At 37.1% G+C, this 72,089-nt stretch overlaps 2 protein-coding genes across 2 annotated transcripts; both read left to right on the top strand.

Annotated features, from left to right (window-relative positions):
* The first annotated feature begins 715 nt into the window (after positions 1–715).
* On the top strand, positions 716–19,648 carry LOC134667766 (uncharacterized). The gene is made up of 3 exons (XM_063525180.1): positions 716–1,267; positions 8,617–8,799; positions 19,571–19,648. Exons 1-3 carry the CDS (start codon positions 716–718, stop codon positions 19,646–19,648), a joined length of 813 nt encoding a protein of 270 aa, XP_063381250.1.
* Positions 19,649–23,639: 3,991 nt separating this feature from the next.
* LOC134667767 (uncharacterized) lies at positions 23,640–24,803 on the top strand. Its single transcript, XM_063525181.1, has one exon. The coding sequence runs from the start codon at positions 23,640–23,642 to the stop codon at positions 24,801–24,803; it is 1,164 nt and encodes a 387-aa protein (XP_063381251.1).
* The last annotated feature ends 47,286 nt before the right edge of the window (positions 24,804–72,089 follow it).

The raw sequence follows: 72,089 nt of genomic DNA on the forward strand, positions 1-72,089 counted from the left end.
AATCGCTGACCTTAAGAGTAGGTATGATAAGCTTACGTGTAATACCAAAGCAGACTTCTATGCTAGTAAAATCAATAATAGCGACAATAAGATCAAAGCCATGTGGAATATAGTCAACACAGAGACAAATAAAACCAAATCTTCCGCTTTTGACTATACAGATGTCATCAAAAACCCAGATGGCTCGCAATACTCTAGCAAATTAAATTTATTAAACGCTATGAACGAACAATTCGTTTCCGCTGCGACGCGGTGCGGGGCCCCGCCTGCTCAGCCAGTGTGCGCCCTTGCCTCGCTCTCGCACGCCCGCTCCGCTGCTGATCGCTCAATACGATTTAAACCCTTTTCACCGGCAGAGCTGTATACAATTATAATAAAGTATATTGCTAATAAACCCACCCAAGATTTATATGGCATTTCGGTTGAACTCTTACGATTCTCAGCCACTTCCCTCATTCAACCTTTGTCTTTACTTTTCAATGAATGCCTGAGAATTGGTAAGTATCCGAAATCACTTAAGGAAATAAAGGTCAGCCCGCTGTACAAGGGGAAGGGGAAGCAAGACGATCCAAGTTGTTATCGTCCCATATGTATCATACCTGCGGTCGCGAAGGTTTTTGAAAATGGGCTAACTACCCGTCTATCCCAGTTCCTTCTAAATAACAACTATCTATCGGAACGCCAGTATGCATACAGACCGGGACGATCAACCACAATGATGGCGCGCGAGGTGGTGCGCCGTGTACTTGAGGCGCGAGAGGGCAAGCTTGAGGTCGCAGTTCTTTTCTGTGACCTCTCGAAAGCCTTCGACGTAGTCGACCATGGGTTGCTGAGTTCGAAGCTCCATCACTACGGTATTCGAGGACCTGCGCAAGCCCTCATGTCAGATTTCATGAATAAAAGGACGCAGTATGTAACGGGACAAAGAGGCACCTTGAACTCACACGGCCTGTCGGCCGCCATCGGCGTCCCCCAGGGATCGTCCCTGTCAAATGTGGTATTCTCCATCTTACTTAATGATCTACCTATGGCAGTCAGTGAAGGTGAGGTCTATATGTACGCGGACGACGTTGCGGCAATTGTAACTGCCCCAAGCATCGATCAACTAGAATCGAAGCTAAACCTAGTAGCTGGACAACTTTCGAACTGGTTTGAACAAAACGGTCTCATACTAAACCTAACCAAAACGCATTTCATCCAGTTTGATTTGTCTGGGCGCAAGCGCCGTCCGTTGCATGTAGGCCTCGCCGGCGGCACCATAGACCAGGTTAAAAGTACCTCCTTTTTGGGCTTCCACATAGACCAAAGCCTAACATGGGAGAGTCATATTAATTCCCTGTGCGGCAAATTGGGAAAGGCATGTTTCGCCCTTGGCAGGCTGATGACAGTACTTCCGCTTCAGGCAGGCCGCAGCTGTTACTTCGCCAGCATACAGTCCATCGTTCAATACGGGCTTGAGCTATGGGGACGTGCGGCCGATTGGCTACGTGTATTTAGGCTCCAAAAACGAGCTATAAGGGCTATTGCTCGAGTTCCATGGTACGAGTCTGCAAGGCCTCACTTCACCAACCTAGGGATTATCACGTTGCCAGGTCTCTTGATACTGCAAATAGCCTCATACACGCGAGAGAATTTAGATAAATACCACAGGCGGGGTGACAACAGCGACCGTATTACACGATACGGGCATAAACTAGCAGCAGTGCCCCAAAGCTTAGCAAAGACGGCAAAAACTATACACGTCATGGGCCCCTCTGTGTATAATAATCTACCAACAGTAATAACAGACGCACCTAGTTTGTTAATTTTTAAAAATAAACTTAAAGCTTGGCTTGTTGAGCGGTCGTTCTATAATATAGAAGAATTTCTGACTTCGAAATATTAATGATAAAAATAGAAATCTACGCAAGTAGCTAATGTATTTAATTTTAATTTTTAATGTTATTTGTACTAGTTATGTAAGCTGACATGTAATTACCTATTACCAATAAAGAATGAGTATGAGTATGAGTATGAGTATGAGTATTCTTACTACTTATGGATTTTGTGTGGTATCTCGATTTTTTGCATTTCCATGGAGACGTCCTAATTAGTTATTTACTTAATGGAAAATAACGTATCACTATTTATAACGCAATATACCTACTAAAGCTTAATTAATATTCTATGAATAATACGGATTCTCAAATCTAGGTCTCTCAGATCTAGAATTTTCTGTGTCAACCATCAATTATTACATATTAACCATAACATGTGTCTTGTAACTAGGAACAAATTCACACTGTTATTCATTTTCCTTCATAGGTTACATTTTCCACTTGAAAGTACGTCAAGTGACCGAACCATAAACAAAATTACTAATAACAACTGCCAGTAAGCCTTCTCTTCTACAAACTAACACCGAAATCAGGATTAAATGAAACCTTATAAAAATAGAAAGGAGATTAAACGCGGCCAGCAAAATTCATGGAAGCCTCAACTGACAAGAAATTCCTTTCATAGAACGGCAGCTTAAAACCGCGCTTCCCCTAAGTGGTGACTGCTATCTGAGGGAATAAAATAAAGCGAAATAAAAACGCGCTCCCGAGCCGTGCAAACTCCGCGACATCGATATCTGAATAGTGCATTGTCGTGGGAAAGAGCAGTGTGTTAAAATCGAGGACATACTCGTACTGTACAGTAGACCACGCACTGTTTCGCATACAGCGACGTTACCATATGCAGAGCGCATCTCGTACATGGTAGAATCCTTAAATCTCTTTCTGTAAGCCTATAAATAAACCTATAGTATACATTTGTGAAACTTCACATTAATATAAATCAATATACAAATGTTTGATACTTAATTTTCGTGAGACATATTTCAAACTGACGACAACGGTTTCACCCACTTGAATTTTTAGTCGCTATTGGTGACATGTTTCGGGCCCTTCGAGGGTCCTCCCTCAGGCTCGAGTGCACGAGTGCACGGGTGCACTAGTTGCAGCCGGCGCGAGCACTCGATTTGCTGGTGCTCAACACTAAAAATATCTTCGTAACGAATTCATAATTACAAAAGCACGAAGGTATATGAGATATATTTTAGAACGCTATATATGTCTGTGTTCAAAACTTATCGATATGTAGAACTGTACTATTGTACGTCTAACCGTCTGCTTCAAACGATACTTTTATTTTATTTTCTGCTCTTGGGACGAAACGTTCAAGTGCATTGTTATTGTAGTTGTTTTGAAGATATAGATGGCTAATAAGAATGAAACTTGTTTTGCAGGTCAGGCTCGCTTTGTTGGTGTTGGGAGAACCGGAAAGGGGGTAAACTTACATGTTTTTAGTAAGTTGCAAATGTCACGATGTTAAACTTTGTATGTAAGGGGTCATCCATTAATTACATCACACGTTTAGGGGGAGGGAGGGGGTCAAGAAAATGTGACATATTGTGACATGGGGGAGGGGGGAGACACAAGCTTTGTGACGTCACATTTAAATATCAAGTTTTTAAAACGATAATCGTATTTATTCGTTTAATTTTCTTTCCTTAGCAGTTTTGGGTTATAAAATTACTAATATTTATATCGTCAAAAATATTTTGATAAAATATTAATAATACTTTTTTCGATTTGGCGATTTCGTAGAAAAAAATGTGACGTCACACTAGGGGGGAGGGGTTTGCCAAATGTGACCAAGTGTGACAAGGAGGGGGGAGGGGTCAAAAAACCTAGAAATTCGTGTGACGTAATTAATGGATGACCCCTAAAGGGTAATATTGGAATGTGTTCAATAAACGAAAATATTTTCTTTTATAACAAATCAGTAGGTACCTAATTGTTACATACATTAGGGCAGGGCGCGTTTACACTGGGTCATTTCTCAAATATGATAGTCGACTCAGATCATTGTGAACGTGTGTGAAATATATTAGTATTCCATAACGTTGGCATTACTTCATAATTATGTATTATCGACATCGACTTATGAAGTAAGTTTGTTGCCCACAAAACAAAATGCTCACTTAAACCCGGAGTACCTTTACCGTAGATTGGGGTGAGTTGAGATAAAACCGAAGTTCAAACCTCAATAAAAGACAAAATGCTCCCTTTAACCCAGAGTACCTTTACCGTAGAATGGGGTCACTTGGGACAAAACCGAAGTTCAAACCTCATAAGTTTATTTTATATATGTGGCACGTTGATTTAATACTTGAAAAGTGTTTCAATTATATAATCTGTCGTTTCATTTCATAGATTCAACGATAAACACAAAATAGTATGAAATCCCAGCCCACCCCGTAGTCGGGGTTAGGGGGGATAAGAATTGAGTGAGATGACAACTGCTAGAATTTACACAATATTACAATAGCTTGACTTCTCAAGAGAATAAAGTATTTCCGTAACAATGTAATAACTCTGGTCTAAAAATACCAATCTCACCCCCCTACCATCCCTCCTCACCCCATTCATAACCCAACTGCCCTCGTAATCCCTACACACCCCATTTTCCGGTACCGCGTAAGTCTTTGTAATCATGCCCAGTTTCAATAAAATAAGTGAAATGCCTATGAATTAGTTATATGTATAAAACTTCACACATGGTTCGGAAATTTACGTACAGGGTGAACTGGAATTATACGCGCCTGAGTTATTGCCAAATTGGCGCTAACTTCGACTTTGGACCGTAATAGAAATTACTTCAACTCCTGGCTTTTAGGAAACTAGACGGTACTGTTTAGTTTAATACCAACATTTAACTGAGTGAAAGATCAATTATTACATACTTAATACAGTGAATACTGAATTTCGGTAATAATATTTGCAGACCTTGTGTTTTACTATTGAAGACATAGCAAGCGATCAAACTGATGCAAATTTACAACTACATTAAGCAGTTACAGTTTGTTGCCGAATCTTCGGCTACTCGTTTTTAGCACCCCAGTCTAGTATATAGGTAGGTACTATGTGTATTTGCTTTTGTGCTAAATACCCGCACGCTTGTTAGCTACCGCCGTGGCACAAAAAATAATAAAATGCATAGATCGTTAAAATCTCTAAACGGGTCAACAATAAAAACGACAGAACTTACGTAGGAACTAGACGTATAATTTGCGAACTACCCGTCAAGACACGAGCGACAACGGCGCGCCGAGTGTTCGCCAAACAAAAGATTACAGCAGGGCAGACATAGATCACACCACTTACCGAGCAATCGCAACCAGAGTCGAAGATAAGCCAGTATAAGCCTAACAATTTTAAACTGTGGTAATAAATACGTCCATGTCCAAGGAGTGGGATTTGAAATCACAACGCGCGTGGGAGCTAGCACTCAATTATCACTATCAGAGAGCCTACCGTCAACATTTTATCAGCCTCTCTGTCGTTCGAATACGCATCAAGAACTATAAGACAAGAGTAGAGAGGCAGATAAATATTTTCAGTTTTTCATGTTTCAAATTCAAGTTTGTTCCTCAAACCAGCCAATATTAAAACGTTTTCACTTCTTAGAGGGCTGCACGTCAGCGATGTATTCCGCAAGAAATCTCAAACTTTCTGGGTCTGGGTATTGAAGCCTTATACTAAAATGAAATATGTTTATAGGTGAAAAGAATTCAGTTCATTTTTAATTTAGGGCGGCTAGTTACTAAAAGTAGCCAGTTACTGGCGAATTACCCTATAAAAAGAGGGATTAATCATTTTTTTTTGCGTCATCATAAATGAGATTCAGTATACTCTGACATCTGACACACTGATTTGCAGTACGGATATGATGGTCGTATTTGTCTACGTGACAGCGTGATAAAACGGTGTCCGTCTCTTTCTATCCCGCAGAGTTAAAATGTGACAGTTGTTTTATCACGTGGATAAATGTGGATAAAGCGATCCATAATAGGCTTGCTGGTCACACTTATACTGGTTGTCCAGAGGCGAGTGCCCGTTAGTCAATGCTAATGACAGCCCAGGTCACACTCCCCTGCAATCAGCTAAAATGGGGACTACAGCCATAATTTAAACACCTTTTTATAGCGCCCTCATTCCAGAGGGAGGCGTTTTGTAGAAATGTGGAGATAAAAAATATAAAAAAATGTTTTTATTCTCACTTTCCGTAGAAAGTACCTAGCTAAAGCCAAATATGATATAATAAATTAACAAAAATCTTTGTTTTTAGGCCAAGACATTTAGCACACAACTATAATAAATGTGGGAGAAATATTATACCTAAACACCCACTGCCGTATTTGAACTTCAAGATATTCACAAGAGACGACACGTACTAGATCCATTCTAGATACGTTATAGTTTAGATATCAACTAGTTCTCTTTTGCAGCGCAATTCGGGCAACCAATGTCACTTTTACGTTAGATAGAGTAAGATATCTATTAGATGTGAATTGGATCTCTAAGTCATATCCTGTGGAAATCGTTCAAGAGTATCTCCAGAATTGCGCAAATGTCAAATTTGACAGGTTAGATCTTAAACATATGATTATCGTATCTTGGTGATGTCTAAAAGATATCTAATAGATGTCTATTTCAAAATCCGAATCGGGCCCCCAATTTTAACTCTAAAAAAAAGACGTATACTTACTATACATATATTGATATATAGTTAACAACCGTCAACTTGCACCTCATTAATGCACTTGCCTCGTTAATTTATAATAATGTTAATGAGACAATTAGGTACTACCAGGCGTGGCTCACTCCGCGATTTCGAGGTACATTCGTTCCACACCAATTTTGGTGGCTAGCAATAAGCCGCGCGTGGCGCTGTCGGCACCTTGCGGCCATATCTGTCCTGATCGTAACAGACGCGCTTTGTTAGAGAGTGCGTCTTCTGTACCTAGTACTATTATTTACTCTGTGGTACTACTAGTTAGTAATTTAGAACATTAAATATAGTTCATCACGCTTACATGGAGTTCCCTTCACGGACTAGTAAGATGCCACTAGAAGTACTTCATGCTTGTTCGCGTAAGCTGGTGATTAATCATTTAATCCTAATTGTCGTAATCCTGAGTGACAGTTAGCAAGCTAGGGAAACTGCAAGCGAAGTCTGACAAGTGCTCATTAATGTTGGAGATTAAATTAGGAGAGCTGAGGGTCATTTTGGAAGCAATTAAAGAAGGTTAATTTATATCACCCACCTTATTTTATACAACGGTCGCTTAGTTAAAATAAATCTGCCGTATTTGAACTTCAAGATATTCACAAGAGACGACACGTACTAGATCCATTCTAGATACGTTATAATAGTTTAGATATCAACTAGTTCTCTTTTGCAGCGCAATTCGGGCAACCAATGTCACTTTTACGTTAGATAGAGATAGATATCTATTAGATGTGAATTGGATCTCTAAGTAATATCCTGTGGAAATCGTTCTGTTCTAGAGTATCTCCAGAATCGCGCAAATGTCAAATTTGACAGGTCAGATCTTAAACATATCGTTATCGTATCTGGGTGCATGATGTCTAAAAGATATCTAATAGATATCTATTTCAAAATCTGAATCGGGCCCATAGTCAGATTTTAATTGCGACTGGACTAATGACTGCAGGATTAAATTCTGGATTGGATTAGACATTGAATCAAATAATGTGCCACATGTTTTATGAATTTCATGAAAGGTTTGGTGAATTCAAATTTAATGTCGAGAGAAGTAGAATAGAAATGGGAATTATTTTCTTAGAGCAAATATTAACCCCTGTAATTTCAAATATTCTTTGGAACGGTTTAAACACACCCGTTAAGCCGGGTCTCCACCAAGCGCACGCGCTCGCGAGGCAGCCTCGCGGTTTAGCTCGGAGACACTGAGGCGAGCCTCGCGAGGCAGACCGAGCCATCAGAAGTCCGAGGCAATTCGCGATGGATAGTTGTGTTATTTCTGCTGGTGCTACTTTTCTACTGGCTTATTGTTTAAAAAAGAGGAACAATGTTCTGGTTGTTTGGGTCTGTCTGAGGAACAATGGGGGCACGTGCATGTGTTGTTACTGGCTGGTCAAGGTCAACTGACCTGGCTTGTGCAAATTGTTCTGTTGTTCCTTCCTGGTTATTTATTTATGGTTTTGTTTTATTCTGCCACGGTTTTTCTTTTGTTCGTTAATATCTCACGTGTGCATAGTTGAAACCAGCAAACAGTGTCTCTTTATTTGTTAATGTCCTTTTCTAGTTTAATGATAAGGCATTGGTTGAGGACCCATTTCTAGTGAAGTGCACAATGTAGTAAAATCACATTTTTACTACATTGTCGACACAAAAACAGTGCTGTTGGTAACGACCAACAGCACTGTTTTTGTGTTGGGTTAGGACAAAGCAAAAACATAAATGCAATGAATAATATCTAGAATTTTTTTTAGAAGAAGAGTTGCTAGCTATATCGGAAGAATTTGAGAATAAATGGAATTTCCCCCATGTTGGAGCAATGGATGGAAGACATGTTATGTTACAAGCACCGATTAGAGGAACTGATGTGGACAATTATAAGCAATTCCCCGCGTACATTTATTTAAATGTTTTGGATCTTTGGGATCCCACAACATCTTATATGTTCACCATAATATAGTTGAATCAAACGGATCGACTGCTCTTAAGAGTTCATAATTATTTAAAACTATTTGCGCTCGCGAGCCAAAACCACCACCAGTCCACACCGAACGAACAGCGCACACTGAGGCACCTTTGAGCATGTCACATTTACCGACAGCGGACGGCTCGACCCCGAGGCACGCTCGGCCGAGCCAACGTGCGCCCGAACGGCCCCGAGGCACGTCCACACAGACCGAGCATTTGGCTCGCGAGGCTGCCTCGCAGGTGCGTGCGCTTGGTGGAGACGCGGCTTTGTAGGAATAGCATAAAGAACTAGACGAAAATAAATATACCAACTCACTATCTGTAAATTAAGTCAATATAAGTCAATCCCACCAAAAACATTCTGTAAAAAACTAGCCAAGTCTCGATGGACCTGCTTGTTTATCTCTAAAAAGTAATGAAATCTAGACAAAGTCGTGCCAAGTCTAAGGTTCCTTACTGCGATTTCTTTATTATTATAGTTAATGTTGTGTGACTTGGCCGTTGAAGGGTACACAAGGGTACAAAACCAGGTGCTCCATGACACCATTGTTTATACATTCTGATGATCATGAGTGAGTTTCATAAATGCGAAACTTTGCTTTCGCTTAACTTCGGAACTAAATGACCTACAGACTCGAAATTTTGGATTTTAAGTATGTGATTATAGCTTACTGGATGACCAAAATTTCTGCGTTCTGGTTTTATCCAGAGGTTCTCAAATAGGGGCCTGAAAATGCGGCGAAATGGTTCCAGTAAAGGATGGTACGGCAGTGTTTGCTTCGCGCTCGACTTGGCGGGGGCACTGCCGTGCCCCCCGATAACTGTGTGTGGTAAATACTCGCACAACTAATTTTTAGTCTTTCCTTTAACGAAGAAGGGCATTTCCATTTAAAGTTGTACCATGACTCACTTGACGAGTTGAAAATATAATTTGGATTATTTGGTACTTTTTTATGTGATTTTAGGAGTAAATATATTCTAGTTTACGAAACACAAAAGAGAATCGTTATATTTTTAGCATAAACCAGTTAAAATTAATTTTTAATAGGATGAGGGAGGTTTTTTGCGGTCCGTTTGGTTACAAATGGTTATTGAAATAGTCCATAAAAGACATACTTGAAGCAAATGTTTTTATGTTTAAAGCATAATAATGTTAATAAACAACCTAAAAACAATCATTATTGACCAATTTAAAACAAACATTTTTCATAAAAGGAAATTTTAGGTGGTTTGGTTACGAGGTGACCCCAAATCGTACGATATTTTTAGGTTTATTAAATAGTTATTGGCATTACTGCCATGTGACGAATAACAATAATTAGAATTACTAAAACTAATGATAGTAATGATTATTGTAAAAAAAATTAAATATTTTAGCTTATAAACTTTGAATAAACAATAAAAAATACTTTTGAAATCAAGGGGACATTTCCAAATGGACACCCATGTACCTTAATGGACAAAGTAAAGACGAGATCACAATAATTAAAAATTTACACAAATACTCAGTGATTAAAAAAAGGACTACAAAATATGTACCAAAATCAGTAGATAAGGTTTTAAACATAAGAAACTCAATATTACTTAATAAAATATGACTTATTAATTGCATATGAATTAAATAAGTATAGACAAAGTCACGGTAAAAACTATACATACTCAATGTGCGTGCGACTTTACCGTGTCCGTTTGGTTACATTTTTCTAGTCCGGCTATATGTTACGCTTCAAATTGTAACCAAAAGGACGTAACGATTTGTCTGATCCAGAATTAAATCTATTCAAAATAATACAAAACTAACCGCAATGTTCAACTTATGTGCTTGATAAATAACTATATGAAACATGGTTTTATTTAATATTAACAGTGTTTTAGTTACTTAAGGTTCAAGCTGCATAAACAGTTGAACAAAACGGACAAAACATTGAGTAAAATTACCGGTCACACACCAGCCCGCCTTGGAGGTTGCAAATTGACTGTTATAAATCAAATTTGACGTTTAAACAAGCTTTATCTATGGTCACCGGGTTTCCAGGATGAAAAAAAACCTAAAATGTTGGTAAAAAGTATTTCGCTAAGTAGCGAAAACTGCGTAACCAACCTGGCGGCCTAGCCAAGGTCACAATCGCTATCGCTTCGACAACGAAAACCATTATGTCTCTCTATCACACTTCCATATTAGTGCGACAGTGACAGTTGCGTTTCGATCGCTACGGAGCGTAAGCGATCGGCATCTTGGCTACGCAGCCTGGACTATGTCCGTTTCACCATTTCGCGGGGACAACGTTTTTATCGAAATTAAACCCTATTATTGGTGTTTTTAAAGCTCTTTTTCATCAATAACACATTTTTCAACATTTAAACTATGCCAGGAATGCATTACTTGGTGTTGCCTTCATAGAAAAAATATGTGTAAAAGTCCATCAAAAATTTAAGTCGGTGAAGGGGACAGTACTACAAAGTGATTTTATCATATCTAAAAACCTGATTTTAAGTAAGAAAAAAGTGATTTATTGTCCATTAAACTTAATAAATGATGTGTCTATATAATATATTTCAATAAAAAACATCATTTGCCTAGTTAAAAAATTCGTCTTAAGAGTAAAACGCAAAAAATATAAGGGGACATGCGAAAAACTCGAGGGTACAACTTTAAATAGAAATGCCCAGAATCGAGAAAAACGCGCCACATGGGGAGCCGATACTTGCTAAAATTCTTCAACTAAGTTCTAAAAGGCGAAAGAAAACTTTGATAAGTACCTAACTTAGCTTAGTCTTGTTTCACATTGCCAAGGGGATCTGCTGCAACGGCCGAACTACAGAACTTGTTCTTTAATGTACTTCTTAACGTTTACGGTAGTTATATATTTCCTGCAATATGCATACACCTATCCTAAAAAAAGGAAACCTCTATAATAAAACTTATATTTTAAGGGATAACTCTCTGTCGTATCTTTTAGACCGCGCTCTCTTACTGTGATTACTATATAATCATCATCATCATCTCAGCCATAATACGTCCACTGCTGAACATAGGCCTCCCCCTTGGACCTCCATTCGTACCGGTTGGAAGCGACCCGCATCCAGCGTCTTCCGGCGGCCTTAACAAGGTCTAGGTACCTACTATACAATACCTACTTGTAATTAATTAATGAGATCAAGTTCAACAAGACACTTCTATCTAGTTCAGTTTATTCCTTTCTTTGTTTTTATCAATAAATAACGTTCTGAATAGGTGCTTAGTAAAAATTGATTGATATGAAGAAATGCACTGCAAGCTAGTTTTCTCAAGTATAATTTTCCAATTGCATTACCAATGTACAAATTTGTCGTTGTAATTGAAGCTTATTAATGCAGTGCTCTAGCCGGACACCGGAACCGGCAGCTAGCCGGGCCCGGACACGTTCCGGCCCGTTATCCTCGCGCGCTTCCGGCCGGCCGGCCTAGCGGCTATCAGAGCGTCCGGGTACATCGTGGTACATAGCGGCCGGATATAGTTAGCCAACACCGCGCCATATCATTGTTGGCATACTGATTACACCTAGCACAGATCATATACTTACGCCTAGTGTTTATGATGTTGTGAAAAAGTGGGAGTTGTTTTTATTGGTATATAAACTCTCACACAATTGGACAATAGGGCGGAAACGATGATATACATTGGCAAAAAGGTTATGAACTCAGAGCCATCTTGTCGTATTTATTGAAGTTTATTATGGAAGACCAGCGTCGGGGACCTCAAAGGTTCCTTGACATGATGCTGAGTGGAGACCATTTCAGAAACGCTTTATAACCAATCTATGGCAGTGTTATTAGTTAAGGCGGATGTCTAGGGATGGGATGCCGATTATCAGCCAAAAGATGGCGTCACTGTGCACGAATTGTGGATTTTCACTATTTCTCCCAAAATACAAAGTTTCATAAGATGTTTTGATATGTGCGAAAACTATAAAAAATACTACATCCAAATCGAGACATGTTCAACTCAACATTGTCTCATTTCGTTATTATCGGAATCCAACTGCAAAATATTGCAATTTCTTGCATTCACGCACACTTACGTACTTAAAGTCACCTTAAAGTCAGTGTCAAATGTCAGCAGATTCGTAATGTTACAGTAAAGTAACCTAGAGGGCGCAGCGGATGAAATGTTTATTGTTGAAAAAAGATTGGAAATTAAATAATAAATTCTTGTTTGAGCAACGATTAAGAATTACAAGGCATTCAGAAGCAACTAATGTTTTCGACCATCAACTGTCATGTGCTCGTGGCACCCGTAGCCTCTATTTTGAAAAAAATCAGATTGTAGCTAAGATACATGGTTCAAACCCCGACAATGCCAATTTTTTTTTATTTTATAATTTTAGCATTCTCTTTTGAATTATTTTAAGCGTATGTTATTCTTCGAAACTAAACTTACGTGAGTAAAACATTTTCAGTATTTTAATTATTTTTTAATAATATTATGGGAAGATTTATAAAAGTATTTTTATTTTCCGGTTTTCAAAGGATATAAATAATGATTAAAATAATTTAAAAAAAGTCATGCATGAGGCTAATTAGGATCGCAGAATAGGTACATAAGAAGTCAACTATCGACGAAGTATAGCTGGTCAAGCAGATCTTGTCAGTAGAAAAGGCGGCAAATTTGAAAAATGTAGGCGCGAAGGGATATCGTTCATAGAACATTTGGATTTCGCGCCTTTTTTTACTGACAAGATTTGCTTGACCAGGTATAAAATAAAAGTTTCCAAAATTTTATTGAAATGATATACCTACATGGAATAATCAAATACAACACATTTACTTAAAATAACTTTTAAAATAAGGCATATAAAATTACCAAAAAGATGAAATAAAATAAATAAATAAATACAAAAAGAAATGAGTCTTTGTTCGCGGTTTGAACCCTGTCATGCTGTTCAACTTGTTAGACTTATACTCAATAGCTAAAAGCCACTAGACCATTTGACCATAGTAGACCCGGGCGAAAAATGCCTTCTTATTTAAGTAACCCATTACTGTCAAAAATATCAAGTTTGAATTGATTTGAAATATAATTTTTCATTGTCGACTTATTGATTATTGACATCCAAACGTTGCGAGCATGTTGTACTTTAAACCATTTGGCAACGTCGCACGGGGAAATCTTCTGAAAATGTATGTCTTTTTATATTTTGATATTTATGGATATATGAGGATTCTTCTACTTATGTTGCAAATTGATTAAATTATCGAGAGAAAAATGCTAATGCAAAGAAAACAAGAAATATCCGTTTCATTTCTCATGCTATTGATTCGGTTAAATTGTGTTCTAATGTATGGGGAAGAGAAACTAATTATAGCCAGCCTTTTATGAATGTAGTATGATACCTTAGGGTATGGTGCTTTACGCACACTAGCGTCCCTTCCCCCCCCCCTGACGCAACCCCCCCTTTTTGCATGAAATATGTCCTGGTTCACAGTTTTTTACATTTTTTGAGGAAAGTATATATTTTAGGAAAAAAGTGTCAATGAAAGAAATAATCCTTAATAAATTCTTCATAAAAAAAGGTCATATTCATTTTTTTACATGATGCACCATATTTATGTACATATTAGCTTGTTAAAATTCGAAATAACATAGTTTTTACTTAGGATTCGAAACTCATTTATTATACACGGTGTAACACGAGGAAACCGAATAATTTTGACAGCGTATTCCTGGCCCCAATTTCACATCGGTGACAGGTGCGACGAATTGTAAAATCACTGTTGCTGACGTCACAGGCATCCATGGGCTACGATTACCACTTACCATCGGGCGGGCCGTATTCCTGTTTGCCACCATCATTGTATTATTTAAAAAAACTTTATTATATCGGAAAAAAACAGATATTTCTCCTGCGAACTTTCTGACAATTGTCAAAGATTTAGAAGAATTGTAGGTAATTCTTGACAGGTAATGAGTTATATGTCTGAATTTCGTGACAATTGTAGTGTTTCTTGTGACAATTGTCATAAACTTAGCAAGAGAAATGTCTGTTTTATTCCGATATCATAAAGTTTTTTTTAATAATGAAACGTGAGTGAAATCTTTAAAAAAATCCGTAGGAGTCGGATCAAAAACTGTAATTAAGTCCGACTCACGCTTGACTGTACATTTCTAATAGGTTTTCCTGTCATCTATAGGTATAGACCTATTTTATGTATTTTTTCAAAATTTTAAACCTAGTAGTTTCGGAGATAAAGGGGGGGGGGAATAGTCATTTTTTTGCCTATTTTCTTGAATAACTTCTAAACTGTTTATTCGAAAATTATAAAAAATATATATTTGAGATCCTTACAATAAGCTCTTTCATTTGACATGTAACATGATATAGTTTGAAATTTTTTATTTTTGAATTTTTTCATTTACCCCCCAAAAGTGGCCCCCATGTTTAAAATTCATTTGCTTACAAACTTACATATGTGTATCAGATTTCAACTTGATTGGTCCAGTAGTTCCGGAGAAAATCGGCTGTGACAGACGGACAGACAGACAGACGCACGAGTGATCCTATAAGGGTTCCGTTTTTTCCTTTTGAGGTACGGAACCCTAAAAACAATAAAAAAATTGTTTTCGGCGAAATTGACCTAAACTCATACATACATTTTTTCCTTCTTTTGACCTCAGAAATAAAATCTTTCGCATTTACTTACAAATGTTACTTGTTTATTACTTGTATTTAATGATTTAAACACAATGTACTCAATAGTTTTAAGTTAATGACGTGTAAAATGTAACTATGTTTATATTTACCAATAAAGTCTGTATTCTGTATTTCTTGAGGACACCTTGTATAATAAGTGTTATAAAATGAATATAACCATTTTTACTGAGAATTTAATAAGGAACTTTTTCTTTCATTGACACTTTTATCCTAAAATGTATACATGAGGTCAAAAAAAAGAAAAGATGTAATAGGTGTTTAGGTCAATTTCGCCAAAAAAAAATTGTTTGGTTTTTTTTTTAATTTTATGAATGAATTTGTACATAAAAATTAAATGCTATTGGTAAACTTGTCACTTAAAATGGTTTTTTTTTTCGTAAAACTTAGTTTTTGCAAAGTGTTACTTGTCACTTTTTGACATATCAATAAGGATATTTAGACTAAATCCCATAGTAGCAACATCGCCATCAAAAAGGCGTTTTGAACTATGTAACAATAGAAACTTGTTTTTTTTTTATTGGTATTAACTCTGAAACTAGGCGAATTTCAAAAAGTTTATAGGACATTTTTGTCTCTAAATGTGATCAGGAATACGCTGTTAAAATTATTAGGTTTCCTCATGTTACACCGTGTATAATAAATGAGTTTCGAACCCTAAATAAAAACTATGTTATTTCGAATTTTGACAAGCTAATACATGAATTAGGTGCATCATATAAAAAAAATGAATATGATCTTTTTTATTAAGAATTTATTAAGGATTATTTCTTTCATTGACACTTTTTTCCTAAAATGTATACCTTCCTGAAAAAATTTAAAAAACTGTGAACCGGGACATATTTCATGCAAAAAGGGGGGGTTGCGTCAGGGGGAGGGGAAGGGACGCTAGTGTGCGTAAAGCACCATACCCTAAGGTATCATACTACATTCATAAAAGGCTGGCTATAATTATTTTTTAATTTATTAATAAGATTTTATTAATAAGATTTAATAATAAGACAAAAATCTGCACATAAACATCAAAAGTCAACTATTTAACACGTGTATACTACCCGTCCTTATATATGGCTGCCAATCATGGAATTTAAATCAGGAAATGACCAGAAAACTCGCAACCTGCCAATACGCTATGGAAAGGAGTATGCTGAGTGTCAAGAAATCAGATAGACTGGGAAATCATGTCATCAGAAATAAAACAAAAACCATAGATGTAACACGGAAAATGAGAAGACTCAAATGGAAATGGGCAGGGCACATGATTAGAGGTATTGATAAATGGAGTAAGAAAGTGACAGGATGGTACCCCAGGAACAGCAAAAGGAAGAGATGTAGACCACGGAAAAGGTGGGACGATGATATTAGAAAAGTGGCAGGAGTAACATGGAACAGAGTGGCTCAAGATAGATCGGAATGGAAAAGGTTGGAGGAGGCCTTTGCCGATTGGCAAACAGATCTACAAAGAATAAGCAAGAAGCAAATACTAGAATAAGTTTTTATGTTTATGTATCTTTTGTTTGAATCAGTTTAATGTCATTAGGTTAAGTGGATCTGAATAAAAGGCTATATTATTATTATTATTATTATATTATTATAATTATTTTTTAAAAAGCACAATTTGACCGAATATATGAAAGAGGGTCATTGTTGTTGTAAAAGGTGTGCAGGAAATGATCGGACAGAATAGTCTCTGTCATATATATATATATATATACACACACACACACACACACACACACACACACACACACGCACACGCGCGAGCGTTTTTCATGCATTTACATTTATTATTATATTTAAGCTACTTACAATAAAATAAATCTGTTAAAATTTTACACCTAATTATAAGCATCTAACGTGTAAGCTAAAAATGGTCATTGTTGTTATTTTAGTTTTAGAAATTATATTTTTAGGTATTTATGTTTAGATAAATAGTACATTATTGTCGAGGCTCGGAAGTAGCTACTTGCAGGCTGAGGATTCGTTTTAAACGGACGACCTTGGGAGTCCGTTTAATTGAATCCGAAGCCCGCAAGTAGCCTTCCAGCCGAGTCATATATAGTGCTTTTCTCAAAAATGGTACAAGAAATATAAATATCATAGAAATATTTTACAAAAGCAACGTTCTTACGTATATATTTTCACAGAAAAAGCCCTTGCCGCCTTTTTATTTTTTTAATAAAAAAAATTGAAGTGTATTTTTCTGCCGAAAATACGCCAACCTATTTGAGACAGCTAAATAGTTGCGGTATTAATCATCTGTTTGGCTGCTTAATGGGCCTGTGCCTTCATTTGATATGGCCATTTCAACTTTTAAAAAGTTTGGAACTCGACAAATAATGGAATTTGTATGCAACATTGCAGTCCCAAAATCGAGACTGCAATGTTTTTAACTTTTTAATTTTTGACTAACCATAAACTACGCGCTTCGCGACCTATTTTTTAGACGGCAAAGTCGACTTTGCCGTCCATTTTTGAGAAAAAGTTTGTTGTTAACCTAGGGAAGAGCGGTGCCTCCCAACACAGGCAATTCTTTGCTTACCGGGCGGCTCCATCCCCTAAACCATGGCCACGTGTATTTAAAAGAAATAAAGAAATTTGTATTTGTATACGTTTCTGCACTACAGCAGTTTAGGTTCCAATTCTAAGTACGATTTTATTATTCTTTTTACAATAAGCAATTGAAATTTGGGTATAAATGGATTTGTGTATAAATTTGGGTATAAATCAATTTCCATTCTGATATTTGACTCCCCATTCCATAAATAACGATACTTTTGGCCAAATTGTTACTTGAAAATACCTACTCTCAAAAATACCTACTATAAAAATGTATTTAAAAAAACACATGCATTTTACTTTCCTCGTATGCGAAATGAAAAGTAGAGTGTTTTAACTCGGGTGAAAGGCAGCATTTTTGAAAAAAACCAGGCAAGTGCGAGTCGGACTCGCGCACGAAGGGTTCCGTACCATAATGCAAAAAAAATACAAAAAAAAAGCAAAAAAAAAACGGTCACCCATCCAAGTACTGACCACTCCCGACGTTGCTTAACTTTGGTCAAAAATCACGTTTGTTGTATGGGAGCCCCATTTAAATCTTTATTTTATTCTGTTTTTAGTATTTGTTGTTATAGCGGCAACAGAAATACATCATCTGTGAAAATTTAAACTGTCTAGCTATCACGGTTTGTGAGATACAGCCTGGTGACAGACAGACGGACAGACGGACGGACAGCGAAGTCTTAGTAATAGGGTCCCGTTTTACCCTTTGGGTACGGAACCCTAAAAATATCATCTACTAATGTTATTGTTATGCACAAGCAGAAGATATTATAGAATCTTGTTTATTTACAAGAAGATGACATTTTTCTCCACATACCTATATATTTTTGAGAAAAATATAGCTAGGTATTTTAGTTTAAAAATCATTGTTACAATAAATATCTTTTCCAGAGAACATTTATATTTCTACCGAAACGAAAGCAGAATTCACAAGGGTTTTCGGTGGACGACCGTAACGCGAATGATTGTTTGGACTGACCTTTCTATAAATATATAAATGTATTTTATTGTGTAATAATCATAATAATTAAGTATTAAGTTATATTAAATCTGGGAATGAAATTATATCAGAAAGGAGATTCTTAAATGAGTAGGTATACTCGTAACATGCTTTGTGCATTAAATATACTTCCCTCTATTGAGTGAAAATAAAACAAAATACACAGGTAATCTGTGTTGCGGTTTTAAAGTGCCATCTGTTACACCTTTGACAAATTAAAAATGATTGCTTGTCAAGTGAAGTCGCCATGTTAGAATTACACCGATACTATAAGCATCACTCACACAAACAAGCAATGAGGCAAAATTTTACCAATATTCAAAGGCTTTTTTCTTAATAATTTTAATCAAAATTTAGTATTTTTTTACGTTAAGCGAAGACAGAAATATATATACTACCCAAACATTACATATACAAGTGAAGAAACCCTATATAATAGGAGCTAGGGTGCCAAGAAAGTTTGTATGAAAATCGAGCAAGGAGAACCACCTAAATTAAGCGTTTTTGAATAAAGCATCTTCTATTTTAAGCAACTAGGTAGCCGATCACCGAAACCAGTAGATATTGTTCGTTTTTTTAGCATTAGAAAGAAGTACAAAGCAGGTAAGCGATCTTGACATGTCTTTTCATTGAAAAACGCTTTTGAAAAATCAGTAACTATTACTTATGAAAGCAGAAAAATATAAATTATCGTATTAGATTCATAATTGTTACAAGATTGTTTACCTTTTTTCTAATGCTAAAAAAACGAACTATATAGGACGCGGGTTCGTTCCGGCCCGTTATCCTCACGAGCTTCCGCCTATCGACTATCGTGGTAGCGCCGCCGCCGCCGTAGTGCTGAATACGTCTTGGTACTCGTACCTACTACGTAGCGACTGGATATAATTAGACAGTATTATTACAAAAGGAATAAAAAATATAATATTCCTATGTAAACCCATGTCATCATCATCATCATCATCATCCTGGCGTCAATCCTGGCACAGCGGGGCGCGAGGACCCGGGGTCCGCCCTCCGACTCCTTCGTGTCCACTTTGCCCGATCTTCGGCATCCCTGGTTGTGAGTCCGTTGGTACGCATGTCCTCCTTAACGACATCAAACCATCGCTTCTTGGGCCGGCCTCTTCTTCCCTTACCGGGAGGAGGCGGCATGGCCAAGCATTTGTTTCCCTATGTGAACCCATGTGTGCAAGCGTTATTGTAGGGTGCTAAAAGGTACCTATCTAGGGAAAGGATTCACAGTAGATATCTGTGTGTGTGTTCAACTAAATACCTACTGAATATTTTTTTATACCTACTTATACATATATGGCAATGAAATGTTCAGTTGATTTTTTATGCTTAAAATTGTTTTAGTTTACCTTTAAATAAAATGATAAAATGGTGTCCCAGAAGTAAAGAGACCATTTTGAAAGTCTTACTGGCTGAATTTCTTCTTAATATAAAATAAAAGTTTTGCTTTCATGGCGTCTGTTTTTTTATCTGTCATTTAAACCAGGATTTCCGTTTTTATATTTTTATACCTTGGACCAAAAGCCAATTTTTCGCGGTATATTTCTTAGTGTGACCAAATAAGTGGTTACAAAATCTGGAACAGCCGTAATACGGCGGGCCGCGAAAAATCAAAGAAAAATTGATTTTCAAATTGCCGTGGGCGCAAATTTTATATTAATCTGAAAATGTGATTTATTTTGTCTTTGAACCAAAATTATTACTGTTATAAATTTTATAATGTTTCATTAATTTATATTCAATATTTTGGACATAAATTTCTCACTTTAATTCTGGGTCACATTCGTTATCCGCATGCTGTTTGCCAAAAAAAAAGCGGCCAAGTGCGAGTCGAACTCGCGTTTCTAGGGTTCCGTACATAAATCTGACTCACGCTTGACTGCAAATTTCTAATAGGGTTTTTTGTCATTCATAGGCAAAGAACTATTTTGTGTATTTTTTTCAAAATTTTGGACCCAGTAGTTTCGGAGATAAAGGGGGGGCGGGGAATGGTAATTTATTGGCTATTTTCTTAAATAACTTCGAACCTATGTATTTTAAAATTATATAAAAAAGTCCATTTTTGGGTCACTAATTTACATATGTGTACCAAATTTCAACTTAATTGGTCCAGTAGTTTCTGACAAAATAGGCTGTGATATACGGACAGACAGACAGACAGACGCACGAGTGTTCCTATAAGGGTTCCGTTTTTTACTTTTAAGGTACGGAACCCTAAACATTAGGCATTATTAGTCCAGTTGTCAATTGTATTGTATTTATTCAAATGAAACAAGAACTCTAATTTTGAATAATTGTCCATGTCCAATAATTGTCTATCACCCTTAGGCGTGTCTCACTCCGCGATTTCGTCGCTTTGCTACAGGTAGCTAAAAGTACATCCGTTCCGCCCCAATTTTGGGGTTTGCCATAAGCCGCGCGTGGCGCTGTCGCCACCTAGCGGCCATATCTGTGCTGATCGTAACAGACGCGTTTTGTTACAGAGTGAGTCTTCTGTACGTAGTACTATTATTTATTCTGTGCCCTTAGTCAAGTTTTATGAATAACCCACTTGTACCTTTGCTTGCTTTGTATTATATGTGTATTATCGAAGGGAAACCTACTGCGAAACAATTCCAACACTTGCCTTGCCGCTACATCTAGGATAGTAGCTAATCAAAATGTATAGCAAATTTACATTATATGTATTTCATATACCCTCGTAAGACCCAAGTCAATTATTGCGCTTTTGAATTTGGAACTTTCTTTTATTTCTATAAGAGTTCAAAACTCGAATTTAATTTGTACTTGTACAAGTCCGCGGGGACTTACCAGAGGGCCTACCGCGAACCACGTTCGACGTGTTGCCTCTCTGTCATACTTGTAATTTCGCACGTAAGTGTGACAGGGAGGCAACACGTCGAACGTGGTTCGCGGTAGGCCCTCAGGATACAGAGACTAAAATGGATTCACTGATTAGATTACGGGCACGCTTGATGAAATTAGATACGGGTCTGCATGTGAATTCAACGTTCTCTAATTTTAGTTACACCGGTATTGATTGACAGACTCACTACACATGCCTTTTAAGAGCTCATCAACGTGCACACTAGCGGCACTGCTAAATAATCGTGATTATTTAATTTAAAAAAAGGAGGCCGTTACGTACTGTATCTTATATATTAAAGTACCTTTTGAATACATCAAACTAGTTTTTATGATGCTGAATTCGTCAATGTATGCGTCCAAAGTTAAACGTTTTGCTTTCATAGATCGACGAATCCAAGAACATAATAACTAGCTTGATGTATCCAAAAGGCACTTTAATACGGTACGTAGCGGCCTCCTTTTTTAAAATATCTTTCTTTTAATTTTAATAGTCACAATTATTTAGCAGAGTGGTGCTAGTGTGCACATTGATGGGCTCTTAACAACTGCAACTGTGTCGAAATAAAGGGAAGCCACAAAAACAAATGCACGGTAAATATCCCGTTATTTTAAGTGTAAAACTTAGGTATTAACTAAGCATTTGGAAAACTTATAAGGATGCTGCCTATTAGCGACTGTCGGTTGTTTTTGTCGACTGAGAACAGCAAGGCTACCATGAGTTGGCATTTGACTTGATTCTATCGCACCAATAGGTACACCTGTGCGAGCGAGATGGACTGTCGAGTTAAAGCATGGCTAACGTACCTAAACGTCAACACGCCAATACCAAGGCGACACCTCGTGGTATGGCTACAGATGACAAAATGGCGAAATAAGCTGGCGGCTTGGTCCTTACTCGACGAGTACTCATCTTTTATATAATACCACGTAATACCATACCTAAGTATTTTTAAAATTAATATATTCAGCAGTTCATATTTATAATTATTATCAATATCAATTCTGAAATACCATACGACAAATATTACAAATTCCTGATTGATTATTAACGTGCATTTCGTGGGAGCCACTAACCGCGTTAACCAGTAATTGCCAATTAAACTAGGGCAGGTTCAATAATATACTGGCCAGCTTAATGTTAAGCAGGGGTGAAATTTTAATGAACGAAAATTTCCAATGCGCCATAGTGCGTAAAATGCCTGTTTTGCAGACTTCGGAAACGCAGTAGTGGTAAACTAAAAGCATGGGTACCTAGCAGGAATCATTCTCTATTCGTATCTATTTTTCTAAGATTTGTTTGTTTAAGATTTTTTGACAATTTTAAGCCACATCGTGGCATGTATTTTCTTCGAGATATAGTTTTTACTGTTCCGTACACTTCTTAACATGGCCTACCACGCCAAACACTGCCTGGTTTGAAAAACACTGGTTCTCTATCAATATTCCTAAGATGTATCTAATAGATAGGTAGCGGTTTTGTTGAGTCCCAATGTTTGGCATGGTAGGTAATGTTGAATAAGATTACGGTTGTGTTGAACGCCCTATGAAATCAAAGTTAATTCAACTGTTAAATATTCATAAATACCTATTGCGCAATTACGTGACGTCCCCTTTCGTAGAAGCATAATTGTTTAGTAAAGATAATCTATTTTCTTATTTAATTAGATTATCAAGAAAATCTTTATAATAATAATAATAAAAAAATAAAAAAAAAAACCGCTGACACTGACGGACGTCCTTCAAAATTTCTTTTCATTAATAATATTTTAACGTGGTTTTTGCCGTTACATATTGCTCATTCATATACATGTTTATTATTAAATCATGCGGATAACTGTATATTTGATATATTTGATTATAAACACCGCGATCATGGGTCGCAGTCAAACAAACTACCGTGTTGACAGTTGTCATGTACCGTCGGCAATACTACGTAATGAATAGAAATGATTACAAGGAGTCGAACGATAGCGGCAACAACAAGCGCACGCCCACCACCCCCGCCCGCCTCGTCCACTTCCTCGTCCACATCGTCGTCAGGCGACGAGTTCGCAACGGCGCCTGACACAGACGGGTCCAGTGAGGAGAGCGGGCCGCCGCCGCCGCCGCCACGACCACCTGCGCGACGAGGGCGGCCACCGCTGCCGGCACGCTTGGGGCCTGCGGGACATCCTGCCCCGCCCACGGCTCCCGCTACCGGTGGTATAGTGCGACGCATGAAATGGACTCGAAACATGAACGAGAATGTCATGCGCGCCTATTATGGGGCTACAGAGGGGGGAACACAGCTGTCCGCCTATCGTTCGAGAATACTGCCTCTGTTTCAGGCTCTTGAACCTACCATCACCGTGTCGGAGCAGCGATTATCGGACCAGGTGCGCGTCATTCAGCGGCTAAAGCGCTTGGATGACGCGACACTTGATCGGCTTCGCCAGGAGGCTCTCTCTGCTCGCGCGGACCCCACCTCGGTGCGAGATCTGCCCGCCACGTCGCCGGATCCGGTGCCCGCACCCGACCTGGCACCGGGGGCGCCACGGGTTGATTTCAGTACCGACGAGGGGGACTTCGCGAGTCAGAATGTGAGTACAAGTGCTAATGAGCAACTGAGGAGGACTTTGGAAGAGGCGATTACGCAGTATCGCGCCACAACAACCTCTAGGCCCCGATTACCACGTTTGCCTATGAATAGACGCAATCTAGCGCTAATGGGAGCCCTAAACGCTTTACTAGAGCCATATTTACGGAGTAGTAAAGATTTAGATGATACGCACTCGATCATGTACTGCGGAGCCATCGCGGCGTGCCGTGTTGCTCGCATCAAGTTTCCGGACGCTGAACGTGCACCTAGGACCGCCGGAGGTGTCCCTGCATGGCAAGCTCGGATCGAGCGACGTGTCAGCTCGTTTAGGACTCTCATCGCAAAGCTGATCTGCTTCAGGGGGGGCAACAATCGCCCCCGAGTAATGCGCTTTGTGAACCAGGCGTTCGCGGGGACGGATATCAGGCCCCGCGACTACATGGCCAATGTCACAGAGCGCATCCACTTTCTAAAGCAGAAAGTTTATGCATGGGCAAACCGTATTCGCCGCTACAGAGAGCGTGTGGATTGATTCCAGCAGAATCGCCTTTTTCAAAGTGACCAAAAGAAGGTGTACCGGAAGTGGGAGGAAACCAACCTTCGTACACCCGACACGCAGCCGCCGGATGCTACTGCCATGACCGACTTCTGGCGTAGCATCTGGTCGGTGCCTGTCGGACACACCGAGGGGGGTTGGATGGGGTCTATATTAATTCGCATAACGTAGTTCTCCTAATTCAATTTGGCATAACGTATGTTACGCATAATTTCTAAATCGCATAACGTTATTCCGCATAACTGAGTACGCATAATGTTAATGCGCATAACATACATTGTCATAACGATGACTTGGGATAAATATAATAAGCATAAAGTTATTTTGCATAATTATTGAATAGTATAAATATAAAAGGCAAATAAATAAAAATATAGACAGAGCGGCTCGAATTAATGTTCAGTAGGTTTAGAGAACGAAGTTTTAATTAAATGTAGCGCTTTTTTAGATCTCAAATATCACAATACGGCTGCCAAAAATTTAATCAGCAACCTTGCGGTCTTTCTCTAGGGACTTCAGCGATTCAAATCCTGAGTTTATGACTTTTGCTCGATAAAAAAAATCACTAAAATAGGTCTAAAATGCACTTTAAAAAAAAATCCCAAAAAATCTAAATATGATAATTATTTCTAAAACCTAAAAATAAAACAAAAATTACTAAAAAAAACACGAACTTACTACAGTTACTACGCCTTAATAATTTTTTACAGCAAAAAGATTATTATTTGTTAGAAATGCTTCGCTTTGTTTCGCTCGATCCTGCCTTAGCCTTGTGAACCTGACCTAACCGTGTTGGTTTTGCCCTGATCCATTTAACTCTCTTGCTTTATTAAATTAGGCTAATTCAGTTTGTGCCAAATAATGTTATAGTTAATAATGTTATGCATATTTAAATTATGCGGATTCATTATTATCCGCAATAAGTGTTATGCTTTTTTAATATTATGCCTGTTCAATGTTATGCACAATTATGTTATGCCAAAACTGTTATACGAATTCATATTATGCCAATTAATGTTAGGCGTATTAAGGGGCACCCGGGTTGGATGAGTGTTGTTGAGCGTGAGTGCGAGTCCATCGAACCTATGGGGGCAGTCACCATCAGCCCCGATGACGTCAGTCGTGCCATCCGCACGGCCCAGAACTGGAAATGTCCTGGACCGGATGGATTGCACAACTTTTGGCTAAAGTGGTTCCGATGCTCGCACTCGCGTTTGGCAGCACAATTTCAACAAGCCCTCGAGCTTGGTTCTCTCCCACCTTCCTTAACAACTGGTGTCACCTTCCTGCTCTATAAGTCCGGTAGTACCACGGAAGCGAAGAACTACAGACCCATCACATGCTTGCCCACACTCTACAAGCTCCTTACGTCCATTTTGAGAGCAAAAATCAACGCGCACATTGTCGCAAACAATATTCTGGCTTCCGCTCAAAATGGATGTACGGTTGGGTCCCGTGGTACTAAAGAGCTCCTCCTTATAGACATGACCATCTGCCAACAAATCCGGCGGAACAGGGGTGCCCTGTCGGCCGCTTGGATTGACTACAAGAAGGCCTATGATTCGGTGCCTCATTCATGGTTGGGGAGGGTCTTAGAGTTGTATAAAGTTGATGCAGCTTTGAGAGCCTTCCTAAGCGCGTGCATGAGACAGTGGACCACAGTCCTTCGTCAACCAGGAGGCAGGGATGACCGCCCTGGCCCGCAGGATTTTATAAGGATTGAGCGAGGAATTTTTCAGGGCGACAGTCTGAGTCCCCTGTGGTTCTGCCTAGCTTTGAATCCCCTCAGCACCCTGCTGAAGGATTTGGGACTAGGTTGCCGGCTTCGGAGAGAGGGTGAAGTCATTTCTCACCTTCTGTACATGGATGACCTCAAATTATTTGCACCAAATAGCCAAGACCTGTCGGAGCTACTGAAAACCACGGAAGTCTTCAGTAGTGCCATCAACATGGAGTTTGGTGTCGATAAATGTGCGGTTATGCATGTACAGCGGGGGAGGGTTGTAAATTCAACCAATTTACAACTGTCTGAGACAATGTCTTTCAGATCTATCTCTGAATCAGAAACCTATAAATACCTTGGTATGTCACAGTCGTTGGGTATTGAGGACGAGGGTATTAGACGGTCGGTGAAGGAGCGCTTTTTCAGTCGGCTCACAAAAGTCCTTAACAGTCTTTTGTCAGGAGGCAACAAAGTGCGCGCCTTCAACGCCTGGGTAATGCCCCTACTCACATACTCCTTTGGCATACTAAGGTGGACTCAGACCGAGCTGGACGCCCTGGATCGCAGGGTCCGATCACTGCTCACCACACATCGCATGCTACACCCACGCTCGTCAGTTATGAGATTGTATATCCCACGGAAGTGTGGAGGCTGAGGCTTCCTAAACGCCAAGGATCTCCACAACCGCGAGGTGTACAATCTCAGGAACTATTTCCTTAACAACGAGTGTGGGATGCATCGTGATGTGGTGGCAGTAGATAGGAACCTCACGCCGCTTTCCTTGGCAAACGAGAACTGGCGCAAACCTGTGGTACTAAGTACTGCGGATCGCAAGGCGGCATGGGAGAGTAAGGTGCTACACGGGCGGTTCTACAAGGCCCTCACGGGACCCGATGTGAACCTGCTCGCGTCGGTGAACTGGTTACGATTCGGGGACCTCTTCGGAGAAACCGAGGGTTTTGCCTGTGCAATTGCAGACGAAGTGATGATGACGAACAACTATCGGAAATATATCCTGAAGGACGGTACGGTCGACATTTGTCGGGCATGCCGCCGTCCCGGAGAGTCACTCAGGCATATCATTTCCGGTTGTTCTCATCTTGCTAACGGCGAGTACTTGCACAGACATAATCTCGTAGCCAGGATTATTCACCAGCAACTTGCTCTTCTATATGGCCTTGTGGACCGCGAAGTACCGTACTACAAGTACTCACCTGCGCCTGTTCTCGAGAATGGTCGTGCCACGCTCTATTGGGATCGATCTATCATACTACTATTACACTACTACTACTATTATTATACTACTATTGTAGCCAATAAGCCTGATATTGTGATAATAGATCGACTGCAACGTCGGGCCGTGCTCGTTGACATCACCATCCCCCATGATGAGAATCTCGTGAAGGCCGAGAAGGACAAGTCCAGTAAGTACCTAGCAAAGAATATAATACTCACTAGGAGAAGAACGGTAACTCCATACAAAAAAATGTCCCCAACCGTTTATACGTTTATACTAGTGGCGCCGTCTTTGTGTACCAATGGAACTAAAGTTGACAACCGGTTTAGCCTGGCGGGTATTGGTAGGTAGTAATTCTGTTGATAAACATATTTGTTATCTTCATATCACGAAATATATGCAAGATGCAAATATTACCCCTTGTTTGTGGTATTATCAATTGATTTAAATAAAAGGCATGTTTATGTTTATAACATTATATATATTATTTATTAAAAAATGTTTTACATATAAAAATATACACTGAAAACTGGCAACTGGCAACTTAATAAAAAAATAGACATTAATAAAGCGCATTCACAAAGTTTTCAGTACCTTTTATACAAATAACGTTAGGCATGCCTACCTATTACACTTTACACACAGATACACTACACTTTACACACGGCATTTTACACAGATTTCCAACTTGTATTCATACATTTCTTCACGGTTAATTAATACGCTTTCCAGATGCGTTATGACTCGGTTCCTTCTGAACCCACTAAAGTAGTAAATTTCACTCTGGCTGCTTCAACAGCCGTTGCTCCGCATTTAGCACATTTTCTATGTGCATTGCTGTAATCCATGTAGGTACAGACTTACAGTCTTAAGTGGTACGTAGCGGTACACGTTGTATGTATTATTTAAAGAGTTAATAAATAAAATTTTCGTTATGAACTTTAACCACAGCAGTTGGACAGAGTCATTGACAAATATATTTTTTATTATGGTGGGTAGACCTACCTACCCTCCATATATTTTATGAACATTGATAAAGACAGTTGGAAGCAAATATTCATTATAAAACTTAATCGCATGTAATTAAGTTTTAAGCGTTTTAAGTCCCGTTTTATGATTAATATTGTATAAAATTCGTGACAATTTAAATCAGAGTTGGGAGCAATGTTGCTGTAGAAAAATGCTTTTATTTTTATTACTCGCAACTTTTTCCCGGAGGCCAACGCACACATAGAAGCTTAAGGCGCATACATGCGCAATTATTTGGGGACATAACTTTCTTAGGAAGTGAACAGGCCTTGCTGTACCTAGACTTGGCTCACGAGATAACCGCCATGTGGGATGTTGATTCGACGATCATTGTCCCGATAGTCGTTTCAGTGAACGGTTTAATAGCGAAGAGTCTCGACCAACATCTCGAGAGACTCTCGCTAGGTGGTTGGATCAAGGGACAGATGCAGAAGGCGGTGATCTTGGACACGGCGCGGATAGTACGTCGGTTCCTCTCTCTGCGGCCCTGACCACCGGTAGCTTGGGCCTTGCCCCGCTGCTGGCGGCACCCTAGGTTAGGTTTTTTATAATGTGTTTATATGTATTTTTTATTGTTTTGTAAGTGTTTTTATATTTTACTTTTATATTCATATTATAAAAACCCTAGCCTAAGAGAAATGATGAATAAAGAATAATAATAACCCCGCGGGGGCAGCTTGTGGCGAGCTGACGGTGAGTGGCGACACCGCGGACCCCTATTCCAGAGGGCCCTATCATCTGGCCCTCGCCTCTGTGCTTGCCTTGATTGGCCGGCCAGAGTGGAGTCGCAAGAGCGGGACCTATGCTCCAGGTTGGAAGTGTAAAATGTCATAACGCCGGCGGCCCTTGAACGGATTACCGGGATCTGGCTACCGCAGACTCACCTCTCGACAACCTCACAGCCACTCCAAAGTGTTGCCCTGTTGTCGCACTGTGCGTGCGGCCATTGCGGGGCCCACTCAATGAGTTGGCGAGTCACCACCTGTCTGATACAATTTTGAGACTGATTGTCACGGCAGGTGTCCGCTAGTCTCTCCCATAGCCCATTATCCAGTCCATCCAACTTTCAAATCTATAGCCCATGACCTTAGTTCCCATCGCAGCACAAAAGTGCTGCACTGCAATAGTCTTTGCACCTGGCGGGGACCATCTCCGGATGTATCACCCCCTCGCCCCGCGGGAGGTGACAGATCGTGTGCAGCGTATTTAATTATAATTCTAAGTATAATGGCGAACAAAGTGCTTGAAAACTTAGTACGCGAACTCCAGAAGACACTATCCACTCTGGTAAATAAAGTCAGCACTCTAGAAGCAAAGATAGGTGAGCAAAATGACCTAATACTAACACTCTCAAAACCGATTCCACATAACGGTCATGAAGATAACGTAGACAAAGGTGAGAACTGTTCAAAATCCACCCGCAAATCACTACCAGCACCACCTGTCACTACCGCCAAAGTACCGCCACCTCAGCGCCCAGTTCGAGAAGCGAGACAAATAGCGGCAGCGGCCATTAGCGACATTGCAAGTGCAACAAGGAGGAAGAACTCTGGTGGGGCCAGCGGAACGGCTGTGCGAGGTATGAATCGTTTACCGAATACTCCCGATAGCCTACGACAATCTGTCACGAGTGTTGGGGCCACGAAAACAGCGACCGCGGAAGTTGATACTGACACCTCCACCCCTAGTACGCCCACTGTGCCAATTCAGGTAAACCAGCACTCCAGTGTACACGATGAAGATGACGGCTCATGGACGAAACATTCTAACAAGAAAAAAAGAAAAATAAATAGAGTCGTTGTTGGGACCGGACAATCCGATGAGATTATTCAAACTGTAGAATCGATGAAGTATATTCAAGCGTGGGCTTTCAAGCCCGAGACAACAGAAGAAAATATAGTCAATTTCCTTAAAAAAGTTGATAATTCCGCAGAGTACTTCGTCGAAAAGAGGAAAATTAATACCAACAGGCACGCTTCATTTATCATCGGAATGCCAGAAAGTCTACTCGAGCGGTTTACTTCGCCGACGGTGTGGCCACACGGAGTGAAGTTTGCGAACTGGTTTCGCGTGCGCCCCCGCCGCCCCGCCCGGAGCGGCTCGCCCGCGCACCGCGACCACTGTGGCCCGACCCCAGTCGACGGTTCACCAGCCAACGGGCAACAACCAGGTGCAGCGCATGAATAGTGAATGTGATAAACTGCATATATTACTCCAAAACGTCAGATGTTTACGCAGTAAGACTACTTCTATCGAAAGCATACTCCAAGGAGTTACTAAATACGATCTACTGTTAATAACTGAGCACTGGTTAACATCTAACGAGATTGCTGTTACAAGTTTAATGAACTACACTTTAATCTCTGACTACTGCCGTAAAAATCGCCTTCACGGTGGTGTTTGTATATATGCGCATAACAGTGTTTCTGTGTTAGATAGGGGTGATTTAGGCATAAAATACTCAATTGAAATGCACATTGAGATAGCGGCAGTACAACTTGTAAACTTTAATGTTATTGTTTTGTGTGTATACCGTTCCAATACGGAGGGTGACTTTAATATATTTATTGATCAGTTGGAACTACTACTGAACGATATTAGTCAAGATAGTGCGGACATTTTAATAATGGGAGATATTAATGTGGATTCCTTGAAACGATCGAAAGAGATCAGGTTACTCCATGAGCTATTAGCTAGGTATAATATATCTTCTAGGGTAAACTTTCCAACTCGTATACAGGGTGAATCCAGAACCAGTTTAGACCATGCGTATACGGACCTGCCTTTAGACCGCACCAAAGCATACCCATTGGAATTTAATATAAGTGATCACTGTGCAGTCTGTGTTGTAATATCCACACCCAAAAATATGTGTACCACGCGCCGCGTAAAAAAACGAATAATTAACGGCTGTCTTATGCTAAAATTTATCAAGTTTTTGGAACTATATGACTGGTCCAAATTTTCTGACTATAATAAATTTAACTTTGATGATATTTATAATGTCTTTATAACGAATTTTAATCTTCACTGCCCTTTTAGGTCTGTTTTGGTGCGATCTAAGGATTCAGTCTGGAGTAATGACGAAACTATAAAAAGTAAACAACTTCTTTTGTTTCTTGGAATGCTCGCGCGATTATATCCCTTAAATGCTGACCTAGCTCGATTAATTAACGCTCATAAATGCAAACATAATAGTTTACTTACTAAAACTAGACGGTCGTTTATAAATAAAAATATAGAATCCAGTGAGAATAAAAGTAACGCCTTATGGAACTCGATTAAACTAGAAATTAATAAAGGTAAGTTGTCAGGAGATGACTTTCGTGTGCTTAGGCATGCTGTGTGTGGATCGCAGGGCTCCAGTCGCGAGCTGGCGGACGCGCTTAATCAGCACTACCTGTGGGCCATTTTATAAAGCTACAAGTTACAATTTACAAGCCGAAGTCTCTTTCTAACCCTATGTGTTAGAACGAGACTTCCGCTTGTAAATTGTAACTTGTAGCTTTATAAAATAGGCCACTGGCGGTGGTGCGCGACACTCCAACCAGGCCCAACATACCCGAGGCTATGAAACTGTTGCGCGCCTCCAGACCGCCCGTACTGAACACTATGTTTATGACTCCATTTACGGCACCGGAGCTGGTCAAAATTATTAGACATATTAAATCGAAGGCCACCAGAGACGTCTATGGGTTCCCAACCTCTGCACTGCGTAAACTACCTTACATTTTCCTGAACCTGCTATGCAACCATCTTAATACCTCAATGTCAAACGGTTCTTATCCTGACACTTTAAAGAGTATAAAAATAACACCTGTGTATAAAGGTAAGGGTAGCAAGAAGGAACTAAAAAACTATCGTCCGATATCGTTGGTGCCCGCAATCTCTAAAATATTTGAGATGGGAATTTGTGACAGACTGATGAGCTTCTTTAGCTCGAATGAGTCGTTATGCTCTCAGCAGTATGCTTATCAGGCTGGTCGATCGACGGTGGAGGCAGCACGCGAGGTGGTAAAAAACGTACTAGGCAGGCTAGAATCAAAAAAACGTGTCGTCGCTATACTTTTTGACCTATCTCGCGCTTTCGACCTTGTTGATCACAAACTGATAGCAGCTAAGCTTGAACACTATGGCGTACGTGGGGTGACCTTGGATTTCATTATTTCCTTCCTCAGTAACCGCTCCCAAAGAACGGAAGTGGCTGGTGATGCTTCGGTACCAGGTGATGTTGGTGACCGGTCAGTTCCTCAGGGGTCCAACGTTGGTAACACGATATTTCTGGTACTGATGAATGACTTGCCATTTTTATCTTCTCACACCCAGCTGGTTATGTACGCAGACGATATCTGCGCCGTAGTGAGTGGGGACTGTGAGGATGAGCTCCGTATCAATGTCGAAGCGGTAATAGTGAAGCTCTTGCACTGGTTTACTGCGAACGGTATGCAGCTCAACCTCGAAAAAACGAATATTCTGGACTTCTCATTGGCAACAAATAAGACCACGAACTTAACCCCTGTAGTAATACATAACACTAAAATTGGGGCCGTAAGCTCCGCAAGATTCGTAGGCTTCGCTCTAGACGGTAGACTGCAGTGGCAGGAGCATATTGATTCCCTCTGTGCTAGGCTAAACTCTGGCTATTATGCTGTAACCAGACTCAAAGGCTCCTTGTCGCAAAATAATCTGCTAGCCGCCTACTATGCTTATTTTCACTCCCATCTTTCCTATGGTATCGATCTTTGGGGTTTAGCTGCAGACCGTGATCGCCCTTTTATAATCCAAAAAAAAGTCATCCGGTCTATGTGCCGAGTACCGCCTGACGAACCGGCAAGAGGCCTTTTTATTAAGTTACGCATCCTAACGGTTCCCTCGCTCTTTATATTCGAGGTAGGAAAACTAATCCGGCGGAGCAGGAAACACTTTTCCACCTCTACTACGCGTGAGTCGTCAAGACGAACGCAGGTACTAGTAATACCTAAGCACAGACTTGCAAAAACGGGCAACTTCTTCCAAATTATAGGTCCACGCATTTATAACAGGTTACCTACTGATATAAAGGACGTTGCTTCAGACCTCATTTTTATAAAAAAACTCAAGTGTTTCCTGATCAAAAAGGCGTTTTATTCGGTCAAGGAATTCCTAGAAGCCTGACGAATGTTCAATTAAGCTATTATTATTATTCCCAACGTATTGGAACGGGGTATAATTATTTTATTGACAATTTAATTATTACTATTTTTCAAATGTTATAATGATACCTACTTTTAATTGTATATATTTCAGACATACCTATATAATGTATAATAATAATGTAGATTACGCATCTGTATTCTGTGACAATGTATGATCAATACAAATAAAGAATATGAATATGAATATGAATATCACATTGTGCGTTCGGGGATGGTATCCGCCACGTGTATCCCTTGCTTTTAGATTAAAGTGTCTTAAAGGGCCTCTGCGCTGTTGGCTTCGGCCCCACGTACGCCTCCCAAAGGTCCGGGACCCCATGGTCCCGAGATATGGAAAAGACATACAAATAATAATAATAATAAGCTTGGGCCTTGCCCCGCTGCTGGCGGCACCCTAGGTTAGGTTTTTTATAATGTGTTTATATGTATTTTTATTGTTTTGTAAGTGGTTTTATATTTTACTTTTATATTCATATTATAAAAATACCTAACCTAAGACGATAAATAAATAAAGAGAATAATAATAAAATGCTTTATTGCACACTTACTACTTACTTCTTTATACTTCATGATTATCAGTTGTAGTTGCCATCTAAATCTAAAGATACTATTTCTTTCCGTCTTTCATTTTCTTTGCTTTATTATAATATTTCTACCGTAACTATACCTAATCCCTTTCGGCACGCTTTGACCTAGCAGGATCCTTAGTGCAACTGCTTTCGATCAGAATCGCACGCAATGCACAAGAGCTCTAAATCTCGCTTTGAGCCCGGCATTCCTGCCAAGTTAGCGAACATCAGTAATGAAGGTTTAATCTGGTGGATTCCTGCAGAGCCCGCTGGGAGTTGGCGGCGCTCCGGGATACCCGCGTAAGTATAATCACTGCATGTTTATTTGTATGTACCTACTTACTTGTCTATGCAAAAATAAATTTTACAGTACATATGGTCTTATTTTCCCGCACTAGTGAGTGAAACGTGAAATAGCACTTTTGTATCGTAAATAACTATTCCTTGCACAAGTTGGAAAAAGTTAATAACTAAAAATAATAAATGTATAGTATTATTTAACTACAATGCATACTAGTTGAAAAACTTAGTCATAAGGACGTCTGTTTATAATATAACACTTTAAATGACTGTTAACAGTGATAACCTAATTAGGCAAGTTCCAAAGTGCAACTTTCAACGCTAAGGAGTAATAAATTGAGCGTGGAGAAGCAATATTTAGGTGGAGTTGAAAGTACAAGTTTCATAAAAGTAAGTTTGGAAAACTTCACTAGGCACTACACCTTTTTGCACTTACCTCACTATCCGCTCTACTAAAATTACCTGAAAGGTGAGAAAGCTCTTTTATAATAGTTAAACAAGAAAATTTGTTTAACCGTATGGTTAAAGGACCGTTACACATATTTTTACTTCGTAAATCATCAATTCATAGTCTGTGTGGACAGAGTCGTCAAATGTATGGGATCCAATACATTCTACATCTCTTCTCTTTCCGCACAGACTCTGTGAAATGTGTGATCAATGTGATCATATAACATTACATTAATATTTAATTTGGGTGACAAGGTAATGGTCGGCAAACCTGATCTCACTAGAGATTTTGCTGAAAACTGTTCTGATGGCTATCAATTTATTTATTTATTTAAACTTTATTGCACAAAATACAAATAAAATGTACAAATGGCGGACTTAATGCCTAAAGGCATTCTCTACCAGTCAACCATAGGACTAAACAGAGATGTAATAAAAATGGTGCGAGAAGAAAAGTAAGAGAATTTAATTAGGAACTTATATACTACTACATAATTCTCACATACATATTAATATATTACGATATCAATGTATGTAAATATTACAAACAATTCTCCAAAACAATTAAGTCTCCTCGTCAGCTGTGTCGCTCACAAGAAAATGATACCTACCACTTGTCGGTTATCAACTTATCATTTATCAGTAGCAAAGGTGCATTTAGAGTATGTCCCAATTCACAAGTACCAACATAAATAAATAAATGGTACCATTTTCCTGATGCCATCTCAATTGAAGACGTATTTAACGTATTCACTCTTAGAGAAGTGTCATAAATTTATATAATCCCGACGAAGCCATTACAATTTTCGCAAATGACTCCGCATTAAAGGAGGTGGCTAAAAGCATATTTTAAAAGGGCGTTGAATAATTTCCCACCTCGGATATAATTAGCGCGGATGACAGTTGCGACACTTTATGCATATTCCATTAAACTAAGAGTGTAATGTCGTTTACATTATTCATGGAAAACGAACAGTTTTTATACTAACTATCTGAATATGTTGGGGACGAATCCTTAGGTATCGCTTGTTTCCTCACATCTTTCTTCATCAAAGACCAAATGATAAACATTAAATAGTATTTATCAGTTCAAGGAAATTCATTGGTATAGTCATTTCCGATAAGGGTCTTTTATTATTGTTACTGTGACAAAATACGGAACAGTACTTAAAGAAATTAAATTCCTGTACCGTACGAACCCGAGTTTGAACATACGACCTCTGGTTTTAAAAGTCACACGCTTCTCGGCGTCATTATTATTTACGATTAATGGGTAAATTCCATTCATAAAAACACTGTCGATTTAAGCCGTTGGTATTTAGGTAATCGCCTAAAATATTTTTTTTGCATTTAAATAGGTATTTAGTTATATACGACGGAATATTTGTATTGCCTTTTTAGGATCATATACATAGATTTTGAAATATAATTATAATACTAAGATTAATAAACCTGAATGTCAGTAGAAAGTATTCGCCGTTTCTGGCCCCGCCTCTCAGTGGCCGATACTGACCCCAGGGCCGCGCCACCGCCCCTGCCGAACCTAAAAAAAAAAAAAAAAAAAAAAAAAAAAAAAAAAAAAAAAAAAAAAAAAAAAAGCCCCCCATTTGAATTGATTGCGCTAGGTCCCAGCAGTGCCCGGCGCCTCCTTCAGGGACTTACGAAATACGCTAATTCAACAAAACACCTTGTTCACCACGGTAACAATAGGCTTATCGACCCTTTTCTATTGTTCGATCTCGACTCGGGCGCGCTATTGTGTTACCGAGCATACTACCTGCCTGGACCCTTTCCTTAACCCACCGACGTCTCCATTCATGCCTTCTTTGTGTGTATACTGTAGGTGTTTGTGATAGGTATTTTGCAATAGGTATTAGCGACAGCTATTTGCAATAGGTATTAGCGATAGGTACTTATTTGTGATACATAGGTACTCTAACTATCAACTCTAATAACCCGCATTATCTTATTACCTCTTGGAACTATTTCGATTTATAAGGAATACAGTTCTAACCTTCTTCTGACGTAGAATTTACACTAGTAATCATTTGGCAGCCTAAACTAACCTTAACCTTTTACCACACCTAACTTATTCTTCGAAAACCTAACCTAAACCTAACTTAACCAAACCTAACTTATTCTTCGAAAACCTTCTCATTTCAAACTAACCTGCTTTCACCTAGTCTTCCGATATAAAGTAAACTCGTAGTTACTTGTTTCTTTCTATTATTTAAAAAAATAACGAGGCGTGTGAGGCATTTCTTGTGCACTTGTTTTCATTGTTATAACAGCTTAATTGCTTTATTGATAGACGTCTATTATATTTTATGCTGACAATGGATTTATTGTTTCCTATACCTATTCTTTTATAATTTGAGTTTGAGTAAAGAGAACGTCTGTTTAGATGAACTTGTTGAGACATGTTACTTTGAGTGATTTAAAAAAAGAACGAGACGTGTCAACTGGTTTCAACATGATTTAGTCTAATACATCAACATTTCTTGTGCGTTGCTATTCATTGTTATAACAGCATAACTGCTTTATTGGTAGACATCTATTATATTTTATACTGACAATGGATTTATTGTTTCATATTATGCTTTTGAATTTGGATTTGAGTAACGCGTCTGTTTAGATAAACTTGTTGAGACATGTTACTTTGTGTGATTTAAAAAAAAGAACGAGACGTGTCAACTGGTTTCAACATGATTTAGTCTAATACGTCAACATTTTTGTACGTTGCTATTCATTGTTATAACAGCATAATTGCTTTATTGGTAGACATCTATTATATTTTATACTGACAATGGATTTATTGTTTCCTATTATGCTTTTGAATTTGGGCTTTAGTAAAGAGAGCGTGTATTAGATGAACTTGTTGAGACATGATTTTAACGGTACTGTACCCTGGTCATAGTGACACGGTATAAAAGCCGAAGAGAAATGAGTTTGAGTAAGTATTACCGTCGTGGCAGTCCTCTGTATCAGAGCTCCTTGTATCTATTGCAGTATATAGAAATATAGTGTTAATTCAACAGTGAAGTGTTTAAGTGTTTATAGAAAGACCCAACAATGGATGTAAGTATGTCTTTTATTACCGTAACTTACTTTGTTTTGTTTTCACTTGTGTTCTTCGTGTTTTAATTATCAAGTGTAGACAGTGTGTAAATTATTGTTTTATATTGTTTCAGTTCACTGAAAATACTTTCAAGAACTATTACTACCCGGATAATAATAAAGACGAATCAAGCGATGAAGAGGGTACGCTTGGTTTCAAAGTTAAACAAGCCATCGCAAAGAAACGTTCAGGAAACAATATCGATAGTTTCTTTGAACGACCTAAAAAGCAACCCAAAATTGTGAAACGGTCTTCGAATGTGAGCAAAAGTTCACCAGACGGTGTTGCAAACTTATCATCCGGACAAGACGACGGGGCGTATGCATCACATTTGATTAAAATCGAGATATATGATATGCAAACAATTAAAAACGTCCCACCCATGGAACACTGGAAGCATGCGGACTTCAGATTGAAATATTTTGCGTTGGAAGACGATTTGGAGCTACAAAATACGCGAAATATTATTTATAACATAACAAAGCAATTAGCTTCTAAGGACAGTAGTGTGAAATATTTTATAGATAATAAGAAACAGTGATAGTTATAATTATTAATGATAGTGTTAACGTATTTCTCATTTTTTACCTCTTAAGTACATTTTCCATGTAACAGATTATTTTTATTGTGTCACATTACAACAAGTTTTAATTTAAACTTCTCACTTGTAAAGGTCACAGTCCCCACTCTTAGAAATCTTATATGTGTAGTCAACTATTTAAATGAAAGAAAGCATTGTATGATTTCTCATTTCATAATGGACTCTTTGAGCTGTGATGTCTACGATCTTGAACTTATCAGACTCTGTGAAGAAATAGAAGAAAATGAAGATTTATGCGAGGCTGCCCGTCTTGTGAGCCAACTTCATCGAGAGGCGTAAGTAAAAATATTCCTGTTCATACATGTTTATAATTCTTAATCGGTACCTGTTTAACAAAGGATGGGTCCCTAACTTGTTGTGACCTGAACTTATTGTTAGGATAAACGTGGGGTGGGAGAGGACTGGTTATATAAGCGGGGTATCTCGAGTTCATATCATTCAGTGTTTTGGTGCCGTGCTTGTATTGTGATATCCTTTTCCATAATGGTGTTTACTTATTATCATATTGGTCTCACCTTACCTCGTGATAAGATTGAAGAATTAAATAAAGAATTTATTGTAGCATATTTTCATAGAAATATAAGAATGTGGTACATTTCAAACAAATTACCTCACACGTTACTGGAAGATTCTGATATTATACCGTATTATACACCATGTAATGGGCATATAAAAAATTCCAAGGGGAATACTGAGTCATCAGATGTGATTGATGGAGTTTTGATGATGCAGGCCTATTGTCAGCAGTGTCGAAAAGACTTACGTTAGTATATACAACCAACCATTTTAGTAATTATTTTTATTTTATCTCACATTAAGATATTTATGTTTTTTTGTATTGTTATAGATCTTCTCAAATAGGACGGGGAGTAAAAAGGACAGCTGAATTTTTGGAGACTGAAGAATTCTTGTTGAAGAAAAACCGTCCAGCAGCTGCTGAACCTGTCGCATCAACATCATCCGAACCAGTTCCCGATGTCATTGTGAGTACAAATAATAATCATGAAATTGAATGTTCTGTGTGTAATAAGTTTGTCTCTAAAAGATATTTTAAAAATCATTTAAATAGTAATCTTCACAAAAATAATGTTTTAAGGGCTGACATTGAATGGGTTAATGTTCAGTTAATTGAAAATGCTTTTAAGAATAGGGTGGCCACTTACAGAATACTATTAAATGAAAATGTTCACCAACCATTTACTCCCGAATCTATTTTACTAGGAAATAAAGATAAAATCTTTGCATTATTGGATCGTTCCCTCACTGATCACCATGCTTTAAAAGTAAACTTTATTTTAAATGCGGATTTTACTCAAGAGACCAAACAAGTAAATAATACATTTGATTTCCAATTATGTAACAATGTAGTTGATATTAGTAGCGACAAAGATGAGATTTTCGAGTCAGTTGTTAAAGATATATTAACAAAATTATTTAACTTTGAGAGAAAAGATAGTGGATGGAGTTTAGTAAAATTTAACTATCTAGATGTCAATGTAAACAAATTTAATCCATTGCGTGGTTCTTCCTTTATCGAATTACCACGTGATATTCAGAACAGAAAGGCAGTTATTAATGTAAAAAATAGTGATCATGAATGTTTTAAATGGGCTGTATTGTCAGGCTTGTATCCACCTACAAGTCATCGTTCAAACACAACGAAATCGTATATAGCGCATAAAAATAAATTAAATTTTGGAAATTTAACTTTCCCACTTAAAGTTGGAGATATTCAGAAATTTGAAAAAATGAATGATATAAGTATAAACGTTTTTGGTCTTGAATACAATTCGAAAAGTAAAATACATGACGTAGTAGGCCCATTACACTTAACAAAGTGCAAAAAAGCTACCCACTTGAACTTATTGTACATATCCAAAGACAGTAAGGGGCATTATTGCTATATCAAAAATTTATCTAGGTTAGTATCTAAACAATTATCAAATACACAGCATGCCGCACATATTTGTGATGGTTGTTTGTCGAAATTTACAACTCGCGACCATTTAATGAATCATCAAAGAAACGATTGTTTCCATGTTTGTACACATTTACCTTCAGAACAGGATAAAAAGAAAAACTGGTTCAATGAAAACGTTCCCTCCAATATACTTACTTTCGATAATTATGAACGTAAATTAAGGGTACCTTTTGTTATTTATGCTGATTTCGAGGCCTTTCTAAACCCGATTCAAACAGGTAAAATTAATCCTACTACATCCTCAACAACAAATGTACAAAAACATGAGGTATATAGTTTTGGATACTACATTAAATGTTCTTATAATGATAAATTATCAGTGTACAGAACATATAAAGGCAAAAATTGCACCCAGGAATTTATGAAGTATATGGAACAAGACTTAAAGGCCATTTGTAGGAGAAATACTTTTGTAAAAACTCCATTGCCTTTATCTAACGCAAATAATGTGCATATTTCTCAGAGTAGTACATGTTATATTTGTGATAAAAATTTAAACGAGGATTCAGTCATTTCCTATAATTACCATACCGGTCTTTATGAAGGAGTGGCACATAAATTTTGTTCTGAAAAATATAGGGCACCTAATTTTGTACCTGTATTTTTCCATAATTTGTGTAACTATGATAGTCATTTTATAGTGCATGGGCTTGGTTTGGTGGAAGGCGACATTGAACTGATTCCAGAGAACAAAGAGAAATACATTTCATTTTCTAAGAGCTTGCAAATAAATAATCGCACAGTTAAATTGAGATTTGTTGATTCACTTAAATTTATGTCCAGTAGTCTTGACAAATTGGCAAAAAACTTGTTGCCTGAACAATTTCATGAATTAAAATTGAATTTTTCATGCGAGGAGGATTTTAAACGCTTATTACGAAAGGGTGTATATCCCTATGAACACATGTCATCATACGATTCTTTAAACTTAACAGCTCTTCCCTCTAAAGATGATTTCTTTAGTTCCTTGTCTGATAGTCACATCTCAGAGGAGGATTATGATCACGCAAAAGATGTTTGGTCTCATTTTCAATGCAAAAATATGGGTGATTATTCTGATTTATATTTAAAAACTGATGTTTTATTACTAACTGATATATTTGAAAATTTTAGAAACCTTTGTCTTAAGACGTATGGATTAGACCCCGCTCATTATTATACTGCTCCGGGATTAAGTTGGGATGCAATGTTAAGAACTACAAAAATAAAACTAGAACTCCTAACTGATATCGATAAAATAGCTTTTATAGCGAAAAATATTCGAGGTGGCATATCACAATGTAGTAATAGATATGCGAAGGCTAATAATATTTTTTTGTCAGATTATAATCAAAATATCCCATCGTCATTTCTTATGTACTTTGATGCAAATAACCTTTACGGGTGGGCTATGTCTCAATGTCTTCCTACCGGTAAATTTGAATGGGTAAATACAGATACTGACTTTAATATATCTGATGACGCTGAACATGGTTTAATTTTAGAAGTTGATCTCGAATACCCTAACGAGTTGCATGACTCTCATTCAGATTTACCATTCTGTCCTGAAAACGTTTGTTTGGGTAATTCCAAAGAAAAAAAATTAATTCCTAATTTAAATAAAAAAACGAATTATGTCATTCACTATAGAAATCTAAAACAGTGTTTAAAAAATGGTTTGAAATTGAGTAAAATCCATCGCATTCTTAAATTTCAGCAGTCTATGTGGTTAAAAAGTTACATAGATTTGAACACCCACATGCGATCACAGGCATCATCTGATTTTGAAAAAGATTTCTTTAAACTAATGAATAATTCCGTGTTCGGTAAGACCATGGAAAATGTTGCAAAACGTGTAAATGTCAAATTATTAAATAACTGGGAAAATCGAGGAAAAACGCAGGGGGTTCAATCTTTGATAGCGAAACCTGAGTTCCATAGTTTATCCATATTCTCTGAGAATTTAGTAGCCGTTCAGTTGAATAAAACTAGAATATTTTATAATAAACCGATTTATTTGGGATTTTGCGTATTAGATATATCAAAAACTTTGATGTATGACTTTCACTACAGCTACATGAAAACCAAATATCCAGACAATCTTAAGCTTCTTTATACAGATACTGATAGCTTAGTATATCAAATTTTCACGGAAAATTATTACGCAGATATAAAATCAGATCTTAATTTATATTTTGATACATCTGACTATCCTCCTAACAATAAATATGATTTGCCGTTAATAAATAAAAAGCGATTAGGGTTTTTCAAAGATGAAAATAATGGTAGAATTTTAAAAGAATTCGTAGGTCTGAGGTCTAAAATGTATACCTTAGATGTTGAAAAATATGACGAGAATGATGAGAAAACTGAAAAATACGGTGTTTTATCAAAAGCCAAAGGAGTCAATAAATGTGTTACAAAAAAATTTACTCTTGACAATTACAAAACGTGTTTATTTAATAAAAATTTGCAACGCGCTCAAATGCTAAGATTTAAGTCTATAAAACATATAATATTCACTCAAAAAATAAATAAAATATCATTATCGCATGAAGATACAAAACGATACTTATTAGAAAACTCTTCTGACACTCTTGCGTGGGGTCATTATAAAATACCGCAATAATTAAAAAGTTTCAAAGTTGTAATTTAATCACACAGAACATTCGAATTCCAAATTATTGTTTGTACATTGTATATTTTTAAGATATTACTTGTAAACATGTAAACAAAAATGTATGAATTTTATTTTATTGTATCTTTTAAGGTAATTTTGTAAATAAGAAACAAAAAAAATTGATGTTAAAAGTGTGATTATATATAATAAATTATTTTTTTTACGTAATCCTTTTGTTTTTTTCTACTATATCTGAGTTGTTTAAATAGTAATCGTCTTTCTGAATATTACCATTTAAAGTCCATCCGTTAACATATCAACACTCACCCACACACATACACATAGATTACGATATTTAATAATGATTCACTTTTATCATCCTTTCACCACCATTGTCGCAGGTCCTAGTGGCTGTGGTAAAACTCAATTTGTCACAAACTTTTTGAATAACTCCAAAGAGATATGTAATGTTGAATTTGATGAAATTATTTGGTGTTATGATGAAATGCAACCTCTCTACAATCTGGAAAATGTAAATTATAGTCAAGGAATACCAGATTTTTAAATTTTTGATGGGAAGAAACCTAAACTTCTTATTATAGATGATTTGATGAGAGAATCAGATGGACGAATCGTTGACATTTTTACGAAAGGTAGTCATCATAGAAACTTAAGTGTTTTTTATATTACACAAAACATATTTCATCAAGGTCGAGGTCAACGTGATATTTCATTGAATACAAGCTACATTGTATTTTTTAAAAATCCCAGGGATAAAACTCAAATACGCTACCTGTCACGACAAGTTTACCCAGAAAACTCAAAGTTTGTGGACGAAGCCTACAAAGATGCTACAAAGGATGCTCATGGTTACCTCATGATTGACCTGAAACAAAATACAAATGACATATGCCGTTTCAAAACAAAAATATTTCCGTTCGATGGGCATTGCACAGTGTATGTACCTAAAAAGGGGTTTAAATATGATAAAAATCAGCATATTTTAGTCAGTTCTACATGATGCATGCAAGAGTAAACACATATAAACATTTACTTGAAGCATTGCAGTTGCTTAAACCCAAATATCGTACTGCGTTACTTAAATCTTGTGACGATGAAGAGATCAACATTATTTGTGAGTGTATTTATAACGTCCTTAATGGGAAAATTCCATTAGAAAAGAAAGAAAAGACGAAACTAAAAAAATATAAAGATATTTTAAGAAAATTAGTTTCGAAAGGGAAACATAAAATAAGAAAAACTGTTATAGTTCAAAAAGGAGGTGCATTTCTACCTATTATTTTAGGTGCAGTTTTAAGTGCTTTAGTGAACTCTTTATCATAAACAAAATGGAAAACACAAAAAAAATGTTATTAGTAGAATCAGATTTTATTGAAAGACTGAAACGGAATGAGAGTCCACCCGAAAATTCCTCATCTCGGCTAGATGGAGAGATGCAAAAGATCCTTAAAAGTAAAATGAATGATCGCGAAAAGTGGACGTTATATTCTCAAGCATTACAAAGATTTCTACATTTTATTGAAACAGATCGAAAACCGTTTAGAATACCCATCGTGATGGAGGGACTAGATCAAGTCGTCAACGAAAGTAATGATATTATAAAAAGAAAAGTGAACAAAAAGGAGGAGAATGAAAATAATGAGTCAGTTACAGATAATGTAACTGAAGCAGCAACACCGTCATCGTTTAATACACCACCTGGTGAAATAAATCAAGAACTAATGCCAATTAGTCCATCAAAAATTATAAACATATTACCTAAATCTTATGAAAAAAAAGCTCGAACGTTGTTAGATTACATTGTTTCAAGTAAACCGAAAATTTGGTGGAAACAGACTGGTGAAGTTGTTATAAATAACCAAACCATTCAAAATAGTAATATTACTGATTTGGTAAGCGACACCGTTAGATGTCTTAAACGTCCTAAGCCAATTGGATGGGAAGTGTTTGCTTTACTTTTAAAAGATATCGAAGTGCCTAGGTCATGCATAGGTAATCCTACAAATTTAGCATTTATTAATGGTACTCCTTTGATTGAACCCTTTACCCCCTCCACATCTGTGAAGACGAGAGCCTCAACAGATAAAGATAATAATACTTCTACACCTCTTGCTACACGGGAGCAAAAGCGATCCGGAAAGAAAATAGAGTGGGAAAGATGGACTCCTTATTAGACATTAACAGAATCTACTATGATGTCTCTAATCCAGCTGGCTATAGCAGTTTAAATAATTTATCAAAGGAAATGAAAGGTCAAATGAACAAAGAGGAAGTGAAAAAATGGTTACAATCTCAAGATACGTACACGCTGCATAAACCTACTCATAGACGATTTACTAGAAATAAATACATTCTCTCGAACTTTAATGAACTTTGGCAAGCCGATTTAAGTGATATGAGTACTTATAGTAAATATAATGATGGGTACAAATATATTCTTTGTGTTATTGATGTATTCAGTAAATATGCTTTTGCAAGAGCCATGAAGAAGAAGGATTCAGCAACTGTTAAACAATGTTTTGAAAGCATATTTACTGAAGCCAACTCTGTTCCCCGTCACATCCAATCTGATAAAGGTACAGAATTTGTTTCAAAGGCGGTTAGAGATTACTTTAAGAGCAAAAATATTAATTATTATACCACTAATAACCCCGACATTAAAGCAAGTATAGTAGAAAGGTTTCAAAGAACACTTAAAATGAAAATGTGGCGTTACTTCACTCATAAGAATACATATAACTACACAAATATATTACAAGATCTTTTACATTCTTACAACCATAGCTATCATTCTAGCATTAAAATGCGCCCAGTTGATGTTAGCTCTAATAATATTATGACTGTTTGGTGTAATTTATATGATCGCAAAAAAGATAGGCAAATTTCATCAGAAACTAAAAAACTAAATGTAGGTGATCATGTTAGAATCACTAAATATAAGCATGTGTTTCAAAAAGGTTATGAAAGTAATTGGAGTGATGAAATATTTATTATTGATTCGATTATTAACAGATCGCCACGAGTTGTTTATACAATAAAGGATTTAGAAGGTGAACCCATCATTGGTACATTTTATTCTAAAGAATTACAAAAGGTAACTTACCTCCCCTCCAACGAGTATAAAATTGATAAAATAATACGCTCGCGTCGAGTTGCTGGCAGAAAGGAAATACTAGTTAAGTGGCAAGGTTATCCTAATAAATTTAATTCTTGGATACCTGAATCAAACTTAAAGAAAATATGAGTGAAAATAGTTTTTATCTAACTTTGTTAAGTAATAGTTCATCAGATTACTACACGGATAACACGACTGCACATTTCTTAACTAAATTACCAAAGACCATTAAATTGGATGGAGAATGGGTACTTGGGTTGGTGGAATTTCAATACCCTTGTTCCATGTATAATGTTCAAGAGCACGAAAACATCATTTATTTAAAGAAAACGGTGGTATCACCCACCGACAAAACTACAAAAATAGTGGATATAAAAACTCATATACCAGCCACTACATATGATAATATAGATCATTTTCTTCAAGCGTTTAATGAAAACCCACAGTTAAAAAATAACGTAAAATTTCGATATGATGGATTAACAAAACTAGTTGGAATAGCAACAACAAATAAAGAAATAACATCTATCATAACAACTCCGATACTAAGTCTGCAATTGGGTTTTAAACCGAGAACAAATTTAAAACAAAATACATTAGGAAAAAACCCCGCAAATTTATATTTAGGTTTACCATCTCAAATATTTGTTTATACTGATATAATACATCCACAAGTAGTCGGAGATGTTATTACTTCATTACTCAGAATAATACCTTTAGATCCAACTAAGTTCATTTATGGAGCTTATAAAACTCACATCTTCTCACCCGCTCATTATGTACCAGTTTTACGAAGAGAGTTCGATACAATTGAAATAGATATAAGAACAACGACTGGTGTCAGAGTACCATTTCAATTTGGATCTTCTTGCGTGAAGCTACACTTTCAACGAGTAAAATGATTTACAACAGATCGTCAGTCTCTTGTCCTTACGAACATTATTATACACACCAAGCCGGCTCTGGGATAGGTATTGTCTATAAGGGAGTTCCATACCAACGAGGACATGGTATAGGCAGTTTTTTGGGTGGACTATTTAGATCAGTGCTCCCTTTGTTATCTAGCGGTTTAAAAACCATTGGAAAAGAAACCTTAGGGGCAGGGGTTGGTCTGTTATCTGATATGGTAAATTCTCGTCCTATGGATAGTTCCATTCGATCACGATTTAAGGAAGCGAGCGCTAACCTAAAAAGAAAGGCTGATGAAAAAATTGATTCTCTCATGTCAGGATCTGGGTATAAAATGTCGAATAAAAGAAGAGAACCGCTCATTACTCGAAAAGCATCGCGACGAAGAGGAAGTAAAACTAATAATAAAAATAACGATATATTTTCAAGTTAAATAATGTCATTTCTACACAGTCATTCATGTGAATGTGCAAAATCAGAATTAGATATATTTGCCCTTCCATCAACTCAAACAAGTATTGAAAGCGGACATTGGATTCATTACAAACCAATTTCATCTTTAAGTGATGATGGTCCCATTGAATTTCAAGTACCTGGATCAGGAGATGACTACATTGATCTATCACACACAATGTTACATATTACTGCTAAAGTGTTGAATCAAGATGGGACAAAATTAAAAGCAGATGCCGGTGTTGGACCCACCAATAACTGGCTACATTCCCTTTTCAACCAACTTGATGTATATTTAAATCAAAAACTCATATCACCCCCAAACAATACATATGCTTATCGTGCTTATATGGAAAATCTTCTCAACTATGGACCGGCAGCCAAAAAAACCCATCTTACTTGTGGGTTATGGTATGAGGATACCCCAGATTTTATGGATACCGTTGACGCCAACAACAAAGGATTTCAGAAAAGACTAGAATTTATCAAAGAGAGTAAGCAAGTGGAAATGATTGGACATTTGCATGGCGATATATTTAACCAAGAGAAATTCTTGATAAATGGCGTTGAATTGCGTATTAAGTTAGTCCGATCAAAAGAATCGTTTAATTTAATTTGTCATCAAGATAAAAAATATAAAGTACAAATAACAGATGCTAGTCTCATTGTTAGAAGAACAAAAATCAATCCTAGCGTTTTGTTAGCCCATCAAAAAGTATTGGCAACAACGACTGCGAAGTACCCCATTACGAGAGCAGAAGTTAAGGTTCTCACAATACCATCAGGGGTCCAGGGTAAAACATTGGATAATATATTTCTCGGACAAATTCCTAAACGGTGTATTATTGGATTTGTATCAAATTCAGGTTTTAATGGAAATTTAGCTTTGAATCCATTTAATTTTCAAAACTATAATATGAATTCATTTAGTTTGTTTGTAGATGGTCATGAAATTCCTTCTAAAACATTACAACCGTCATTTAGTTCTGGTTTAATAGCGGCGGCATATCACACCTTATTTTCCGGAACTGGTATTCATTTTCACAACGAAGGTAATGGAATAAGTAGAACAGATTATGGTGGAGGTTATTGTTTGTTATGTTTTGATTTAACCCCAGATTTATCTGCTAGTTCAACTTCACATTGGAATCTTGTTAGACATGGAAGTGTTCGGATAGAAGTACGCTTTGATTCGGCTCTAACTAGCACCATTAATTGTATCGTTTATGCAGAATTTGATAACATTATTGAAATAAACAAAAACCGTGATGTATCTGTAGATTATAATAGTTGATAAACATAATTATATAAATACAATGTTTTCTTTCGTTTACTTTATTTTGTTGTAGTCATTGTTTGCAGCATCATCAAGACATAAATTGTTATTAATTAAGTAATTATGGATACTAATGAGATACAATTTTGTATGAAGAAATTAAACCCACTGTTTGAAACAAATGTTTTTGCTGCCAACAAAATACCTATTTGGGTCGATCTACCTGTCTTTATTGTTAGTAATTTGGACCCTGACACGAAACCAGGCTCCCACTGGGTTGCCATACACATTGATGTTACTGGTATAGGAGAATATTTTGATTCCTTCGGAAGGAAGCCTTCAGGTTACCATAACTTATTTTTAAAAAGAAACACCAGACAGTGGTTTTATAACAATAAACCTCTTCAAAACCATTTTACTTCAGTTTGTGGTGAATATTGTTTAGTTTATTTGTATTTTAAATATCATGGAAAAACTATGAAAGATATGCTAAGTTTGTTTTCTGATAATTCTGTATGTAATGACCTTATATTAAGGAATATGTTTAAAACATTTTTTGTGAAATAAAATAATACGTGTACTTAAATAAGATTTTTTATTTTTTCATATAATACAAAGACCTTTCAAAACTATACATTTTTTTTTTTTTTTTTTAATTATTTACAAAATATTTTTTAACATCCTTGTTACTTAAAAACGAGACGACACAAAAAAAATCTGTTACATGGAAAATGTACTTAAGAGGTAAAAAATGAGAAATACGTTAACACTATCATTAATAATTATAACTATCACTGTTTCTTATTATCTATAAAATATTTCACACTACTGTCCTTAGAAGCTAATTGCTTTGTTATGTTATAAATAATATTTCGCGTATTTTGTAGCTCCAAATCGTCTTCCAACGCAAAATATTTCAATCTGAAGTCCGCATGCTTCCAGTGTTCCATGGGTGGGACGTTTTTAATTGTTTGCATATCATATATCTCGATTTTAATCAAATGTGATGCATACGCCCCGTCGTCTTGTCCGGATGATAAGTTTGCAACACCGTCTGGTGAACTTTTGCTCACATTCGAAGACCGTTTCACAATTTTGGGTTGCTTTTTAGGTCGTTCAAAGAAACTATCGATATTGTTTCCTGAACGTTTCTTTGCGATGGCTTGTTTAACTTTGAAACCAAGCGTACCCTCTTCATCGCTTGATTCGTCTTTATTATTATCCGGGTAGTAATAGTTCTTGAAAGTATTTTCAGTGAACTGAAACAATATAAAACAATAATTTACACACTGTCTACACTTGATAATTAAAACACGAAGAACACAAGTGAAAACAAAACAAAGTAAGTTACGGTAATAAAAGACATACTTACATCCATTGTTGGGTCTTTCTATAAACACTTAAACACTTCACTGTTGAATTAACACTATATTTCTATATACTGCAATAGATACAAGGAGCTCTGATACAGAGGACTGCCACGACGGTAATACTTACTCAAACTCATTTCTCTTCGGCTTTTATACCGTGTCACTATGACCAGGGTACAGTACCGTTAAAATCATGTCTCAACAAGTTCATCTAATACACGCTCTCTTTACTAAAGCCCAAATTCAAAAGCATAATAGGAAACAATAAATCCATTGTCAGTATAAAATATAATAGATGTCTACCAATAAAGCAATTATGCTGTTATAACAATGAATAGCAACGTACAAAAATGTTGACGTATTAGACTAAATCATGTTGAAACCAGTTGACACGTCTCGTTCTTTTTTTTAAATCACACAAAGTAACATGTCTCAACAAGTTTATCTAAACAGACGCGTTACTCAAATCCAAATTCAAAAGCATAATATGAAACAATAAATCCATTGTCAGTATAAAATATAATAGATGTCTACCAATAAAGCAGTTATGCTGTTATAACAATGAATAGCAACGCACAAGAAATGTTGATGTATTAGACTAAATCATGTTGAAACCAGTTGACACGTCTCGTTCTTTTTTTAAATCACTCAAAGTAACATGTCTCAACAAGTTCATCTAAACAGACGTTCTCTTTACTCAAACTCAAATTATAAAAGAATAGGTATAGGAAACAATAAATCCATTGTCAGCATAAAATATAATAGACGTCTATCAATAAAGCAATTAAGCTGTTATAACAATGAAAACAAGTGCACAAGAAATGCCTCACACGCCTCGTTATTTTTTTAAATAATAGAAAGAAACAAGTAACTACGAGTTTACTTTATATCGGAAGACTAGGTGAAAGCAGGTTAGTTTGAAATGAGAAGGTTTTCGAAGAATAAGTTAGGTTTGGTTAAGTTAGGTTTAGGTTAGGTTTTCGAAGAATAAGTTAGGTGTGGTAAAAGGTTAAGGTTAGTTTAGGCTGCCAAATGATTACTAGTGTAAATTCTACGTCAGAAGAAGGTTAGAACTGTATTCCTTATAAATCGAAATAGTTCCAAGAGGTAATAAGATAATGCGGGTTATTAGAGTTGATAGTTAGAGTACCTATGTATCACAAATAAGTACCTATCGCTAATACCTATTGCAAATAGCTGTCGCTAATACCTATTGCAAAATACCTATCACAAACACCTACAGTATACACACAAAGAAGGCATGAATGGAGACGTCGGTGGGTTAAGGAAAGGGTCCAGGCAGGTAGTATGCTCGGTAACACAATAGCGCGCCCGAGTCGAGATCGAACAATAGAAAAGGGTCGATAAGCCTATTGTTACCGTGGTGAACAAGGTGTTTTGTTGAATTAGCGTATTTCGGAAGTCCCTGAAGGAGGCGCCGGGCACTGCTGGGACCTAGCGCAATCAATTCAAATGGGGGGCTATTTGTTTTTTTTTTTTTTTTTAGGTTCGGCAGGGGCGGTGGCGCGGCCCTGGGGTCAGTATCGGCCACTGAGAGGCGGGGCCAGAAACGGCGAATACTTTCTACTAATGTCCCTAATGATGACAGAAAGTGCCCTTTTGAAAAACTACGTATTATTTAAAATCTCAAAGCCATGGGCTGTCTACGCACATAATCTGCGCAGACACCTCGCAGTCGCATTTAGATAATTATTGTGGGATAGCGGAACTTTGTAGGTTGCCGCTTTTGTAGCGGCCCGCTTTGTGCCCATAGTTCGCGCTCTTTGATGTCCGTAATAGCTCTCCCTGTCACTTCTCGATGACAACAGCTATGCGACGAGTCTATGTAGTAAACTAAACTTGTTTTAAAGCCATTAATCTTTGGAAAGCCAACCTCTACAAACACGTATTAAATAATAAACCCTTCGAGCAACACCGGCTTCCGACGAATGAACCTATGGAAGGTAGAGGTTAGGAAAACAATCTTCATGTATAAAAAAGTGTCCGTCATAAAACCTGAAATAGGTGGCGCTACAATACCTAGAATATTTAATAAAAAAATCAAATCAATGACAGCGCCCTTCACTCCGTCCTACGTTCTTAGCTACTCTAGCGCTGCTCTGGAGAGATTCGGAACTGCTATTTATAGCTGACAGCCTACCTAGAGGTAAGGACCTTTCAAACAACATTCAAACCTTAAGATAGGTACGTCAAAAATTTCTATATGTCAAAAAGTCAAAAATTTCTTTATGTCAAAAGTGACGTTTTTGTTTGAAGACAAAATAAGGCCTATTATCTGTTCTAGAGGAAATTTAGACACATTTTAAGTAGGTACACTTAAATGTAATAAACATTTTAAGTTAATTATACCATTCACAAACTGCCCGTAGAAAAAGCGCGGAACTCAAAAGTTACTGCGAAACATGGATCCTTCGCGTCTACATTTTTCTATTTTGCCGCTTTTCCCACTGACGATTTAATTAGCATTATATTAGGTTCCTTCTTAAGTAATAAACTCTTTATTGCACACAAGTAAATAGGAAGGTATTCTTATACAGTATTAACTGGTGTAAAATTGTAATTTTATCAATAAATGATTGCATTGAATTGATGTAAAAAAATGGTTTGTCTGAAGTAGATATGTACGAGTATTTAAGGGTACCTTGCTTCTTAAAAACAGCGAGCAAAATCGCATTTAGCTCACTGAGTGAAACAAAATGAGTGAGCAAAATCGCATTTTGCTCACTGAGTGAGACAAAATGTCATTCAAGTGACCTTTATAGTCAAATGTCATTTCAACATGCTGTCCCTCTAGGTATGTTCTCACTGCTTAGGGTGAAAAATTTTGTGTACTACACGAGATCAAAGTTATTTACATCTCGTGCGCTTTTGAATCCCTTACTACGATCAAGATTCTAAATTAGATTCTATCTATTATAGAATCTTTCGCTTGCACGGGACTCAAAATAAGCACTCGAAGAAATATCAAACTTTGATCTCTTGTTGTACAAATAACTATAGTTCGTTTTTTTTAGCATTAGAAAGAACTCCACAGAAGTAAGCGTACAGTTTTTATCAGTCTCTTTAATTGTTAATAATTATTGAATTATCTAATGTAGCACGGTCAATACATATAATTTACTTCAAATTATTTCCGCTAAAAGTGCCGAATTTGGAACCACAAGCTTACTTCTGCGAAGTTCTTTCTAATGCTAAAAAAAACGAACTATATATACCAATTACAAAATGAGTAGATTCGTACTCCATAACGTTCGTGCCCATTGTTAAATTTATGGATTAAATAATCAGTGCTATTCAATTTTCAATTGGATGTCAGGTAAATCGCAGGTATTGAAATTAGGGGATCTCGAATGCATTTTGCAATTCAGATACAAATGTGACACGGAAGGATGTGCGGCTATGTCATTGCACACAGATTGCTACATAGTAAATAAACACTTAGGTACATGATAATATACAGTCAGAAGCAAATATAGGTGGCGACTACACCGAGACGACCTACATGCTCTGTACTTATAAGATTTAAGGCCTGTGCACACCAGCTGCGTGTGCAAGACGTGCGCGTGCACGTGCGGCGTTGTAGTATACAGATCCTTATGAGAGACGGCACACCGCTTGCGTGACGTGTGCGTGTGCGGCTCCAACATTTTAGCGCACGCACACGCGCACGTCACGCACACGCTAGCTGGTGTGGCTCGGCCTTTAATTTCAAAGAAAACTAAAGCAAAGAGTTCTTACAGAACATAATTTAGATCGTTTGCGTCAATTGTGGTAAAACTTAGATATGGCTTGGCTTTATTTCAGATTTATGTACCCATGATGTGCTTGTTAATGCTTATCCTTGTTTATCTTATATAAGAAATTAATATAAAAAATATTTAATAAACGTTTTTGTCACGTATACTGCCGACAACCTGTCCACTGTCGATTCGGCCACAATGTTCACATGGTCGTACATTTCCATGTGTAAATGGAACAATACGCAGCGAGTTCCAAGCCATTGGGCATATCAAATCGACATCGAGCCGGCCCCTCGCCGCCTCCCCTCGCAAAAGTAAGGGAATTATAAAGGTAGACGATGCATTTGTTCTTTTCCTTTTAATTCCGCTTTAGGACACTACAGCTGAGCGGTGAATAGATGATTAAGCATCCCACTTAAAAGGTTCTTTTAAGGGACTTTTCCTGATGAAAGTTAAAACATTGTGAAGAGGGTATACAGAATAAAACGAATATTCAAATTAAGAACTGAGACATTTTTTGCTGAATTTTGAAAAGTGCAACCTGATAATGTAAAATATAAATTTCTCTTCTCGGTATTACCTGGTACCTAATAGTCAACAACCAAGGTCAATCTATCACTGTACAAAATTACAAATGGAAAACCTATATAAATGTATAAATGTGTAATTGGGTGAAACAACCTCATTTAAAAATATTATTCTCACAGCATATTTAAATCAGAAATGGAAATCATATCCAATCTTACTTTTGATGAGCAAAAAATGTTAACCCGACTGAATAATAAAATGAATAGCCATTTTACTTGTCTACATTTTTGTTTAAAGTAAAACATGTATTTTCCATTTTATAAAATAACTACAGCTGTCGTGGACTGTGGAATGAGAAAATGGTTTCACAGTTTCTACGACAGGGATTACCTAATGCTCTAAGCTGCTTACAAATGGAATTCTTTTTTATCTTAAATTATTTTTACGTACCTACTTTGTGAAGCATGTCAGATAAGCTATAAACAAATTAAATAAATAAGGGGACGTTACACGGATAGCCATGGCAAAAAAGGCGTTTAACCAGAAGAAGCAACTCTTAAGATCTAGTTTGTCATGTAAGAGCAAAAAGTTGATGATTAAGGTGTATATTTGGAGTATCGCACTTTATGGTAGTGAAACGTGGACTATGACTCAGAGAGACCGAAAAAGACTGGAAGCTTTCGAAATGTGGTGTTGGAGACGTATGGAAGGTATAAAATGGACGGAGAAGATAACGAACGAAGAGGTATTACGAAGAGTGAAAGAGAAGAGGATGATATTGAACACCATCAACAACAGACGGGGAAAAATGATTGGACATTTGTTACGGCACGACAACTACTTTAAAACCATCATAGAAGGCAAGATAGAAGGAAAGAGAGGCAGGGGCAGACCAAGACGTAGCTATATAGACCAAATAAAAGAAATAGCTGGTGTCGTGTCGTATCAAGAGGTCAAAGCTATGGCTTATGAGAGGGAGAAATGGAAAATACTCCACCGACAAGAGGATACCTCTTAAATTGAAGAGAAGGGGACGTAATAAGCAGTCAAGCTTAAAAATGTTATCTTAGATTTTTTCAATATAATTGGACCAAAACTCCGGTATCGTCAAATAGCAATTAATGATAATAATATACATTTCAATGCTAATTCTATAGCAATTATTCCAAGGTTCAATGCCAATTTTACTTACACTTACGCTAAAGTATAATTTCAAAGTTTCCTCGTTACTTCGCTGAACTGAAACAGTTCTAGATAACGATTAGATGGGCCTCGGAAAGTGGGCCTCGGAAAGTGGGCCTCGGAGATCACCGAGGAAATTGCGAGATTGACCAAAATTGCGTCAAATCACGCTGAGCGAGAGCCGAGATTATTATTACTAGTATTCCTACCCTTTCAGAAGGACGCTTTATCAAAGATCTTTGGGTACAGGCTGAACATTTGTGAACGTAGTTAGCTTAAGAGCCTTTGATTTGGAGTTAGTTTAACAATCCTAGACGACGGGTATAGGTACATAATAGATAGTGTGTGCTTTAAGTTTGATCATTAATAAATTCAACAGTATTTATTGGTTAAGTACCTAATACCTACTTATTGGTATAATGGTAGCTTGCTATGACAAAAACGGTGTATACCAAGAAGAACCCTAATACTTATAGTATACCTAACCGTGAGATGTCCGTAAAGTGTAGTGTATTGTCTGTTATTGTAAATTAAAAAACCTTTTTCTAGTCTGTTGGGGTTTGGAAATTGAGAGCTTAATCTACCTTCCCCAAAAACGCTTTAATTTATTTGCAAACATAGGTATGCAAATATTGAAAAGCGAATGGTAAGTGTCAAATTGCGTTACCTGGTTCACAGAGATATAATCCGTTCTCCATTTCCTCACGCTCAAATCTGATTACGATATCCGTCAGATAGACAATCCATTTTAGATAAGGAGTTTTTCGCGTGAAACTCTATTCGTGAGTAGCAATTAACATATCATCATCATCATAAAATACCTCGTAAGCAGCGTCTGGAAGTTCTTGGGAAAAATGTAAATAACGACATGAACTTATGTCATGGGTGGATAAAGGTGACAGTCCATTTCCAACAGCTGCATTACTGGGGGCCTAGCCAAAACGCATTTCGAAAAAAGATATCGCTAACGAATCGATAAAAAATGTATGGGAATGACAGGTACCGTAGATGAGTGTGTCGAAAAATATTAACGAATACAAAAATGTTAGCCAAGTTGCAATGTTGTAACGAAACGCAAAACTTTCGTTACTGGAATTCGATATCTGTCATACATTGCCTAGCCGAGTGACACTTTTGACATGCGAAATCGAATCGTTATCGCCTCCTAGGTGTCGATACGTAGCGAGAGCTATCCCCTTGCAGATAACTTATCGAAGCACAAGAAAATGCCGTATAATAGTGTTTGTAAATTAGAATTTGTAGTAAAAAGCATACTTTAACATTATTGTGGGCGGCGAACAACGCGGAAGTCTCGCTTAGACGCAGGCGCCGTCTGAAAAATCGCTTATTGAAACTGCTTAGGAAAGGACTGCCCTTAGCTGGTGGCTGGTGGCTTTATGCTACGGGGTCAGATCAAAGGATAGTGGGCCGTACGCAGCATTTCACCCAAAGGATCCAATGTGACCGAGGCGCTGAATATCTACCTATCTATATTGACAGTGTCATGGAAAAATAGATTATGCACCCACAAATGCAACACGACACAACGTCCCTACAAAGGTAAGAGTGAGCCAATAACTTATCCCCACATACCTAATAAGTATATAAAATATGTAATTGATGCTAAAATAACTTCTTATGTGTTTGCCGGCCTAGCCAAGATTACAATCGCTATCGCTTCGACAACGAAAAGCATTATGTCTCTCTATCACTCTTCCATATTAGCGTGACAGTGACAGTTGCGTTTCGATCGCTACGAAGCGTAAGCGATTAGCATCTTGGCTACGCGGCCTGTTACGTCTTCAAATATAAACCGATGAACGGTGTAGATTAAATTTGGTACCCATATGCACACAGGCAAGCACTTGTTTCTCAATAGGAAAGTGAATTGAATGTGTAAAGGCAAAGGTATATAGGTAAAGGCTTTACAAATATAGATAAAGACTCGGGAACAAATGTTCTTCACACAAATAAATGCCCTTCCCGGGAAGCAAAACCATAACCTTCATAGGCAAGGTCACTAACGACTAGCAATATTGTAGTGTCATCCCATTTTCTTAAATTGATTTGAAAGAGACGAGACTACAGTGTTGTAACTTTTTGATTTCTAAAATTTCTTGTCGAACTGTACAGTAAGCTAAAGAAGACTTGTGTTGTGGGTACTTAGGGTACTTAGATAACTATATATAGATGGTCAAACCAATTTGTCACTCAGTAAGAACCAGGAAAACTATACTCATACTTTTGGGTGCTAGTACTAGTATATGACAAAGCTAGTATGATTCTCTCTGTCTTTGTTTGAAATGAGACAGTCCTTTGACAAACTATACTTAAATACATAGACAACACCCATGACTCAGGTACAAAATATCTGTGCTCATTACACAAACAAATTTCCTTACCGGGGATTCAAACTCAGGATTAATATCAGATTAACCGGCAGGGTCACTAGTCACTACCCACTAGGCCAGACCGGCTGTTGTTATGCATATAAATTATCAACCATATTAATGAAACTTTTTCATAATATCAAACATATTGTATATGACTTCTTTTGGCAGGCGCAGGTACAGTCAGCTGCAGAGAAATGGTACCACTCCTGCATACAAACTTCTATGTAGCGGTGGTACCTTTTCTCTGCAGCTGACTGTACCTACACACTATATAAAAATATATGTACTTACACAAAATATTTAGTTTTTTTTGTCATATGACTGGTAGAGAATAGATAAATATTATACCCAAATGTTACAGAGTTTTTTGAAAAACTAAGCATTCATTTTGTTTCAGGTGACTTGGATATTCATTGCAGCCTTGACATATTTATGGTGCTCCAAAGCCAGGGTCAAGGGAAGAAACTATGACACATGTACAACCACAAAAATATATTGAGTGTTGTTTTACTATTTTAAAACACTACATAATATATGTACAAACAAGAAAAGAATGCTTGGCTACTGATTTCATGCTGCCGGCAAAAAATACCTGCTGTATCTTACATTAATAGATTTCCAATAAAATAAATTAACTTTTTAACCCAATCATTGTTTCATTTATTTATGGTGGTTACCACCTTAACCTTTGGTATGCTTAGGAGCAGATCTGCTCCCATGTACTTACCTATATTCAACTTTTTTGACGACCGGTCTGACCTAGTGGGTAGTGACCCTGCCTGCTAAGCCGATGGTCCTGGGTTCGAATCCCAGTAAGGGCATTTATTTGTGTGGTGAACACTAATATTTGTTCCTGGGTCATGGGTGTTTTCTATGTATATAAGTATGTATTTATCTTTATAAGTATGTGTCGTTGCCTAGCACCCATAGTACAAGCTTTGCTTAGTTTGGGGCTAGGTTGATCTGTGTAAGATGTCCCCAATATTTATTTATTTATTTTATTTTATTTAATTATGATTGATATATAAATTACAAATTGTTGACAGGAGCATACAAAAGGTTAAATATGAATAGCCAGTAGCTTAGCGGGTGAGATTCCCTTCCCAAATTTCCATTCAAAGCAAAGATGGTAGGTAATTAAAAAATAATATTAAGTAATAATATGATTTATTAGTTTTGGTTTCACAGGCAGCTTTTATCTTATCTAATGCATAACATCTATGTATTCAATGTTCGCTTGACTTTTGTTAATTTCGAAAATGTTTGAAGTCTATGAAGTAAATGAGTTCACTGAGGTTACACTGATTCGGGCAAACCTGTTCACAATTTCACTTCACGGTTTGAATCATTACTAACACTTAAAGTATTGTCTCTTCTGGTCAAGTAAGCCAGCAGTGCACGTCCTTAGCACTGGTAACTGCCATGAAGGCGTCATTGCAGCGGCAGCTTTGACTGTTCGTGCTAACTTGGCGAGGACTTCTCAGCGTGGAAGAAGAGCCCGCGGAGCCCGCTCTTGCCCGCTCTGGCTGCGCCGCCGCCTTGATGGGGGCTGCGGTGACGACGGCTGTCTGAAATTGTTAAACTTAGGTCAAAATTATATGCAATTAACAACGCACTCTTCAAATATTACACTATATAGAGTTATTTTATCACGAAATTGTAATTAACTAAGTTAAACAAATGCCAAAATATTTCATTTGCTTACCGATAAAACAATTATTTTCTCCAAAATTAGATTCGCTGTTCACTTGACACTCTTGACAGCTGACAGATGACGTTTCTTGACGGTTTTGAACGAGAACCACAGACTAAAATTAATTTTTATCGACTTGGCCCGTCGAATATGCGATAACTAAAAAGATTGCCTCTTGGCTAGGTTATTATAAACATTATCGCCCTGGCCGCGTAGCCAAGATGCTAATCGCTTACGCTTCGTAGCGATCGAAACGCAACTGTCACTGTCACGCTAATATGGAAGAGTGATAGAGAGACATAATGCTTTTCGTTGTCGAAGCGATAGCGATTGTAATCTTGGCTAGGCCGGCTGTTCATTTTACTATGGAAATTGACAATGACAGCGACGCATTCAGTACCGGTAGAGCAGCTGCGGTTATAAATGGAATGTTACCATTAAGTACTTATTTCTATTGCATTTGGTTTGCCTCCTTAGAATAAAACAGTATGTTATGATATATGAGTAAGTGATGATGTATGAGTATAAGGTATGCTGTACCGTATGTCCAAAAATAGAGCATGAACTTTGTGCAAAATGCGATTTAGCCAATTCGCGACAGAATGTGCTTTTATCTATATTCTATCTTTTAGTAGCTAATAGGTAAATAAGATAATAATAATAATAGTCCGCCGGTTCCACTCTCTGCGGCCCTGACCACCGGCAGCTTGGGCCCTGCCCCGCTGCTGGCGGCACCCTAGGTTAGGTTTTTTATAATGTGTTTATACTTATTGTTGTTTTTTATGTGTTTTTGTATTTTACTTTTATATTCATGTTATAAATGACCTAGCCTAAGAAGAAATATAAATAAATGAAAAAATAAATTCACAAGTAATATTTCTACAGTATGTGCGGTACTAATGTAAGTAAGTATATTCATATTCGTGAGTATGCCGCAAGATATTCTGCGTTTGAGCACTTAGTAAAATTTGTTTCCAAATTCAAATGCAAATCCTGCAATGTTGCTGAAGGCAAACGATACTGAGGCCGTCTAATAACAAAAGCTATTTCCTGGACCTTGTAGAAAATATTGTTGATGTGTAGGAAATTCGTTTCAATTCTGACCTGCTAAAAAAAATTTTTTAACATTAACCGTAACTATTTTTATAAATAAAGAATGGATCTTTAAACCAAGGCTTCACTTTTAACTTTTTGCGTTACGTTAATATCGATTCAGCCGGCGTAGCCAAGGTTACAATCGCTATCGCTTCGACAACGAAAAGTATAATGTCTCTCTATCACTCATCTATATTAGTGCGACAGTGACAGTTGCGTTTCGATCGCTACGGAGCGTAAGCGATCTGCATCTTGGCTACGCGGCCAGATGCACGATCGCAAATTAAAACGATATTAAATAGTGCATTATGATACAAGTGCGAAAAGTAGGAAATTTGCTAAAAATACAGCATGTTTTTGTGAAAAATTGTAAATAGAAATGATTCCCATAATATTTAATTCTGTTATATTCTGTTTTTAGTACTTCTGCCGTATTCGAACTTCAAGATATTCACAAGATACGACACGTACTAGATCCATTCGAGATATGTTATAGTTTAGATATCAACTAGTTCTCTTTTGCAGCGCAATTCGGGCAAACAATGTCACTTTTACGTTAGATAGAGTAAGATATCTATTAGATATGAATTGGATCTCTAAGTCATATCCAGTGGAAATCGTTCAAGAGTATCTCCAGAATCACGCAAATGTCAAATTTGACAGGTTAGATCTTAAACATACCGTTATCGTATCTTGGTGATGTCTAAAAGATATCTAATAGATGTCTATTTCAAAATCCGAATCGGGCCCAATGATGCGTCCAATCGAGGCCTATGCTTAGACAAAAGATTTGCAAGCTAATTGCCTATTTGGAGAGTCGAACTGATATTCAATGGCGCCCGTCAGCAATCAGATTTGAACGAGCGGGTCGCGCGTTAATGGAAAATGGATTATGGCCTACGTAAGCCCAGTGCACAGTGGACCACCTAGCTATCACACTAGTGTAGGTGCTTCAATAGATTTCTGGGCCTGTTGGGCTGGCCAATTAAAACACCAGTGCTCCAGTAAAGTGTCATTCTATGGAACTTGCTAACTATGTAAAAAAAAGTCACTAGTAATAGTAAGTTCATCATTTTTGACAATTTCAATATGGCGGTTTGTTTACCTAGTTAGCAAGATCCATTAGAATGACATTTTAATATTGTACTTCCGTCACCTGATTTCGCCTTACTTTTGAGATATAATGTGTAGGTACACTCAGAAAAATTACCATCAAATAAATAAATATCAAGGAACTAGGCAGCGATAAAAAATACAAAAATAAAAATACAATTTAAAAATATCCATAACCCAGGAACAAATACCTACGTGATAATCAAAAATATAAATGGGTCAAACATATCACTGTGTTACGTGCTTTCCTGTAGACATACACAAGAGTTAAAGGTTATAAAAATTAACCTTTATAGCCCTTAACTCTTGTGTATGTCTACAGGAAAGAACGTAACATGTCTTTACGGGGATTAGAACCCAGGACCATCTTCGTAGGCAGGGTGACTACCGACTCTGCAGAAGGCCTTAAATTATCAAGAATTTAACCTCATAATATGCCTGAGGCAAAACGGTACACGACCAATGAAATATACATATGAACTCTAATATAAATAAACTATCACTCGTCATATTTATGGCTTAGAACTTTTCAAAAATAGCATGGCATCGCGTCGCTTTTGGCGCTCATCTAGAACAACGGATTAAGGCGTGACGTGATTAGCGCTGCACGGGATATGCTCATTTGATAGAGCACTGTATCAGCATTTACCTAGGCCATATTGTTTTGTATGCAGGTTTTCAGAAAATAGACAGTTTCTACAATGTGGCTCGGGTGCATTTAGCATTAAATAGCGACGGCCAAGGTGGCCAAATATATCGTAACACACCTTTAATACAATAGAAATAAGTGGCCACATATATTGAACCCTATCCGATATATTTGACCACTTTAGCCATCACTATTTATTTGATGCTGCTCCACCACCACCACCGCACCTCAGCTCAGCTCAGGTTCTCGCGCGGGTAGGGTCTGTCTTCATTGCCATATATATTTTTGACATAAGCACCACGATTAGATTTGTAACTTATTGTACGTACCTAAGTCTCTACGTCTAGTAAAGTTCATTTATAAAATCATATTTGTCAGCAAGTTATCAGAAGAGTTTTTTGCTGCCAAAGACAATACAAGTTATTAACAAAAAGCTTCTATAACTATACCGTACGAAAATTATAATATGATCCTGATCATTGGGACCCAGTGGAATTATGGTTGCGCTTTTATCGCATATCGTCATTTCCACCACTTTCTAAAATGTTTACACATGCGAAAGTGACGCATGACACGATAAAATTGTAGTCATCATATCCCTACTAATAACTTTAGATTCCCTTATCCCAATATTGTATAAACACGCCAAAAGCTGCAACCATGAACCATGAATACAATGCCATAGATTATAAATTCCTCGTTGGAGCTACGCATTCTGTGCCGTACTAACGACTTATCGTTGCATACCGCATAATTCTCTCTTAACCCTTAACATGGCAAGACATGAAACAATGTATCCACCTATTTCGTGAAATGTTTATGGGGATAGTAATGAGTAAAAAAATACTAAATTTAAAAAAAAAATTAAAAGCATTCTGAAAGTAGGGTTTTCAGGACGTCCGTTAAAACGGACATTGCCACGAACCTCATAGATTGATTGCTCTCAAGGTTGTCCTAAAAAATGGACAATGCCGTTATACAGTTTCAAAAAATAAAAAAAATTAAAGAATTACAGGGCAAGAAAATTTATAATTATTTCAATAACACACTAGTGAATGTTTGGAAAAAATGTTTAATTATATTATTAAGAAGAAAAAGTAATGAGAAACATAATAATACTATATTTACTTCTAGTGTTTATATATAAAACGACCCACGTACAGATATAATAAGCATCTAGCGACCTTCACCAAGGAGGAGTTTTGGCCGAAGGGTGTCAAGTTCCGGCGGTTCCGCGGCCGGCTCCCTGACACTGCGGGGTTGCGAACTGCATCGCAGCCATAATTGTGTTTTTAGTTTTAAGATATATTTTGTATTAATATGTATGCTAGTTTTAAGGTATTTATCTATGGGCCAATAGTTGCCTGAAAATAAATGTTTTCATTTCATTTCATTTCAATAAACAAAAAATATACATTATAAAGCTACGTATACAGGCAAAATAGGCTCATAAAGATAGTTACACATTACAATTATTGTAAGTAACATTACTTTACTTAAATGACCACACCATTTATCACTATGGTCTCACAGTTCTATGTATTGCTTGTCTTCTTATTACCCGGAGTATCTGGAACCTAAGCTGGTGGTAAAGAATAGCTGTAGTTCCTGTAAAAGTTTAGATATTTTTCAGTCTCAATGGCCTCTGGCAACATTCTGGGAATATATGGCTCCTCCTTGGCGAGAACCAGAGTCTTATCTATGTCATGCTCCCAGATCGCAGACTTTAGTTGGCGGTGCTTGACATCAGCTATGTCATATGTTCTTGTACCCGAGTAGAAATGCTTTGCTTCGTCTGCCCGACATATGAAAGACTAGATTCTATTCTAGACTAGAGAAATTAGCTATTTAATTTGTAGAGATTATATTTTACAGGCCTCAGGAATTGTAGCATCTTCATCATCGACTTGAAATAGGTTCTAACCGTAGGACATTTCAAGACGTGCCAATAATTTGGATACTGAAGCGAGTTATGCGTTTAATGGCGAGGAATTAAGTTTTGTGGATGGAGTACTAGAGGACAGGTCGTGGTTAAGTCATCAGGTCGAATATTATGAACAACTTTTTTCCCACAATGACTACGTTAGACTTCGAAATTACATTTAAATACAGATAGTGCCATTCACAATGAGGCCCACTAAACTTTAATAGCATGACAATAAGAATAAAAGCACGCGTGTTCGTAAATGAACATATATTTGTCCATCATATTTGACATCCTCGTAGAAAGTGACCTGGCTGAAAAAGAGTCAGATTGGGGCAAGGCAGATGTACAATCTGTCTCTAGTAAAATTTCATCATCGTCGTTTTTTTTGCTATCTCACTCTTCTGAGTCGGATGGTGGAACCACCTGAAACTAAAATATAAATAAATGTATACATATACTTATGTATAACATAACCCCAATGCAACAATAGCCTATAAAATGACGATAAATGAAAAAAAAGCATGTACCCTAAGTATGACAATGTCCGTTTTATGTCACAATCTTGTCTCCGCACAAGTCGGCACTGTCCGTTTTTTAGTACGTGCTAAATGGTACCTTGTTACCAGTACTATCGACAATGTCACATAAATGGGACAAGAAATATTTCGCAATTTTTGACTTAGAATTAATCTATGATTTAATGAGCTTTATATAGAATAACAATGTTAAACTCATCTAGTAATAATATCAACACAAAGAAAACAATTTGGCTATTAACTTTATATTCTATGACCTCAGGAACACACACCGTCGCAAAGTCAGCGAATTCATAATTTCAACTGCCGCCTGCGCATAAACCGAATTTTGTCTGATATTTTCTTAAACTAGGAAAAAAAGCACAATTCTCGCACTTTCTATAACGTACTTCCTTTTCTAGCCTGCACTTAGTGTTTAAACTTGGCGCCACATTTAGTACTTGTACTAAAAAAGTGACAGAAACGTTTTAAGGGTTAATATGCAAACCTAGGCCAGTTACACACATCACCATCGCCAGCCAATAATACAGTAAAGGTGACAGTCCATTTCCAACGACAGCTGCATTACTGTTCATTTTACTATGGAAATTGACAATGACAGCGACGCGTTCAGTACCGGTAGTGCAGCTGCGGTTGGAAATGTTACCATAACAGTCACCAACATTAAAATAGTTGACTCCTAGTCCCCCGCCGCGTCTGTCTGTTTGTGTGTATTTATGTTCGCGATAAACTGTTCTAATAGCTATACAACACACAAATAATGGAACTTGATACAAAATCTCGTTAGTAATTACTTAAATGTAGTGGATGGTGTATTATTTTGGCATAATCACATGCAGGAGTTATTAAATTCGTGCCATTGCTGGACACAGACTTTCCTCCTTATAGTTTGCTGCATAGATACATTAGGTACGCGCCTCGCAGCTACATCCCAGCAGAATCACTGCACGTTCTGCAAAATGGTCATATGTAACCTATATAATATTTGAAACTTTCGGGTTTTTAACACATATTAACTCAGATTTATAGACGGATGTATCGCGATTTTTTTTTTTAAACCGACGTTTCAACACAGGCCGCGTAGCCAAAATGCCAATCGCTTACGCTCCGTAGCGATCGAAACGGAACTGTCACTGTCACACTAATATGGAATAGTGATAGAGAGACATAATGCTTTTCGTTGTCGAAGCGATAGCGATTGTAACCTTGGCTAGGCCGGCAGGTTTCACTGGTAAATAAAAAGAAACGTCGGTAAATGAAGGCAATAAAATAAAATCTCGATAGACCTGTCTATTAATGTGTAACCTGCCGTATAGTACGTAGAATGCATTAGCAACACAGCCGCAATATCGCACCGGCGCTTTGGTCACATGACAAGGCACGTTGATCGTCCTGTGACGTCACAGACTAGCCTTAATCCCCTATCTATCATATTCGACCAGGTTAGTGGCGACCGTGGCAAAGCCAGTCACTTGCTTGACATTTTCCATTGAACCCTATTGCCTAGGTAATAAGGGTGATGGCTGGTAACTAGAGCTCATAAAAGCAACACTAATCAGGTGTTCTGATATTTTGGTCGGTTATGCACCGTTAGCATATATAACGCGTTCGTGGTTTGCTCGTGAATGTGCGTTTGTGTTATTATGTGTAGCACGATTTTAATACTCTTTGCTTGTGTGGCATCAACTAATCCACTTACTTTATTGAACATAAAACAATAAGTTACCAATTTTTATACCCTATTTCAATGAACTATTGAAATTAGAGACCCAAATAAATATGCTCATTATATGTATATATGTATAAAAAAAGTCAAAATGCATAAACTTTTTATTTCACTATTTCACCTTTTCTCATATCATACAAACCAAGGGCAAGGCAAGTCATTTAACAAAAATTCATATTTCATTTCATAATAATGTTTTTTTTTTTACACAAGCTTTAACAGAGGTACATGCCTAGAGTAACATTATCACGCTCTTCGCTCTTGATATCATGCCAACACATTTTTACACAATTATTTAAACTATTTGAATATATAAAAAATAATAACGTCGAAGCGAACTGCGGGATTTGTTATAATTATAGTCATTTAGGTAGGTTCAAAATCCTCCTCCAAAAAAAATTACTTGTAGCTATATTCACCCATTACGTTTCGCCGCGATAGCGTTTTTTGCTGTAGCATATACGAATACGAGTATTATATGTATGTGTGGTATAAGTATGTAATGGTTTGTAGTAGTGGTTTGTAATTTGTTCATTTACTCCTGCCACCCTGCCAGTTTATCTGAAAAGAGATTGCTTATATCAGTAAGACCGCCTGTTGCCACTTTTATTTACATCATAAATTTGTTTTGTCCTATTAGCCAAGCTGCACTTTTTGCCCGGTAGGAAATATACTGTATTACCTCCGCTACATAATAGCTACCTCTAGCTATAATGTAGCTAGCCGCTACAGTAGTCTATAAATCGCCTAATGGGCAGAGTGTTGCCAAATAATTCACACGCGAAGTGCTGTAATGGCCGGGAGAGTGCGCATAAACAATAAAAAATCGGATAAGATTGCTCCATTGTAGAGGACGGGTTCCGTGAGACATTAAAAGCAACGGTTTTTAAGCTAGTTTGTACAGTCGCCATCAGATATATCGGAGCGGCCAAGGTCTTCACAATATCTGAACACGCACTCTAACGCCTTGACAATAGAGGCGATATTTGTGAGCGCACTGGCCGCTCCGATATATCTGATGGCGACTGTACAAGGAGACCTGTTAGAACGCTTGACACATTTATGTAACAACTGACTGCATGGATTGTGTCGAATTAGAAGAAGAAGAAATACATTTATTTTAATGCCATGACATAGTACGTACATACATGAAAAAAAAGCATGCAGACATAAAATGCATTTGGACGCTAAAATAAGATCCCCACTCAGCATAAACTAAAAATTTGTAAAAATTACAACTATTAAAAATACCAAAAATAAATGGTAATAAATACAAGTACCGCACAACTGTTTTTTAAATACGTTTAAAATTGTATTACGAGTATTTAACGTAATAAATAAATACAAGTACCGCACAACTGTTTTTTAAATACGTTTAAAATTGTATTATTTAACTTAATAAATATATCTAAAAAAAATACAAGTAAATACCCAAGTATATTCAAATTTTAAAAATATGACACCAACATGATATGATATGATGGTAATATTGATGATGTTATGCAATACGTGTTTTTAAATTAATAATGTTTATGTTATGTTTACGAGTATATGATGGGGCGTTAATCTCGCACCGGTCAATAAACCTTCTCTGCTCCTTGTGAGAAATTAATTGTATTCTATTCACTTTATTCTAAAACAACAACATAGGTTTAGTTCATAAACTCAAGAGTAACTAAGTTTAGAAATGCTTTCGTGTACAATGAAGATGGAATTATCAATATTTTAGACTACTAGGTTGATGGTACTTAATGGTGGTATTTGCTGAATGCTATGATTCCATTTGGTTTTGTTAGTTATGATAGAAATCCGATATGATGTATTCAATCCGTCCAAACGCATCACTGCGGAACCCAGGGCCAAGTACATTACGCGAACTCATTCTGGCGAACACGTGTCTAATGGTTTTTGCAACGCGTTTTCCTATCATTCTTGCTAACATTAAAGCATGACTCACGCTAGACCGGGCCGGATCCGGGCCGGAGCTTCCGGCGCTTCGTTTTCTATGGAAAGCACCACGTGATCACCGATCAGCCGTCATAAAAATGACGTGTCGGACGCCTCGGCTCGGTCTAGCGTGAGTCATCCTTAACAGGTAAGTAAACGACCTATTTTTACAGACAACAATCCTAAAGACTTAAGACGAAGCAGTAGCTGAGTTTTAAATATTTTAGGTAAATATACCTGTCTCGCTAATGAAAGCGGCTCCTAAAACTAGTGCGATAAGGACAAGGCGAAAAGTCCTGCGTAAAAATCTCAAAAATCGAGGTTTCGTACTCGACTGTTTCCTCCTCCAAAACTTAACCAATCCTAACCAAACTTGGAAATCTAAATGATTATGAAATTATCTGTGTTAGACTATTTTGCTTTTTTGGCTAATTGATATCAGTTTTGAATACTACGCCTCTCATTGCGGCATAGTCAATTAGGCCATTTTGGCCATTTTTGAAGGGCTCTAGCGCCTTAAAAAACAAAGTTATCAAATAAAGCAAAATGGTCCGACACAGATATTGACAATATTAATCTGTGTTGAAAAAAATCATTGCTCTAGCATCAAAACCCACGGAGGAAACTGTCGAGTACGTTTGTATGGAGAAATTACCATTCCTGTTCTAACTGTTGGCTCTTACTTAATGGGTCTATTTTATTTTCAATCTATAGATAAAGTAAAAATATTTTTAATTTGTATATAGCGAGACACGTTTATGTCGTTTATCCTAAAATTTTAATTTTAATTTTGATAAAATCTCAACCCGTTATTATCCAGCTTATTTTCAGGAAAGAATCCAAATTATATTCATTTGGGTTATCTTGGCAAATGCGGGATTCGCTTATCTCACTTAACCTGCTACGGCTAAATAGGTTATGCTCTACGTGTGCTACGGCGTAGATACCGCTACGGAGCTACACCGGTAACGGCTACGACGCCGCAAAGGGAAGGATATATTTTATGGGCCGTGGTAACTGGAGACTGCGATTAAATATGACTACACATAAATGTGGTACAGAATTTAATATCTTATATGAAATTTTGTCAAGATATAATTTGAAGATAAGATGACAAAGAGGTATGGAAAGAAATTAGGTACAAACTGCGTCGACTGAGTATGTAAATGGAGCATTCCACGGGCTGTCCCGTACAAACGCATTGTATTTCCTGTGTTGCGACTTTTTTCTCGGCATTTAAAGCAGGCGATTATTTTTCTGTGCATATTTTTGACCATTTGTCATAGAAAAGGTAACTCTTATAGGTACCTTTAAATCTTCAGAAACTTCGCGTTTGCACAGGACAACGGTAGACAATTTCATGGATTGCTCCAAATAAGGGCACACGAGGGCAATAGTTATGTCACTCGTCATGTCATTTAATAGTGTCACTATAGTCGTTTTACGCATATCGGATCCTCGGCGTATTTATAATCTCTCTAAAATAAGTATTTAAAAGTAGTTTATAAACACTGGCTGTATATTATCATAAACAAGAGTCCTAGAGCTGTTTCAGTTTGAAGTTTCATTACATTTTGGTTGATTTTTAAGAAATTGGCGTCAACCCAAAAGTTGTCGTGTCACTGAAAAAAAATACCACCACGAATTCTTAACAACTTCGCTAAGAGAGGTGAGTTAATTTATTAAATTTTAATTAATTAATACTTGATGAAAACTAGAATGTGTTTTGTTAATTGCATTTACCATGAGATAAGGTATACAACATAATAATGTTGTGACTCCACAGATGTAAAAAAATAGTGGTATTTGGCCCAATCCCATTATAGGAGCCGTAAAACTGCGTACCTCCTATGATGGGACAATTGACAGAATGATGCTTGCCATGCCATAATTTCATGTTTAAACAATACAGAAGTAAAATGTAGTTACGCAATATGTCAATCAGGAGGTATTCTCGGACTTCGGATAAATTAATATCGTTTTTCCTAACTTTTATTTAACTTGCCCTGTTAGTTAGTGTGGGTCCAATCTTGGTAGCTGAATTTGAGCCACTTTTCGATTTCCGATTCAGTTGAAATTTTGTGTAAGTACGTAATTAAGTATGCAAATCGGATGATAATGCAATATTATGATAACATGGACCTAATCTGATGATGGAGACAGGAGGTGGCCATGGGAACTTTATCGCAATAAACCCTAACTAATTATGTTTGGGTATATTAGAATTGTCTCGATGGATCTAATACAATAATAATTGGCTGTGGAAAGAAAAATACATTCAGCGATAAAAGCTTATACCAAAAATTGATTTTTTTGCCGTAACTTATTCCCCATTTCAATATTTTATACTGATAGAGCAATGTCCATTATAGGGGGCCCATTACTGGATCCACGTCCATTACCGGGGGCCCATTACTGGAGCTTTGGTGTCCATGACTGGAGAAAAAAAGCATAGTTTTAATTTGTTAAATATGTGGAAACTAATTGCAGTATCTTTGATACAACACGCCTAAAACATGAAAGACGGATAGGACTTTCATCTTTTAACACGCTAAGCGGTAGACCATTTACATGTATAAGGGAAATATCATAAATACTCCAAATTTCCTCTTAAATGTCCCATGACTGGTGCTGTTACTATAAATAAGGTTCATTTTTGTTTAAATATTTAGTAATTAGTGAGTTTTGATTGTCACCTGACGAAAAATTAATCTATTTTTTTATTTATAGTCTACATATATAACGCTGTTATCAATAAATCTTAAT

Source organism: Cydia fagiglandana, chromosome 9 (genome assembly GCF_963556715.1).
Source record: "Cydia fagiglandana chromosome 9, ilCydFagi1.1, whole genome shotgun sequence".
In the NCBI taxonomy this organism is placed as follows: Eukaryota; Metazoa; Arthropoda; class Insecta; order Lepidoptera; family Tortricidae; genus Cydia; species Cydia fagiglandana.

Coding starts and splice junctions, on each gene's coding strand:
- LOC134667767 (XM_063525181.1), top strand. CDS start 23,640: ATGATTACAAGGAGTCGAACGATAGCGGCAACAACAAGCGCACGCCCA.
- LOC134667766 (XM_063525180.1), top strand. CDS start 716: ATGATGGCGCGCGAGGTGGTGCGCCGTGTACTTGAGGCGCGAGAGGGC. Junction 1,268..8,616: donor CCGGCGGCACCATAGACCAG/GTTAAAAGTACC, acceptor TGCGCTCGCGAG/CCAAAACCACCACCAGTCCA. Junction 8,800..19,570: donor CTCGCGAGGCTGCCTCGCAG/GTGCGTGCGCTT, acceptor CGAACTATATAG/GACGCGGGTTCGTTCCGGCC.